The sequence below is a fragment of the Eriocheir sinensis genome, unplaced genomic scaffold (genome assembly GCF_024679095.1).
Source record: "Eriocheir sinensis breed Jianghai 21 unplaced genomic scaffold, ASM2467909v1 Scaffold5, whole genome shotgun sequence".
Lineage (NCBI taxonomy): Eukaryota > Metazoa > Arthropoda > Malacostraca > Decapoda > Varunidae > Eriocheir > Eriocheir sinensis.
In genome coordinates, this window is record NW_026111831.1 from 708,364 (window position 1) to 759,209 (window position 50,846).

General features: G+C 47.4%; 4 protein-coding genes across 7 annotated transcripts in view; 1 reads left to right on the forward strand and 3 right to left on the reverse strand.

Moving 5' to 3' along the window:
* The window catches only part of LOC126992709 (sex-determining region Y protein-like), a 5,071-nt gene extending 3,018 nt beyond the window's left edge, over positions 1-2,053 (reverse strand). Inside the window, exon 1 of the mRNA XM_050851520.1 lies at positions 1,853-2,053. Within this exon, the coding sequence (XP_050707477.1) occupies positions 1,853-2,053 (201 nt within the window). The remainder of the gene's footprint in view (positions 1-1,852) is intronic.
* Positions 2,054-3,646: 1,593 nt separating this feature from the next.
* LOC126992707 (uncharacterized) lies at positions 3,647-19,209 on the reverse strand. Of its 2 annotated transcripts, none has more exons than XM_050851517.1 (7): positions 19,090-19,209; positions 16,562-16,716; positions 14,931-15,158; positions 7,550-8,002; positions 6,581-6,649; positions 5,816-5,903; positions 3,647-5,658 (listed from the first exon to the last, which is right to left on the reverse strand). In XM_050851517.1, the coding sequence occupies exons 2-7, from the start codon at positions 16,628-16,630 to the stop codon at positions 3,794-3,796; spliced, it is 2,772 nt and encodes a 923-aa protein (XP_050707474.1). In that variant the 5' UTR covers positions 16,631-16,716; positions 19,090-19,209; the 3' UTR covers positions 3,647-3,793. The 2 variants fall into 2 exon arrangements, with proteins under 2 accessions (XP_050707474.1, XP_050707473.1); XM_050851516.1 differs by having other exon boundaries at positions 6,581-6,652.
* Positions 19,210-20,582: 1,373 nt separating this feature from the next.
* Positions 20,583-31,766, forward strand: LOC126992710 (28S ribosomal protein S7, mitochondrial-like). Of its 3 annotated transcripts, none has more exons than XR_007746911.1 (8): positions 20,583-20,690; positions 22,424-22,624; positions 23,421-23,484; positions 23,790-23,960; positions 24,375-24,512; positions 27,596-27,941; positions 28,262-30,173; positions 30,220-31,766. XR_007746911.1 is itself a non-coding variant. In XM_050851521.1 (6 exons), the coding sequence occupies exons 1-6, from the start codon at positions 20,617-20,619 to the stop codon at positions 27,674-27,676; spliced, it is 729 nt and encodes a 242-aa protein (XP_050707478.1). In that variant the 5' UTR covers positions 20,583-20,616; the 3' UTR covers positions 27,677-27,953. The 3 variants fall into 3 exon arrangements, 1 of the variants encoding a protein (XP_050707478.1); XR_007746912.1 differs by having other exon boundaries at positions 28,424-30,173; XM_050851521.1 differs by lacking the exons at positions 28,262-30,173; positions 30,220-31,766 and having other exon boundaries at positions 27,596-27,953.
* On the reverse strand, positions 30,447-43,454 carry LOC126992708 (WW domain-binding protein 11-like). Its single transcript, XM_050851518.1, has 5 exons — positions 42,764-43,454; positions 40,586-40,711; positions 36,646-38,203; positions 36,319-36,407; positions 30,447-34,010 (listed from the first exon to the last, which is right to left on the reverse strand). The coding sequence occupies exons 1-5, from the start codon at positions 42,825-42,827 to the stop codon at positions 33,907-33,909; spliced, it is 1,941 nt and encodes a 646-aa protein (XP_050707475.1). The 5' UTR covers positions 42,828-43,454; the 3' UTR covers positions 30,447-33,906.
* Positions 43,455-50,846: the final 7,392 nt, after the last annotated feature.

Below are 50,846 nucleotides of genomic sequence, written 5' to 3' on the forward strand. Positions count from 1 at the left end.
AGCCTGGTAACATACACTCCCAGGTCTTTCTCTGCCTCTGTGGTGGATAGTGGAGTGTTTCCCATGTGGTATTGGTGTGCTGGATATCCCTTCACTGGTAGCCTGGTAACATACACTCCCAGGTCTTTCTCTGCCTCTGTGGTGGATAGTGGAGTGTTTCCCATGTGGTATTGGTGTGCTGGATATCCCTTCACTGGTAGCCTGGTAACATACACTCCCAGGTCTTTCTCTGCCTCTGTGGTGGATAGTGGAGTGTTTCCCATGTGGTATTGGTGTGCTGGATATCCCTTCACTGGTAGCCTGGTAACATACACTCCCAGGTCTTTCTCTGCCTCTGTGGTGGATAGTGGAGTGTTTCCCATGTGGTATTGGTGTGTTGGATATCCCTTCACTGGTAGCCTGGTAACATACACTCCCAGGTCTTTCTCTGCCTCTGTGGTGGATAGTGGAGTGTTTCCCATGTGGTATTGGTGTGTTGGATATCCCTTCACTGGTAGCCTGGTAACATACACTCCCAGGTCTTTCTCTGCCTCTGTGGTGGATAGTGAAGTGTTTCCCATGTGGTATTGGTGTGCTGGATATCCCTTCACTGGTAGCCTGGTAACATACACTCCCAGGTCTTTCTCTGCCTCTGTGGTGGATAGTGGAGTGTTTCCCATGTGGTATTGGTGTGCTGGATATCCCTTCACTGGTAGCCTGGTAACATACACTCCCAGGTCTTTCTCTGCCTCTGTGGTGGATAGTGGAGTGTTTCCCATGTGGTATTGGTGTGCTGGATATCCCTTCACTGGTAGCCTGGTAACATATACATGGGAAACACTCCACTATCCATCACAGAGGCAGAGAAAGACCTGGGAGTGTATGTTACCAGGCTACCAGTGAAGGCCAAATCCGTGCCAATCGCAGTGGACGGGTTAAGTACCAGGCAAACCCAGCACCCACCCAATGTAGCCCAGAAGGAGGCCACGTGGAGGCCCTTCCCTGACCACAACTCCTTTCCCTGGACGAAGCCATTCACTCAGGAAAGTTTTTGGAAAGTTTCGTTTAGTCGGCGCAACATCTGTGGTCATATGCCGGAGAGAGACAGGAGGGGGAAGGAATTATAGAAGGGAACAGACCCCAGGAGAAGGGACACAACCCCCGATTAATACCTGGTACCCATTCACTGCTGGGTGGACAGGGGCGTAGGGTATCGGAAAAGCCACCAAAATTTTTCCACTCCGCCCGGGAATCGAACCCGGGCTCTCTCGATTGTGAGCTGAGTGTGCTAACCACTGCACCATGAAGCCCCCTCATTCACTCAGGGGCTCACCATGTCACCCCAAGAGTCATAGTTACTCCCACAGAAGGTAAAGTGAAGGATGGACGCAGGGTTAAAATGAAAAATGTAGAGGATGTAGAAATTTATAATGCAGGGAATGTTTTCAGCCTTTCAGCCGTACCAAAGGATGACGTCATTAAGCCACACAGCACCTGGCTTTATAATTCATGTTAAGGAAATACAAAACTAATATAAAAAAGAGAAAATGAGACGAACATTCAAATAAGAAAAAGGCGGAGGGTCATATTTTAAAACATTTCGTCGCCCAAATTCACATATCTGACATGGCTTTCCTAGGAGCTGTGGGCCTTTCCAGGGGTAGTTTTATGACCCTGGTGGTAGTTTGACCCTTCTTCTGTGCCATCAACCTTAAAAAACACTCATGAAAAACAGATTGATCCCTTCTTTGACCTTTTGAAATAGTTGATGTGAGAAGCGATGGTGTCTTAAAATACGGCCCAGATCCTTTCCCCTGTAAGACACGAGGAGGTGAACACACACACACACACACACACACACACACACACTTACGGCATTTCTAGGTCTCAAGAGCCGCCCGTCTGTCTGTGGTGGTGGTGGTGAGGGTGCTGGTGGTGGATCAGGCCTGGCGGAGGTGGTACAGCGTGGAGAGGTTTGGGTGGCAGTGGAGAAAAGACTTGATATTTCTTCCTCCTCCTCTTCCTCCTCCTCCTCCTCTTCTTCGTCTTCCGCTCGTTCTTCCATCTCTTCCATAAATCCACCTCCTCCTCCTCCTCTTGTGCGAGCTCCGTTGAACCTTCTCGCTGTAATGAAAAAATCTGAGCAAATTATCGGATTCTCTCCAAGCACTTAACACTATGGTAAATATTAAGCAAAGAATTAGATACAAATAAATTACTGATCCGAGCTTCCTATCTTACCCACCAGCCTGCATCTTTGTCCATCTCCATAACTAGTGTTCTATCAACCTATCGATCTATGTTATGTCTGTGTTCCAAGCTCCCCCTCACTAAGAGACATTATTACCAACACAAAAAAAAATGTCAGCCTCTGTTAACTGTTGCTCCCCTTCACTGTGTTCCAAGCTCCCCCTCACTAAGAGACATTATTACCAACACAAAAACAACTTCATTTAAAAAGGGGAAGGGGATGGAAGGGAGATGAAAGAAAGGAAAGGGAGAGGTGGGGAAGGATGGGGAAGGGAAGAGACAGAAAGGAAAGGTAGGATAGGATAGAAAAGGGAAGGGAAGGGAAGGGATGGGGAGGGGAAAGGAAGGAGAGGAGAGGGAAGGGGTGGGAAGGAAGGAGAGGAAAGAAGGAAGGGAAGGGATGGGAAGGGATGGGAAGGGAAGGGGTGGGAAGGAAGGAGAGGAAAGAAGGAAGGAAGGAAGGGATGGGAAGGATGGGAAGGGAAGGATGGGAAGGGAAGGAAGGGAAGGAAGAGGAGAGGAAGGAAGGGTGGGAAGGAAGGAGAGGAAAGAGGAAGGAGGGAAGGGATGGGGAGGGAAAGGAAGGGAAGGAAGGGAAGGGAAGGGAAGGGAGGAGAGGGAAGGGGTGGGAAGAAAGGAGAGGAAAGAAGGAAGGGAAGGGATGGGGAAGGGAAGGGAAGGGAAGGGAAGGGTAGAGGAGAGGAGAGGGAAGGGGTGGGAAGGAAGGAGAGGAAAGGAGGGGAAGGGATGGGGAAGGGAAAGGAGGGGAAAGGAAGGGAAAGGAAGGAAGGAGAGGAGAGGGAAGGGGTGGGAAGGGAAGGGATGGGGAGGGGAAAGGAGGGGAAAGGAAGGGAAAGGAAGGAAGGAGAGGAGAGGGAAGGGGTGGGAAGGAAGGAGAGGAAAGAGGAAGGAGGGGAAGGGATGGGGAGGGGAGAGGAAGGGAAGGAAAGGGAAGGGAAGGGAAGGGAAGGGAAGGGAAGGGAGGAGAGGAGAGGGAAGGGGTGGGAAGGGAATTGAAAGAAAGGAAATTAAGCGAAAGGGAAGGAAGGAAAAACAGAAAATAAAAAACCTAACTAGCCAGAGAACTGTTAAGCAAAATCTAGTACAATAATTTCCTGGCTAAGATTACAGACTGATGGATATTCTGAGAGGTGGAATGTGGATGAGGTGGACTTTTAAAAATATCGTAAACCTAAAAAAAGGCTAAAACTAGTAACTGACCTCAAAATAACTAACAAATCTATGGTGCCTGAAAACACACTCAACACAAAGCAACACACAGAACAGCAACACAAGGTAAACACAGCAACACAACTCACCCTTGAAGCGACGTGGAGGCTTTGTGAAGGGTGCGGGAATTACTACTGAACCTAAGCACAAGTAAGTCAGGTGTTCCCGGGGAAAATTTTACAAGAAAGACGTGAAAGATCAGATTTATTTTCACATTTTTTACCTCATTACACAAATATATCAAGTGTGTGTGTAAGCAAGGACTACTGGGAGAGAGAGAGAGAGAGAGAGAGAGAGAGAGAGAGAGAGAGAGAGCACAGCACCGGGGGGGGCCTCAGTACTGGCCCAGGAAGTGGTAGCCGTAGTAGCTGCCGGGGAAGCCGTAGGGGGCGTAGTTGTACTCGGCGGGGCGGGGCGGGGCGGCCTCGGCCATCCTGTTCTGGGGGTCGTAGGCGTAGGGCAGCGGCTCCTCGGACTTGTAGGCCACCAAGGGGCCCTCGGGGACCTTAGCCGGGGGTCCCTCCACACCACGCCCCGCTGCCAGGGCCACCGCGGGGTGCCCCAGGGGGCTGGCCGTCATGGCGGCACTCAGGTCACCGGGCCCTGCCTCGCCCCGCCCCAGGTCACGCCCCAGGTCACGGGACAAGTTGTATGCTGCAGACAGGTTGGCCCCGAGGGCGTTGACCATCTGGGGAGGCTTGGCCAGCCCCGCCCCAACCAGCCCCGGGTGCAGCAGCCCCGCAGGGTCGCTGGGGTCCACCGGGGACTCGCAGGGGTCCAGGGTCTGTCTGGTGGGACCCAGGTCCTCCTCGTGGTCAGGGTGTGGCGGGGCGGGGCCACTGCAGGACCCCTCGGCCTCCCCCTCCTCCACAAAGGCCGTGGGGGGGGGCGGGGGGACCCTGCGCTGTGCCGGCCCCGCCAGGTTGTCGTCGTCAGTGTCGTGGTGCTGTGTGGCGGCGGCGGTGGTGGTGGTGGGCGGGCCGGAGGGCAGGTGGGTGGGGGCGGCGCGGCCGGGGCGGGAGAACTTGAGGCTGTGGTTGGCCTTGAAGGTGGCCAGCCAGCCGTTGGAGGCCTTGAAGTCGTGGTAGCCCAGCTGTGGTGCCAGCTGCAGGGCCTTGGCGCGCAGCATGCCGGCAGTGACCCGCGCCCCGCCCTGCCCCGCCGCGTGCCGGTACCACTGGATGAGGTGCTGGTTGAGCCGTGCGTAGCCGCCGCGCCGCCGCCGCCGCTGCGCCGTCATCCGGTCACCGCGCAGGACGGAGTCGCGGTAGGCCTCCAGCACCTCCTCGCGGCGGCGGATGATGCCACTGACCTGCGTCTTGCCGGTGCCGTACAGGCCGGCGATCTGGCGCTGGCTCTTGCCCGCCAGGAAGGCCTCCACCACCTGCACCTTCTGCTCCAGCGTCAGGCTGGTGCGCCGCTGCTTGGCGCGGGGCACCGCCGGCGGCAGCGAGAACAGCGACAGCGGCGACACGGCCGGGAAGCCCTCCACGTCTGGCTCCACCTCACCTTCAGGCTCCCCCTCATACTCCACTTCCACCACGCCGCCACCACCACCACCAACCTGCTGCTGCTGCTGCGGCCCGGAGTGGAGGGGCTGCGGCACCTGGGGCTGCTGCTGGAGGTGGAGCTGCTGCTGCTGCTGCTGGTGAAGATGCTGAAGCTGCTGTTCTTGTTGCTGCAGTTGTTGTTGTTGTTGCTGTTGAAGTTGTTGTTGTTGTTGCTGCTGCTGGTGCTGCTGCTGCTGTGTGTGGTGGTGGTAGTAGTGCAGGTGGTCTGGGGCAGCGGCCTGCCCCGCCCCGGGGGAGTAGTCTGCCTGGACAACACCGCCACCACCACTGCCGGCATCACCGTCTCCACCAGTCTGTGCCCGGGGCGCCGCCCCCCGCCGCCGCAGGGTCCTGGTGACTGGCCGCCCCCCCAGGGTGCCGCCAGCCTCGGAGCCCAGCAGGGCGCGGCGCTCCCGTGCCAGCCAGCGCCGGCGGCCGTCCTCATTGCGCCGCGCCCTGAGCCGCCGCTTGGCCCGCCGCAGCGCCGGGGCCGCGGCGGGGAGGGAGGGGGAGGCAGAGGGCAGCAGGGGGCGGCGGACAGGAGTGTGGCGGCCCCCCGGGGGAGCCTCCGTCCCGGTGGTGAGGCTGATGGTCAGTGGCCCCGCCTCGCACGGCACCTCCACGCTGCGCTCCACCCGCGGCCCCGCCCCTGTGGGGAGGACTGTCAGGGGCGGGGCCGGGGCCAAGACACCCTCCCCGCCCCAACATACACACACACACACACACACACACACTCTCTTTCTCTCTCTCATATAACAGCATATAATCACACACACACACACACACACACACACACACACACTCACCTGGGGCGGCAGCAGCAGTAGTGGAGATGGCGGTGAGGGTGATGGTGCGGGGCTGGGTGTCGGCGGTGGGGCGGGGCGCCTCCTCCACCTGGGGCAGGACGCATCAACAACAACAACAAGGGAAGGAAAACAAAACATGAGAGGCAGCAGGACACAACCCACCCTGTCCTGTCCTGTCCTCTCCTAGCCTGTCTTATCCTGCCCTGTCCTGTCCTATTCTGCCCTGTCCTATTGTGTCCTGTCTTATCCTGCCCTGTCCTAACCAATCTTGTCCCATTCTGCCCTGTCCCATCCTGTCCTATCCTACCCTGTTCTGCCCTATCCTATCCTGTCCCATCCTGTCCTATTCTACCCTGTCCTATTGTGTCCTGTCTTATCCTGCACTGTCCTATCCTGCCCTGTCCTAACCAATCTTGTCCCATTCTGCCCTGTCCCATCCTGTTCTATCCTGCCCTGTTCTGCCCTATCCTATCCTGTCCCATCCTGTCCTATCCTGCCCTGTTCTGCCCTATCCTATCCTGTCCCATCCTGTCCTATCCTGCCCTGTTCTGCCCTATCCTATCCTGTCCCATCCTGCCCTATCCTATCCTGTCCTATCCTATCCTGTCCAAGGCTTATAAAACTACCCATGCATGATAAGGGGATAATGCATGCCTTCAAGTTTTCCTCTACTCTCCCCACAAGCTGCCCCTATAACTAAATGATGCAATACCACTAAAGTCACCCTCCACCCCAGTCCACAACAGTCCACCCCAGTCCACTCACCTGAGAACTGATGCGCCCCCAATCTGGGTCTGACGTGGAGTCCAGGTTGTCCTCTGAGCTGGGGCTGTCCTGCTGGGCGAGGGAGAACGTTAGAACATAAGAGAGAGAGAACATGAACATAAGGGCATAAGAAGAGAGGACATTGATACCATATGAACATTAAAGAACATAATTAGAACATAAGGAGAAGAGAACACATTAGTAGAACATAAGGGCATAGGAAGACACAGAGAACATTGATACCATAAGAAAATGAAAGAACATCACTAGAACATGACAGAGACAAAAGATGAGAGAGAACATTAGAACATAAGGAGAGAACATTAGTAGAACGTAAGGGTTGGTTATCATATTGGCACTCACTCACCACATGACTGCCAGGCCTGTTCCACTCATCCACCACTCTGTTAGTATTGGCACTCACTCACCACATGACTGCCAGGCCTGTTCCACTCACCCACCACTCTGTTAGCATTGGCACTCACTCACCACATGACTGCCAGGCCTGTTCCACTCATCCACCACTCTGTTAGTATTGGCACTCACTCACCACATGACTGCCAGACCTGTTCCACTCATCCACCACTCTGTTAGTATTGGCACTCACTCACCACATGACTGCCAGGCCTGTTCCACTCATCCACCACTCTGTTAGTATTGGAACTCACTCACCACATGACTGCCAGGCCTGTTCCACTCATCCACCACTCTGTTAGTATTGGCACTCACTCACCACATGACTGCCAGGCCTGTTCCACTCATCCACCACTCTGTTAGTGAACCAATTTTTGTCTGTGTCCTTGTTGAATCTGAATTTATCCAACTTAAACCCATTACAAGGAAGCCATTATGAGAAAAGTAATTAGAAGAATGAAAAGAAGAAAAAGAGGAACCTTGTCAAACATCATATACCAAAATTTATCTCTCTCTCTTTCTCACACACACACACACGCACACACACACACTCACCAGCCGCCTCCTCTTCCTACACGATGCCGTTGAGTGTGGCGGCGGCGGCGGCGGCAAGGACGAGGGGGTTGGCGGGGGCGGTGCTAAGGCCTCAACAGCCACAGGACCCGTTTCCCTGGGGGTGGCGGGGGGCGGGAGAGCGGACATGACCCCTGCCGTGTCCTTGGGTGACCTGGGTTCGTTCTTTGCCATGGAGAGGTCAATCCCAGACATCTGAGGCGGGTCACCATCCTTGGCAGGGGGGGCAGAAGGGGCAAGGGGGGCAGGGGGTGGCGTGAGGTCCCCCTGTACCCCGTCGGATGGCACACTGGGGTTGGGTGGTGCTGTGGGTGTGGGTGTGGGTGCGGGTGACATGAATTTCTGTATGGCCGGGTTCGAGCGGATGCCAGACAGTCCTTTGACCCCGAGCAAGTCCGCCACCTCCAGCACGGACTCTATCAGGCTCTGGTCCACCTGTGACGGAAGATGTGGAGTTGGGAGGTGTTATGAAGGGTGTTAGGGTGTTGGGAAGGGTGTTAGGTGTTGGGAAGGGTGTTAGGGTGTTATGAAGGGTGTTGGGTGTTGGGAAGGGTGTTAGGGTGTTGGGAAGGGTGTGAGGTGTTGGGAAGGGTGTTAGGGTGTTGGGAAGGGTGTTAGGTGTTGGGAAGGGTGTTAGGGTGTTGGGAAGGGTGTTAGGGTGTTGGGAAGGGTGTTAGGGTGTTGGGAAGGGTGTTAGGTGTTGGGAAGGGTGTTAGGGTGTTGGGAAGGGTGTTAGGGTGTTGGGAAGGGTGTTAGGGTGTTGGGAAGGGTGTTAAGGTGTTGGGAAGGGTGTTAAGGTGTTGGGAAGGGTGTTAGGGTGTTGGGAAGGGTGTTAGGTGTTGGGAAGGGTGTTAGGGTGTTGGGAAGGGTGTTAGGGTGTTGGGAAGGGGTGTTAGGGTGTTGGGAAGGGTGTTAAGGTGTTGGGAAGGTGTTAGGGTGTTGGGAAGGGTGTTAGGGTGTTGGGAAGGGTGTTAAGGTGTTGGGAAGGGTGGTATGGTGTTGGGAAGGGTGTTAGGGTGTTGGAAGGGTGTGAGGTGTTGGGAAGGGTGTTAGGGTGTTGGGAAGGGTGTTAAGGTGTTGGGAAGGGTGTTAGGGTGTTGGGAAGGGTGTTAGGGTGTTGGGAAGGGTGTTAGGGTGTTGGGAAGGGTGTTAGGTGTTGGGAAGGGTGTTAGGGTGTTGGGAAGGGTGTTAGGGTGTTGGGAAGGGTGTTAGGGTGTTGGGAAGGGTGTTAGGGTGTTGGGAAGAGTGTGAGGTGTTGGGAAGGGTGTTAGGGTGTTGGGAAGGGTGTTAGGGTGTTGGGAAGGGTGTTAGGGTGTTGGGAAGGGTGTTAGGGTGTTGGGAAGGGTGTTAGGTGTTGGGAAGGGTGTTAGGGTGTTGGGAAGGGTGTTAGGGTGTTGGGAAGGGTGTTAGGTGTTGGGAAGGGTGTTAGGGTGTTGGGAAGGGTGTGAGGTGTTGGGAAGGGTGTTAGGGTGTTGGGAAGGTGTTAGGGTGTTGGGAAGGGTGTTAGGTGTTAGGAAGGTGTTAGGGTGTTGGGAAGGGTGTTAGGGGGTTGGTAAGGTGTTAGGGTGTTGGGAAGGGTGTTAGGGTGTTGGGAAGGGTGTTAGGGTGTTGGGAAGGGTGTTAGGTGTTGGGAAGGTGTTAGGTGTTGGGAAGGGTGTTAGGTGTTGGGAAGGTGTTAGGGTGTTGGGAAGGGTGTTAGGTGTTGGGAAGGGTGTTAGGGTGTTGGGAAGGGTGTTAGGGGGTTGGTAAGGTGTTAAGGTGTTGGAAGGGTGTTAGGGTGTTGGGAAGGGTGTTAAGGTGTTGGGAAGGGTGTTAGGGTGTTAGGTGTTGGGAAGGGTGTTAGGGTGTTGGGAAGGGTGTTAGGGTGTTGGGAAGGGTGTTAGGGTGTTGGGAAGGGTGTTAGGGTGTTGGGAAGGGTGTTAAGGTGTTGGGAAGGGTGTTAGGGTGTTAGGTGTTGGGAAGGGTGTTAGGGTGTTGTGAAGGGTGGTAGGGTGTTGGGAAGGGTGGTAGGGTGTTGGGAAGGTGTTAAGGTGTTGAAGGAAGGTGTTTGGGTGTTGGGAAGGGTGTTAGGGTGTTGGGAAGGGTGTTAGGGTGTTAGGTGTTGGGAAGGGTGTTAGGGTGTTGGGAAGGGTGTTAGGGTGTTAGGGTGTTGGGAAGGGTGTTAGGGTGTTGGGAAGGGTGTTAGGGTGTTAGGGTGTTGGGAAGGGTGTTAGGGTGTTAGGTGTTGGGAAGGGTGTTAGGTGTTGGAAAGGGTGTTAAGGTGTTGGGAAGGGTGTTAGGGTGTTGGGAAGGGTGTTAGGGTGTTGGGAAGGGTGTTAGGGTGTTAGGTGTTGGGAAGGGTGTTAGGGTGTTGGGAAGGGTGTTAAGGTGTTGGGAAGGGTGTTAGGGTGTTGGGAAGGGTGTTAGGGTGTTGGGAAGGGTGTTAAGGTGTTGGGAAGGGTGTTAAGGTGTTGGGAAGGGGGGTTGGGTGTTGGTAAGGGTGTTAGGGTGTTGGGGAGGGTGTTAGGGTGTTGGAAAGGGTGTTAAGGTGTTGGGAAGGGTGTTAGGGTGTTGGGAAGGGTGTTAGGGTGTTGGGAAGGGTGTTAGGGTGTTAGGGTGTTGGGAAGGGTGTTAGGGTGTTAGGTGTTGGGAAGGGTGTTAGGTGTTGGGAAGGGTGTTAGGGTGTTGGAAAGGGTGTTAGGGTGTTGGGAAGGTGTTAGGGTGTTGGGAAGGGTGTTAGGGTGTTGGGAAGGGTGATACGGTGTTGGAAGGGTGTTAGGTGTTGGGAAGGGTGTTAGGTTGTTGGGAAGGGTGTTAGGTTGTTGGGAAGGGTGTTAGGGTGTTGGGAAGGGTGTTATGGTGTTGGGAAGGGTGTTAGGGTGTTGGGAAGGGTGTTAGGTGTTGGGAAGGGTGTTAGGGTGTTGGGAAGGGTGTTAGGGTGTTGGGAAGGGTGTTAGGTGTTGGGAAGGGTGTTAGGGTGTTGGGAAGGGTGTTAGGGTGTTGGGAAGGGTGTTAGGGTGTTGGGAAGGGTGTTAGGGGGTTGGGAATCGTGTTAGGGTGTTGGGAAGGGTGTTAGGGTGTTGGGAAGGGTGTTAGGTGTTGGGAAGGTGTTAGGGTGTTGGGAAGGGTGTTAGGGTGTTGGGAAGGGTGTTAGGGTGTTGGGAAGGGTGTTAGGGTGTTGGTAAGGGTGTTAGGGTGTTGGGAAGGGTGTTAGGGTGTTGGGAAGGGTGTTAGGGTGTTGGAAGGGTGTTAGGTTTTGGGAAGGGTGTTAGGGTGTTGGGAAGGGTGTTAGGGTGTTGGGAAGGGTGTTAGGGTGTTGGGAAGGGTGTTAGGGTGTTGGGAAGGGTGTTAGGGTGTTGGGAAGGGTGTTAGGGTGTTGGGAAGGGTGTTAGGTGTTGGGAAGGGTGTTAGGGTGTTGGGAAGGGTGTTAGGGTGTTGGGAAGGGTGTTAGGGTGTTGGGAAGGGTGTTAGGGTGTTGGGAAGTGTGGTAGGTGTTGGGAAGGTGTTAGGGTGTTGGGAAGGGTGTTAGGGTGTTGGGATGGGTGTTATGTGTTGGGAAGGGTGTTAGGGTGTTGGGAAGGTGTTAGGGTGTTGGGAAGGGTGTTAGGGTGTTGGGAAGGTGTTAGGTGTTGGGAAGGTGTTAGGGTGTTGGGAAGGGTGTTAGGTGTTGGGAAGGTGTTAGGGTGTTAGGAAGGGTGTTAGGGTGTTGGGAAGGGTGTTAGGGTGTTGGGAAGGTGTTAGGGTGTTGGGAAGGGTGTTAGGGTGTTAGGAAGGTGTTAGGTGTTGGGAAGGGTGTTAAGGTGTTGGGAAGGGTGTTAGGTGTTGGGAAGGGTGTTAGGGTGTTGGGAAGGGTGTTAGGTGTTGGGAAGGGTGTTAGGGTGTTGGGAAGGGTGTTAGGGTGTTGGGAAGGGTGTTAGGGTGTTGGGAAGGGTGTTAGGGTGTTAGTAAGTTTGTAAGGGTGTTAGTATGTTTAGAAGGGTGTTAGTTGTTGTTAAGTGTGTTAGGGTGTTTGGAAGGGTGTTAGGTGTTGGGAAGGGTGTTAAGGTGTTGGGAAGGGTGTTAGGGTGTTGGGAAGGTGTTAAGGTGTTGGGAAGGGTGTTAGGGTTTTAGGTGTTGGGTAGGGTGTTTGGGTGTTGGGTAGGGTGTTTGGGTGTTGGGAAGGGTGTTAGGGTGTTGGGAAGGGTGTTAGGGTGTTGGGAAGGGTGTTATGGTGTTGGGATGGGGGTTAGGGTGTTAGGTGTTGGGAAGGGTGTTAGGTGTTGGAAAGGGTGTTAAGGTGTTGGGAAGGGTGTTAGGGTGTTGGGAAGGGTGTTATGAAGGGTGTGAGGTGTTGGGAAGGGTGTTATGAAGGGTGTTAGGGTGTTGGGAAGGGTGTTATGAAGGGTGTGAGGTGTTGGGAAGGGTGTTATGAAGGGTGTTAGGGTGTTGGGAAGGGTGTTAGGGTGTTGGGAAGGGTGTTAGGGTGTTGGGAAGGGTGTTAGGAAGAAGTGAAGAGGAGGAGGAACAAGAAGAACAAGGAGAAGGAAGATAATAAAGAAGAAAAGGTAGAGAAGAAGAAGAAGAAGAAGAAGAAGAAGAAGAAGAATGAAAATAACAAGAAGATAGAAAGAGATTAAGAGGAAAACACTAATGAAAATAATGACAAAAACAACAGTAAAGATGATGAATAAAAATAGTTCATTACTCCATAACATAGAACCCTTTGACACACACACACACACACACACTGACATCCCTTCCCTCCTCTTCCTCCTCTTCCTAAACCCATCTTCTATTCCTCCTCTTCCTCTTCTGTCTCCTAATTTCTCTTCTTCTTTCTCTTTATCTAATCTTCTAACACCCTTCCCTCTTTCCTTCTTCTCCTCCTCCTCTTTCCTTCTTCTCCTCCTCCTCCTCTTCCTCCTTCTTCCTAACTCATCTTCTCTTCCTCCTCTTCCTCTTCTCTCTCCTAATTTCTCTTCTTCTCTCTCTTTATCTAATCTTCTAACACCCTTCCCTCTTTCCTTCTTCTCCTCCTCCTCCTCTTTCCTTCTTCTCCTCCTCCTCCTCTTCCTCCTTCTCCCTAACTCATCTTCTCTTCCTCCTCTTCCTCTTCTGTCTCCTAATTTCTCTCTTTATCTAATCTTCTAACACCCTTTCCTCTTTCCTTCTTCTCCTCCTCCTCCTCCTTCCTTCTTCTCCTCCTCCTCCTCTTCCTCCTTCTCCCTAACTCGTCTTCTCTTCCTCCTCTTCCTCTTCTCTCTCCCAATTTCTCTTCTTCTTTCTCTTTATCTAATCTTCTAACACCCTTCCCTCTTTCCTTCTTCTCCTCCTCCTTCCTTCTTCTCCTCTTCCTCCTTCTCCCTAACTCATCTTCTCTTCCTCCTCTTCCTCTTCTGTCTCCTAATTTCTCTTCTTCTCTCTCTTTATCTAATCTTCTAACACCCTTTCCTCATTCCTTCTTCTCCTCCTCCTCCTCTTTCCTTCTTCTCCTCCTCCTCCTCTTCCTCCTTCTCCCTAACTCATCTTCTCTTCCTCCTCTTCCTCTTCTGTCTCCTAATTTCTCTTCTTCTCTCTCTTTATCTAATCTTCTAACACCCTTCCCCTCTTTCCTTCTCCTCCTCCTCTTCCTCCTTCTCTTCCCCTTCCCTTTCTCCTAATTTCTCTTCTTCTTTCTCTTTATCTAACCTTCTAATGCCTCTTCCCCTCCTCCTCTTCTTCCTCCTCCTAAACCGTTCCATTCCTCCTCATCCCCTTCTCTCTCCTCCTCCTCCTCCTCTTCTTCCTCCTCCTAAACCGTTCCATTCCTCCTCATCCGCTTCTCTCTCCTCCTCCTCATCCTCGTCCTCCTCCGAACCTGCTCCATTCCTCCTCTCCCCCTTCTCTATCATCCTCCTCCTCCTCCTCCTCCTCCTCCTACTAAACCGTTCCATTCCTCCTCACCCACTTCTCTCTCCTCCTCCTCCTCTTCTTCCTCCTCCTAAACCGTTCCATTCCTCCTCACCCCCTTCTCTCTCCTCCTCCTCCTCCTCTTCTTCCTCCTCCTAAACCGTTCCATTCCTCCTCATCCCCTTCTCTCTCCTCCTCCTCCTCCTCTTCTTCCTCCTCCTAAACCGTTCCATTCCTCCTCATCCCCTTCTCTCTCCTCCTCCTCCTCCTCCTCCTCTTCTTCCTCCTCCTAAACCGTTCCATTCCTCCTCATTCCCTTCTCTCTCCTCCTCCTCCTCCTCTTCTTCCTCCTCCTAAACCGTTCCATTCCTCCTCATCCCCTTCTCTCTCCTCCTCCTCCTCCTCTTCTTCCTCCTCCTAAACCGTTCCATTCCTCCTCATTCCCTTCTCTCTCCTCCTCCTCCTCCTCTTCTTCCTCCTCCTAAACCGTTCCATTCCTCCTCACCCCCTTCTCTCTCCTCCTCCTCCTCCTCTTCTTCCTCCTCCTCTGCTCCATTCCTCCTCATCCCCTTCTCTCTCCTCCTCCTCCTCCTCCTCCTAGTCTTCCTCCTTCCATTCGTCCTCCTCCTCCTCCTTCTCCTCCTCCTCCTCCTCTTCTTCCTCCTCCTAAACCGTTCCATTCCTCCTCATTCCCTTTTCTCTCCTCCTCTTCTTCCTCCTCATAAACCGTTCCATTCCTCCTCATCCCCTTCTCTCTCCTCCTCCTCCTCTTCTTCCTCCTCCTAAACCGTTCCATTCCTCCTCATCCCCTTCTCTCTCCTCCTCCTCCTCTCTTCTTCCTCCTCCTAAACCGTTCCATACCTCCTCATTCCTTCTCTCCTCCTCCTCCTCCTCTTCTTCCTCCTCCTAAATCTCTCTCCTCCTCCTCCTCCTCTTCCTCCTCCTAAACTGCTCCATTCCTCCTCACCCCCTGCTCTCTCCTCCTCCTCCTCTTCCTCCCTCCCTAAACCGTTCCATTCCTCCTCACCCCTTTCTCTCTCCTCCTCCTCCTCCTCTTCTTCCTCCTCCTAATCCATTCCTCCTCATTCCCTTCTCTCCTCCTCCTCCTCCTCCTCTTCTTCCTCCTCCTAAACCGTTCCATTCCTCCTCACCCCTTTCTCTCTCCTCCTCCTCCTCCTCTTCTTCCTCCTCCTAAACCGTTCCATTCCTCATTCCCTTCTCTCTCCAAACTCCTCCTCCTCCTCTTCTTCCTCCTCCTAAACCGTTCCATTCCTCCTCATCCCCTTCTCTCTCCTCCTCCTCCTCCTCGTCCTCCTCCTAAACTGCTCCAGTCCTCCTCACCCCCTTCTCTCTCCTCCTCCTCCTCCTCCTCCTCCTCCTCCTCGTCCTCCTCCTCCTCCTCCTCCTCCTCCTCTTCCTCCTCCTAAACTGCTCCATTCCTCCTCATCCCCTTCTCTCTCCAAACTCCTCCTCCTCCTCATCCCCTTCTCTCTCCTCCTCCTCCTCCTCAACCCACCTGCGTCTTCCCCTGGTACATGTAGTCCAAGAGGCATGTCAGCTCCTGCAGGTTAGCCCCTCGCAGCACTACCATGGGGTGTTGCTCTGGCCGGATGTCACCCAGCACCCTCTCAAAGTAGGTGGACGTGGATGCAAGAACCGCCTGGTGAGCCTTGGTGAGGTAGCCATCCTCGGAGACCAGGGTGATGTCACAGTACTGTTCCTGGAGCCTTTGAAGTGTCAGGACCTATGGGGAGGGAGGGAGGGAGTGAGTGAGGAACAGGGAAAAGGTGTTAAGGTTGGATAGAGAAAAGGAAGAAGAGATATTGGAAGAGAAGGAAGGGGAAGAGGAGGACAAGAAGTGGGGTTTAGAAGAAGGAGGAGGAGGAGGAGGAGGAGGAGGGGTTACAAGGTTGGATACAGAGAAAGAAGAAGAGAAATTGGAAGAGAAGGAAGGGGAAGAGGAGGACAAGAAGTGGGGTTTAGAAGAAGGAGGAGGAGGAGGAGGAGGAGGAGGAAAAGGAGGAGGAGGAGGAGGTGTTACAAGGTTGGATACAGAGAAGGAAGAAGAGAAATTGGGAGAGAAGGAAGGGGAAGAGGAGGAAAAGAAGTGGGGTTTAGAAGAAGGAGGCGGAGGAGGAGGAGGAGGAGGAGGAGGAGGAAGAGGAAGAAGAGGAAGAGGAGGCATTATAAGGTTGGATACAGAGAAAGAAGAAGAAGAGAAATTGGGAGAGAGGGGAGAGGAAGAGGAGGAAGATGACAGTTATATACAAAAGTTGAGTGAGTGAGTGAGTGAGAGAGTGAGTGAGTGAGTGGTTGAGTGAGTGAGTGAGTGAGTGAGTGAGTGAGCGAGTGGTTGAGTGAGTGAGTGAGTGAGTGAGTGAGTGAGTGAGTGAGTGAGTGGTTGAGTGAGTGAGTGCGTGAGTGGTTGAGTGAGTGAGTGAGTGTACTGTGCAGTCTAACAGTTGCTTCAAAACACACTCTGCCCAAAACTACGAGAACGGCACATCAAAAAGGAAAATCAAACAGCCACAGAGGTAAGGAAACTGTCTGACCAAATGGAGGAAAATTGAACATAATCTTGGTGTTGAAATATATGATGTTTTGAATTATGTGCAAGGATTTGAGGATGGCTATATATATGTTAATCTTCTCCTCCTCCTCCTCTTCTTCCTCCTCCTCCTCCTATACCCCACTTCTCTTCCTCCTCTTCCTCATTTCTCTCTCAATTTCTCTTCTTCCTTCTCTCTATCCAACCTTCAGACATCCCTTCCCTTTCCATCCTCCTCCTATACCCCACTTCTCTTCCTCCTCTTCCTCCTTCCTCTCTCTGTTTCTCTTCTTCCTTCTCTCTATCCAACCTTCTGACATCCCTTCCCCTTCCTCCTCCTCCTCCTCTTCCTTCTCCTCCTATACCCCACTTATCTTCCTTCTATTCCTCCTTCCTCTCTCTGTTTCTCTTCCTCTTTCTCTCTATCCAATCTTCTGACATCCCTTCCCTCCTCCTCCTCCTCCTCTTCCTCCTACACCCCACTTCTCTTCCTCTTCTTCTCCTTCCCTCTCTCTCAATTTCTCTTCTTTCTTTTCCCAATTCCAACCTTCAACCACCCCTTCCCTCCTCCTCCTCCTCCTCCTCTTCCTCTTCCTTACCTTAGACAAGTGTTGCATGTGGTCATTCCAGCGAAATCTCAGCTGTTGTTCCATGCTGTCTGCTGCCATGGCTGTCTGTCTGTCTCTGTCTGTGTGTCTGTCTGTCTCTCAGGCCACCATCCTCTCTCTCCTCATGCCAGTCACTTCACTTCACACTGCAAAGGAAAGCCATGAATTAATCGATGCAATATTTCCACATGGTTTAAAGTTTAAGTCTTGCTTTGGAAATGTTACTTGCTAAAGGGATCGCCGTTAGGATATAGACGAGGCTCTGCATGGGTTCAGCGCCTGCTTCGGCCAGCCAGAGCGCCAATGGGGTTAAGAAGGATTTTAGACTGCAGTACAACAGACTCATTCAGAAAACAAATACACACTCACTTGACACCACAACACACCAACACTAATAATTACACACCTGATTCACTTCCTTCCCCTGCACACTCAGCTCCCCCATCCCCCCAACAGCCAACACAAATATGCCTGTGTTGCACATGTACGGGGGCCCTGCGCATCATGTACCCAGAAGTAAACACTGCCTGGCCTGGTCTGGTACACTGCAGCATAATACTTCAGTGGTTGTTGCAGTCCTGACAATTTGCTTTCCCTTCCAGGTCTCCTCATCTCAAGAGTTGCATTAAATCTACCTTTAACCCGGTACCAGCGACGGGCCAAATTTGTGTCATGATATTTATCCCCAAAAATAGATGATACATAATCTGATCAGAAATGCTTTGATATATATTATGAAATGGTTTGTGTGAGGGGTGATGTTTTCTCCTTTTTCTCACTTGGAGGGACCATTAAGAAACATGATCCCCGCTGCTACCGTGTTAACCTTCTCCTTCTGAGCTCATTCGCTAGGTGAGGGAGTTGGTGAGCTTCTGAGAGCCTAACGATGCTTCAGTAGATCACAGAGATCACACAGAGCCCTCTCAAGGTTGACGCCCAGTCTGGTTTTGAAAGCGGGCACTGCTTCTGCGCCTCCCTAGACACCCCCAAAACAAAAATAGGGGCTCTGGAGCCCTTCCTCCTTTGAGATACAGGGTCTCGCAGGCTTTGCCCTGCACCCGTCACTGATGGCAGGCTTATCAAATGTGGAGGAATCGGAGGAAGTCTGCCTCACGGTGGGCCCCAGCAGAACCAGGTCAGGGTCACGGCACGAGCCTTACCCTGACCTCTACCTTTTACAGGCAGTCGAGTTACGAAGTATGTGACTTACAATACACATTTGATAGCATTTAAGCTGTTTTGACTGTTTTAAGACTTGTTGTGCAAATGAATGATAACCATAATAAGACCATGTCAAATATTTATCATAGGTAGGTTAGAATTGGCACCTTAGGTTAGGTGGGTTAGGTTACATTTAGTTTGTTTACTTTTGATATTTTTTATAATCAATACGTGTGTCCTGCTTGGTGCTGCACCGATGTTGTCGATGGCGGTGGAGTGGCTGCAGTGGTGAGCCAAGGGTTTACGCCGCCCACACACATTACACGGCCATTTTCAATATTATCATTATTATATTGGACAAAACTATTTTTCTGGAAGTTGTTGATGTCTTCTACACTGTTCTGAGTCTGTTTTCTCAGAGATCACTGACATCTCTGCAGGGGGTACTGAAAACCAATGATAATCAGGTGAAGCAAATGTCAGATTCATAGAAAACACACCAAAACTACCAGAAAAAATAGTTTCATCCAAAAACTAAGAGCGTTAAAAGCAAAACAAAATAATACCTTGCTGGGGTACACTGGGTTACATGGGCATAGATATCTACTGTGGTACTGTGGGTTACATTGGGGTATGATTTTCTTTACAGTAAATGCAGCATCTAAACGGCACAAAAAAAAACAATTGAAAAAAAAAAGCCCGCTGACCACTGCCCTTAAGAAGACTGGGGGCATAACTACCACTGAGGCACATTGGCATATCACTGGGGTACATCGGGGTATTACTGGGTCACATTGGGGTACATCTGGGTGTTGTTGGGGTACTGTGGTCATAATGAGAGAGAGAGAGAGAGAGAGAGAGAGAGAGAGAGAAATATGAAAGAAGAAATGAAAGGAAGGGAAATAAGAGAGAGAGAGAGAGAGAGAGAGAGAGAGAGAGAGAGAGAGAGAGAGAGAGAGAGAGAGAAAGGAAGAATATTAAAGAAATGGAATGAAGGGAAATAAGAGAGAGAGAGAGAGAGAGAGAGAGAGAGAGAGAGAGAGAGAGAGAGAGAGAGAGAGAGAGAGAGAGAGAGAGAGAGAGAGAGAGAGAGAGAGAGAGAGAGAGAGAGAGAGAGAGAGAAGAATGGAAAAGGGAGGAAGGGAGAGAAAGGTCAAGGTGGGAGAGAAGGGAGAGAAAGGTCAAGGTGGGAGAGAAGGGAGAGAAAGGTCAACTATTATTTTCACCCATTTTTTTCTTTAGCGCCAAATCCGCCCCGAATTCGTCCCTCACAAAACCCCTTATTTCTGCCTTAATACAAGCAGGCCCGCGTTCAATGGCTGTGTCTGCTGGAAGGGAAGGTATTTAAGTTTTCTCACCTGGCAGGACACGACGAATCACTTTCTCTGGGGCGAGTAATCACGAAAATTATGAAAACTTCTCCACTCGTTCTCAGTCAAGAGGGAAATGGACGCCTCGCAGTGTTGCCAGAGCCTCACCATCCTCAAGAAACCCCTGTTATTTATTGTGATTTTTATTGTATTTCTGATCATTATTGTTATTTTTACTATTATTATTGTCATTATTATTACTCAAATCATCATTATTATCTTTATTGAGTTTCCTTTTATAGCTATAGATAGATAACCACCTTTTATTATGTATTGGGATTTTTACTGTATTTCTAATCATCATATTGCTATTTTTACTAATCTTATTGTCATTATTATTACTCAGATCATTATTATTATCTTTATTGAGTTTCCTTTCATAGCTATAGATATATATAACCACCTTTTATTATGTATTGGGATTTTTACTGTATTTCTAATCATCATATTGCTATTTTTACTAATCTTATTGTCATTATTATTACTCAAATCATCATTATATTATCTTTATTGAGTTTCCGTTTATAGCTATAGATATATAACCACCTTTTATTATGTATTGGGACCTTTACTGTATTTCTAATCATCATATTGCTATTTTTACTAATCTCATTGTCATTATTATTGCTCAAATCATTATTATTATCTTTATTGAGTTGCCTTTCATAGTTACAATTAGCCTTCACCTGCGGGCCTATTATTTATTGTTATTTTTATCGTATTTCTCATCTTTATTGATGTTATATTACTCTTATTACCATTACTGTTATTATTGTTATTATTATCTTTATTAACTTGTCTTTCATAGGGAGAATTAAGATGTAAAGAGAGAAAAGGATGGAGAAAAAGGGAGAAGGAATGGGAGGAAAAGGGGAAAATGATGAAAGGAAGAGTGGAGCGCGGAAGAAGGAAGAGGAGAAATAGATGAATAGAAGGGAGGAAAGAATAGGGAGTAGAAAAGAAAGGGAGATAAAAGAACCTTGGAGAGGGAGAACAAGGTGAAGGGAAGGGAGGAGGAAAGGAAGAAAAGAAAGAAAAGAATGAATGGAAACGAGGAAGTTAGGAAGAAAAGGGAAAAAGGGATGAAGGGAAGGGAGGAGGGGAAGAAGTATACATATAAGAGGGAGAGAAAGAAGGAAAGAGAGAGAAAAGGACGGACAATAAGGGAGGAGGAATGGGAGGAAAGGGGGAAAATGATGAAAGGAAGAATGGAGCGGAAGAAGAAAGAGGAGAAATAGATGAATAGAAGGGAGGAAAGGATACAGAAAAGGGAGAGGAAAAGAAAAGGAGGGAGAAAAAGAAGGAAAGAGAGAAAAGGATGAAGAAAAAGGGAGGAGAAATGGGAGGAAAGGGGGAAAAGGATGAAGGGAAGGGTGGAACGGGGGAAGGAAATGAAAAAAATAATGAAGAAATGAGAAGAAGGGATAAAGAAAAGGGAGACACTGAAATGTGATCCCGTAAGTGAGTCTGAATGCCTTGGTCTTGGTCTCGGGGTCCGGCGAGTGTCAACAAAACATGTCCGCTGGCAGCCTGAGGAGCATGCTAGCCGGCGTGCTGCGGGGGCGTCCCTGGGCGGTGGGCGGGGCATGGTGAGTGCTGGGGGGACACTGGGGGCGGCCTTAAGGGGGATTTTAAGGGGAAAGGAGGCCTGGGGTGTCTGTGAAGGGAGGAGGAAGGGGAGCAAAGAGGGCCACTTCGGCAGGTCTTCTTCAGGGTTTTAGGGGGCTGGTCAGGTCTGTTGGGTCTGTAATGGCGAAAGTTAAGGTTAAGCTAGGAGCACACGCTGTATCTGCGCGTGGCGGCGGTGCTCATCTCTGTCCCTTTGCCCCTCTGAGCCTGTGGTGGGAGAAAACCCTTAACCCGACACACGGTTACCTCACTGTGCCTTCCCCAGGTACCCAGCCCGAAAGGAAGGATGGTAAATCTTAAGAATAGCGGCTCCTGGTGGGTGGGCATATAGGGCACGGTGTGGTGGTAATTACAATACTTCTAGCACGTACAACGGGGTTTTGACTAGTGGACAGGCGTGTTTATGTCACAATGGGTGTGTTTTTCAGCGCGGGCTCTTCCCTTTCTTCACCCCGGAGCTCGCAGTCTCATCGCCCATCGCTAGTGCGGAAAAATACACCCTTGTGACATAAACACGGCTGTCCGCTTGTCAAAACCCCATCGGACGCGCTAGAAATGTTGTAATTACTACCACATCGTGCCCTAATCATGCACCCGTTAGGAGCCGCTATTCTTAAAATTTACCCCTAGTCCGAGAGGAAGGATGAACAGCTGGGTGAGTTCCACGCTGATTGCCTGGGTCGGGATTTGAACCCAGGCCCGTAGATTCACGTACAGGGACACTAATCATTACACTACAGAGGCATTGGATTGGTGATAGTCAGTAATGTCTGTAATGGTAATGATCTTGGGGAAGGAATTTAGGTTGGTATTTAAAGACACTTCCACCTTCTCATATCAACTACTTCCGAAGGCCGAAAAGTAGATCAGTCAGATTCTAACAAGTGTTTTCACAGGCTCATGGTACAGAAGAAGGCTCAGACTACCACCAGGGTCATAAAACTACCCCTGGAAATGCCCTCAAATCCTACGAATGCCTTGTCAAATGTGTGTTTCTTTAGGCTCACGGTACAGAAGAAGGCTCAGACTACCACCAGGGTCATAAAACTACCCCTGGAAATGCCCACAAATCCTACGAAAGCCTTGTCAAATGTGTTTCTTTAGGCTCACGGTACAGAAGAAGGCTCAGACTACCACCAGGGTCATAAAACTACCCCTGGAAATGCCCGAAACTCCTATGAAAGCCTTGTCAAATGTGTGTTACTTTAGGCTCACGGTACAGAAGAAGGCTCAGACCACCACTAGGGTCATAAAACTACCCCTGGAAATGCCCTCAAAGCCTACGAATGCCTTGTCAAATGTGTTTCTTTAGGCTCACGGTATAGAAGAAGGCTCAGACTACCATTAGGGTCATAAAACTACCCCTGGAAATGCCCACAAATCCTACGAAAGCCTTGTCAAATGTGTGTTTCTTTAGGCTCACGGTACAGAAGAAGGCTCAGACTACCACTAGGGTCATAAAACTACCCCTGGAAATGCCCTCAAATCCTACGAATGCCTTGTCAAATGTGTGTTTCTTTAGGCTCACGGTACAGAAGAAGGCTCAGACTACCACTAGGGTCATAAAACTACCCCTGGAAATGCCCAAAACTCCTACGACAGCTTTGTCAAATATATGCTTGGATGTTGAAATGTTTATGACCCTTACCCCAAGCTGAACTAACCTAACACTGACAAAATCTTCCACCCTCAGGAGCCAGCATGGGGCGTTGGGTGCGGTGGGAGGTGTGCGGGGTTACAGCCAGTACCCGCCCACCTTTATCAAGCCCATCTACCAACCGGAGAAGCTGAAAGAACTGGAGGAGAGTGAGATGATCAAGGAGTTACAGTACCAGCCGGTGAGGGCCGCCTACAACACCCACACCAGTTCTGTTTTCCATGACCCTCTGCTAAGGTGATGTTTTGGGGCCTCTGTCAGATGTTTAGATGTAGAGAGGAGGAGAACATAAGAACATAAGAACGTAAGGGGGAGATAGAGAGAAGGAAGAAGAGAGGAGAGGAAGGAAAGAGCTAACAGACTGGAGGGAAGGGAGGATGAAAGGAAGGAAGAGGGAAAAGAGGAGGAAATGAGGAAAAAGGGGAAGAGAAAAAGATGAAGGGAAGGAAGGAGGAGAAGGGAGGATGAAAGGAAGGAAAAGGAAGGGAGTGAGGAAAGGAAGAGGAAAGGGGGAAGAGAGAAAAGGATGAAGGGAAGGAAGGAGGAGAGGAAGGAAAAGGAAGAGGAAAGGGGGAAGGAGAAGAGAGAAAAGGAGGGAGGGAAAGAAGGAGAGGAAGGAAAGGGCTAACAGACTGGAGGGAAAGGAAGGAAAAGGAAGGGAGGATTAAAGAAAGGGGGAACAGAAATTGAGTTACAAGGAAGCTACAGATGTTTAGCTCCTTGGCTACTTAAAATCATCTACTACTACTACTACTACTACTACTACTACTACTACTTCCCTCCCTTCTTTCCCTCCCTCCTATTCTCTTTTCCACATTTCCTTCTCCTCTATCTCTTCCCTCCCTCCTTTCTCTCATTGCAATTTCTCTTCTTCCCTCTCATTCCCCTCCTTCCTTTCTCTCCTTTCTTATCCCTCCTTCCCTCCCTCTCCTCAAGTATCTTTCTCTCCGTTCCTTCCTCTCCTTTGATGGGACAGGAGAGAGAGAGAGAGAGAGAGAGAGTAACATTAATATTTTTTTTCTTTGTTTTTCAGGAAGTTTACGAATCACATCATGAAGTGCGGAAATAAGGCCTTGGCGAGGGAGCTTATGGAGAAGGTGAGAGAGAGAGAGAGAGAGAGAGAGAGAGAGAGAGAGAGAGAGAGAGAGAGAGAGAGAGAGAGAGAGAGAGAGAAGGAGTTGAAAAGGGAGAGAAGAGAACACTAAGGAAAAGAGAAGGGAGGTAAAGGGAAGAGAAGGATGGAGAGAAAAGACGCAAGGGAAGGAAGAGGTTAAGAGAGAGAGAGAGAGAGAGAGAGAGAGAGAGAGAGAGAGAGAGAGAGAGAGAGAATCCAACCCAATTCTTCCCCCTTTTTTTCCTCCCCCTCCTCCTACACCTCCTACCCCCCCCTCCCCCCCAACAGACCCTGGAGGAGATCAAGCGGACACAGCTGCGACGGCGGAACGAGGCGGAGACGGAGGCGGAGAAGGACGCGGTGGAGTGCAACCCCCTCACGATCTTCCACCAGGCGGTAGAAAACGGGAGGCCGGTTTTGCAGCTCACCCCGGTCAAAAGGGGGGGCGTGACCTACCAGGTGAGGGGGGGAGGGGGGTGGGGCAGGGAGGGAGGGAGGGGGGGGATGCTGGGATGAGGAGAAGAATGTAAGGTGCGAAAGGAAGGATGAAGGAGAGAGAGAGATAGTAATAGTAGTAGTAGTAGTAGTAGTAGTAGTAGTAGTAGTAGTAATAAAGAAAATATTAATGTGATGTTTTAAGACACACAACTTCAAAACATTACAATTTCATCAACTTCTTCTCTTCCTTCTTCTCTCTTCCTCCTCTTCTGTTTTTTCATATTTTTCTCTCCTCCTCCTCCTCCTCCTCTAGCTCCATCTTCTCCCTTTTCTTATCTCCTCCTCCTCTTCCTAAACAAAAACACACACAACAAAAAATAATCTAACATGCATGCGTCTAACCCCCCTGTGTGTACCCCCCCGTGTACCCCATAGGTGCCCATGCCGATCACAGAGCAGCGATCGTACTTTGTGTCCATGCGCTGGTTGAAGGAGGCAGGGAAGGAGAAGGAGAGGACGGTGCCTTTCCCGGAGAAGATGGCACGGGAACTTCTGCTGGCGGCCAGGAATGAGGTAGGAAGAGGAGGAGGAGGAGGTGGAGGGAGGTGGAAGAAGAGGAGGAGCGAGGTAACTGATACTGGCTGCTAGGAAGGGAGGAGAAGGAGAAGGAAATTATATAACAAGTAAAGGGAAGATAGGAAGAGGGAGAAGAAGGAGGAAGAGGAGAAGAAAAAGAGGAGAGGAGGAGGATGAGGAGCGAGGTACCTGATGCTGGCTGCTAGGAAGGGAGGAGGAGGAGGAGGAGGAGGAGGAGGAGAGGAAAATATATTAAAAGAAAGTAAAAGGGAGGAGGAGGAAGAGGAGAAGAAAAAGAGAAGAGGTAGAGGAGGAGGAGGAAGAGGAGAAAAAACAAGGAAGATGGGGATAGAGGAGGAAGTGAAGAAGCGAGGAGGAAGAAGAAGAGGAGGAGGAGGAAGAGATAAGAAGGAAGAGGAGAAAAAATAAGGAAGATGGGGATAGAGGAGGAAGTGAAGAAGCAAGGAGGAGGAGGAGGAGGAGGAGGGAATGGAGATGGTCTTTCTCTGCCTCTGTGGTGGATAGTGGAGTGTTTCCCATGTGGTATTGGTGTGCTGGATATCCCTTCACTGGTAGCCTGGTAACATACACTCCCAGGTCTTTCTCTGCCTCTGTGGTGGATAGTGGAGTGTTTCCCATGTGGTATTGGTGTGCTGGATATCCCTTCACTGGTAGCCTGGTAACATACACTCCCAGGTCTTTCTCTGCCTCTGTGGTGGATAGTGGAGTGTTTCCCATGTGGTATTGGTGTGCTGGATATCCCTTCACCGGTAGCCTGGTAACATACACTCCCAGGTCTTTCTCTGCCTCTGTGGTGGATAGTGGAGTGTTTCCCATGTGGTATTGGTGTGCTGGATATCCCTTCACTGGTAGCCTGGTAACATACACTCCCAGGTCTTTCTCTGCCTCTGTGGTGGATAGTGGAGTGTTTCCCATGTGGTATTGGTGTGCTGGATATCCCTTCACTGGTAGCCTGGTAACATACACTCCAGGTCTTTCTCTGCCTCTGTGGTGGATAGTGGAGTGTTTCATCTGGTATTGGTGTGCTGGATATCCCTTCACTGGTAGCCTGGTAACATACACTCCCAGGTCTTTCTCTGCCTCTGTGGTGGATAGTAGAGTGTTTCCCATGTGGTATTGGTGTGCTGGATATCCCTTCACTGGTAGCCTGGTAACATACACTCCCAGGTCTTTCTCTGCCTCTGTGGTGGATAGTGGAGTGTTTCCCATGTGGTATTGGTGTGCTGGATATCCCTCACTGGTAGCCTGGTAACATACACTCCCAGGTCTTTCTCTGCCTCTGTGGTGGATAGTGGAGTGTTTCCCATGTGGTATTGGTGTGCTGGATATCCCTTCACTGGTAGCCTGGTAACATACACTCCCAGGTCTTTCTCTGCCTCTGTGGTGGATAGTGGAGTGTTTCCCATGTGGTATTGGTGTGCTGGATATCCCTTCACTGGTAGCCTGGTAACATACACTCCCAGGTCTTTCTCTGCCTCTGTGGTGGATAGTAGAGTGTTTCCCATGTGGTATTGGTGTGCTGGATATCCCTTCACTGGTAGCCTGGTAACATACACTCCCAGGTCTTTCTCTGCCTCTGTGGTGGATAGTGGAGTGTTTCCCATGTGGTATTGGTGTGCTGGATATCCCTTCACTGGTAGCCTGGTAACATACACTCGGTCTTTCTCTGCCTCTGTGGTGGATAGTGGAGTGTTTCCCATGTGGTATTGGTGTGCTGGATATCCCTTCACTGGTAGCCTGGTAACATACACTCCCAGGTCTTTCCCTGCCTCTGTGGTGGATAGTGGAGTGTTTCCCATGTGGTATTGGTGTGCTGGATATCCCTTCACCGGTAGCCTGGTAACATACACTCCCAGGTCTTTCTCTGCCTCTGTGGTGGATAGTGGAGTGTTTCCCATGTGGTATTGGTGTGCTGGATATCCCTTCACTGGTAGCCTGGTAACATACACTCCCAGGTCTTTCTCTGCCTCTGTGGTGGATAGTGAAGTGTTTCCCATGTGGTATTGGTGTGCTGGATATCCCTTCACTGATAGCCTGGTAACATACACTCCCAGGTCTTTCTCTGCCTCTGTGGTGGATAGTGGAGTGTTTCCCATGTGGTATTGGTGTGCTGGATATCCCTTCACTGGTAGCCTGGTAACATACACTCCCAGGTCTTTCTCTGCTTCTGTGGTGGATAGTGGAGTGTTTCCCATGTGGTATTGGTGTGCTGGATATCCCTTCACTGGTAGCCTGGTAACATACACTCCCAGGTCTTTCCCTGCCTCTGTGGTGGATAGTGGAGTGTTTCCCATGTGGTATTGGTGTGCTGGATATCCCTTCACTGGTAGCCTGATAACATACACTCCCAGGTCTTTCTCTGCCTCTGTGGTGGATAGTGGAGTGTTTCCCATGTGGTATTGGTGTGCTGGATATCCCTTCACTGGTAGCCTGGTAACATACACTCCCAGGTCTTTCTCTGCCTCTGTGGTGGATAGTGGAGTGTTTCCCATGTGGTATTGGTGTGCTGGATATCCCTTCACTGGTAGCCTGGTAACATACACTCCCAGGTCTTTCTCTGCCTCTGTGGTGGATAGTGGAGTGTTTCCCATGTGGTATTGGTGTGCTGGATATCCCTCACTGGTAGCCTGGTAACATACACCCCAGGTCATGCTCGGCCTCTGTGGTGGATCGTGGAGTGTTTCCCATGTGGTATTGGTGTGCTGGATATCCCTTCACTGGTAGCCTGGTAACATACACTACCAGGTCTTTATCTGCCTCTGTGGTGGATAGTGGATTGTTTCCCATTTGGTATTGGTGTGCTGGATATCCCTTCACTGGTAGCCTGGTAACATACACTCCCAGGTCTTTCTCTGCCTCTGTGGTGGATAGTGGAGTGTTTCCCATGTGGTATTGGTGTGCTGGATATCTCCTCCCAAGGTGCAGGACTTTACATTTGTCTTCATTGAATTGTAGCAGCCACTTATTGTTCCACTCCTGTAGCTTGATGTCTTCTGGTAGGAAATCCACAGTCAAGGGGTCAACAGCTTCACCACTAACCTTTCCTTCTCTCTTGGCAGGGTCGTGTTGTCAAGAAGAAACAGGATCTCCACCGCCAGTGTGAGGCCAACCGCGCCTATGCCCACTACCGCTGGAGCTAAGGGGTATATTCTTAAACAGTACAGCGCCCACATACACAAGACTTTCAGAGGCATGTTGGGCACTTCCACGTGTAGTTCAGTGACCCGGGTGGTAGTTTAACCCTTCTTCTGTACCGTGAACGTGAAAAAACACTCATGAAAACGTGATTAGCCTCCTTACTGGCCTCTGGAAATAATTTGTGTGAGAGGTGGAAGTGCTTGGTGATGTCTTCTTGTAGGAAATCTACGGTCAAGAGGTTAAGTGTCCCATCCCTAGCAATACAGTGTTAACCTTTTCTATATACTCTTTGATCCCCTTACCCAGAAATACATATGCTACAACCCTGAACTCTAACATAACTCACCTAATGAAAAAACAGGAATGATTAACTGTCTCAGAACCTCATAATATTAAGTCAAGTGTCCCATCCCAAGCAAAACAATATCAACCTTTTGTATATACTTCTTAATCTCCTGACTCAAAAATACATATGCTACAACCCTGAACTCTAACATAACTCACCTAATGAAAAAACAGGAATGATTAACTGTCTCAGAACCTCATAATATTAAGATTTTGAAGTGTCCCATCCCAAGCAATACAAGATCAACCTTTTGTATATACTTCTCAATCTCCCGACCCAAAAATACATATGCTACAGATCTTAACTCTAACATAACTCACCTAATGAAAGAACAGAAATGATTGGCTGTCTCAGAACCTCATAATATTAAGATTTTGAAGTGTCCCATCCCAAGCAATACAAGATCAACCTTTTGTATATAGTTCTTAATCTCCCGACCCAGAAATACATATGCTACAACCCTGAACTCTAACATAACTCACCTAATGAAAGAACAGAAATGATTGTCTGTCTCGGAACCTCATAACATTAACCCAGTAGCTGCGGGGATCATGTTTCTTAAAGGCCCTTCCCTCTAAGCGAGAAAAATGAGAAAAAATCATCACTCACGCAAACCATTTCATAATACATATCAAAGCATTTGTGATCAGTTTATGCATCATTTATTTTTGGGGGTTTATATAATGGCAAAAATTTGGCCTGTCGCTGCTACACGGTAAAGCCACAAATTTGGCCCGTCGCTGGTACATGGTAAAGCCACAAATTTGGCCCGTCGCTGGTACATGGTAAAGCCACAAATTTGGCCCATCACTGGTACACGGTAAAGCCACAAATTTGGCCCATCGCTGGTACATGGTAAAGTCACAAATTTGGCCCGTCGCTGGTACACGGTAAAGCCACAAATTTGGCCCATCGCTGGTACATGGTAAAGTCACAAATTTGGCCCGTTGCTGGTACATGGTAAAGTCACAAATTTGGCCCGTTGCTGGTACACGGTAAAGCCACAAATTTGGCCCGTCGCTGGTACACGGCAAAGCCACAAATTTGGCCCATCGCTGGTACACGGTAAAGCCACAAATTTGGCCCGTCGCTGGTACATGGTAAAGCCACAAATTTGGCCCGTCGCTGGTACTGGGTTGTCAAGTGTGCCATTCCTTCCTATACAACAAGATCAACCTTTTGTATATACTTTTTGATCCCCTGACCCAAAAAATACATATGCTACAGGCCCTATCTCTCACCTTATAAGAGAATAAGAAGGGACTGCATCAAGAAACCACATTACACTTAAGATTTTCAAGTGTAAGGGTCATATTCTGAAACATTATGGCGCCCAAGCACGTATTTGACAAGGCTTTCGTAGGAGTTTGGGGCATTTCCGGGGGTAGCTTCATGACCCTGGTGGTAGTTTAACCTTTCCTCTGTACCATGATGCTAAACTATCACTTGTCAGAACCCAACTGATCTCCGTTTTGGCCTTTGGAAATAGTTGATGTCAGAACGGAAAGCATCTAGAGTCCACCATCCCCAGCGATAGTCTTAACCCGGTAGCAGCGATGGGCCAAATTTGTACCATGATTTAAACCCCCAAAACAGATGATACATGAACTGATCAGAAATGCGTTGATATATATTATGAAATGGTTTGTGTGAGTGATGATTTTTTCTCGTATTTCTCGCTGAGAGGGACCATTAAGAAACATGATCCCCACAGCTACCTGGTTAACCTGTATATATTCCTTCCTCTGAACCCAAAACAAACGTGTGCTACTGTGCTTTCTCTGTAAAACTAGGAATGGGTGTTTACCTAAGAACCCCAAAATAGTAAGATGTTTCCAAGTCACACCCACAACAATACAATGGTGGGAGATATATATTTCTTTATGTATGTATTCTTTGAGGTATTGATAAAGAGATACATGTGCTGGGTAACTCTCTTATTGCTGTGAGCCTGAGGAGAAAGGGAGGGAGGGAGGGATGAATGGGGTTTGTGTGTGTGTGTGTTTCAGTGTCTGTGTGTGGGTGGGTGTTTGTGTGGTGTTGACAGGGGTGGTGATGAGTGTGTAAGGTGTTGACAGGGGTGGTGATGAGTGTGTAAGGTGTTGACAGGGGTGGTGATGAGTGTGTAAGGTGTTGACAGGGGTGGTGATGAGGTGTTGACAGGGGTGGTGATGAGGTGTTGACAGGGGTGATGATGAGTGTGTGTGGTGTTGACAGGGGTGGTGATGAGGGTGTTGGTGTTGATTGGTATTGACAGAGGTGGTGATGAAGGGTTGGTAAGAACTATACACATGAATCATTAGCACAAATTGACACACACACACACACACACACATAACCACAGACTTCAGGAATCTTCACTGTGTTGGTAACGATGGCACACATTTCAACAGGACCAAAAGGAGTGAAGTAAAGAAATTAATCAGTGACTTTGCATGTGATCTGTATTTCTATAAAGTTACTTAAATTACATGGTTGCTATACACACACACACACAAACACACACACTCGGCGCATATTGACACAGTGCATAGCGTGACAATATACTAGATTCAACCTTCCCAGCCAACACTCTTGTCACACCCACACACCCTACGGACACACACACACACACACACACACACCTATTCTACAGCTCAGCAAGAAACACAATATCTGCTTGCCCATAAGGTGAACTATTTTATACTGATGACATAGCTTCAGTCACTAGCAACCCATCCCTTCCACTCTTAACCCCAGACGCTATGAGGTTTGAGAGAGATACAGAGAAGGTTGTGATGGTCTGGACATGTGGGAAGGGACACAGAGGGTGGAGAGCTGAGGAAACGGTGATAAATGATTGGTTAAGAGATGTGGCTTGAAGGAGATACAGGAGGGAGTGAGACAGAGAAGGTTGCAATGGTTGGGACACGTGAGACGAGAGACAGAGGGCGGAGTGCTGAGGATGGTGAGGAAATGGAGGTGTCTGGAGGGAGAGCAAGGAGGACATGGAGAGGAACACTGACACAAGGCCTGGAGGTGTTAGACATAGAGGAAGGAGAGAGAGAGACAGGGAAGGTTGCAATGGTTGGGACATGTGAGAAGGGAGACAGAGGGTGGAAATGGAGGTGCCTGAAGGGAGAGCAAGGAGGACATGGAGAGGAACAGTGACACATGGCCTGGAGGTGTTGGACATAGAGGAAGGACCACCACTGGACCCTCGCAAGTCCCACCCCAAGAATGAGAAGAGATGGACTGTAAATGAGGAAGAAGAAGAATTTAAGTCACGTCATTAACAAATACTTAAGCAGAAACGCACTAAATTTGGGGTTTACTGTACGTTCCTATATTCTTTTTAACTTGTAATCTGTTTCTGTATAGTAATTTGTGTGTTTGTTGTACATAATGAACTTGGGAACGTGGAAATGGAGGAAAAATATTAATGAGAAGTTTAGAAAGAGAGGAAAGAGGAAGAAAATAAAAAATGAAAGATGAACTAATGAAAAATTAACTATAAGAAGAACTAAAAAAAGAGTAAAGAGGAAGAAAATAAAAAATGAAAGATGAACTAGATGAAAAATTAACAATAAGAAGAACTAAAAAAAAGAGTAAAGAGGAACAGAATAAAAAATGGAAGATGAACTAGATGAAAAATTAACTATAAGAAGGACTAAAAAAAGAGTAAAGAGGAACAGAATAAAAAATGAAAGATGAACTAGATGAAAAATTAACTATAAGAAGAACTAAAGAAAGAGTAAAGAGGAACAGAATATAAAATGAGAGATGAACTAAAGATGAAGAAGACTATACTGGGTTAAGACCACAAAAAACACCATAACAAACAAACAAACACAACAACCAGGATGAAAGGTTTTAAGAAAGGCCCAAGATCCACCTCATATCAGACCCTAAGAGAGTAAGGAGTAAGGGTGGATTTTCCTGTGTCCTGTATAGAGTGACGAGCAGGGGTGAAAGTAAGCTGGTACACAGTGGTATGCCGTATTGGTGAGAGATATACAGCCGTCTACAGCCAGTATGCAGGGGTATGCTTTTGAAGACAACTTTCGCCCCTCGCTACTTACCAGGCGATAGGATTTGTTTGTAAACATGAAACGCTCGTACTGCAAAGTAGCTCATTACATTTGGCAAGGTAAAGAGAAGGGGAGGTAGGATCACACCGGCCGCTCCGTGCAGGGTGTGACGTCACGTGAAATAAAGTTGTGGTAGAGTAGACACCGCGTGCTTGACTGGTGTATATGGTCGGCAGCCGGCCGCCATATTGGTACGGACATCTAAAGAAACGTGGTGAAGGTGAGTAGGGAAAATCAAGGGTCAAATCAGAAGTTTATTCCTGATTACTTTTGCTTGGTACAGCTTCTTCAGAGGAATGAATGAATTCCTCTGAAGAAGCTGTACCATGCGAAACTAGTCAGGAATAAACTTCTGATTTGACCCTTGATTTTCCCTACTCACCTTCACCAACTTGTCAAAATGTCTCTACATCTAAAGAAACGTGTAAATTTAAAGTTAAAGAGAATGACAGGTGTCCTGGTATATACTCAGTGATGGAAAACTAATGTCTGGGACCAACATCTATTTTTATACCAGTGTTTATTCCTTTTATGCCATGTGACGACCACACACAAACCCAACAGAATCTGCTCGAGAATAAGTATTTTTTTATATCATATATTTCCATTCATTTCTTTCTAAGTTCTTGATCTCTTGGCAGCCAATGAAACCATATATTACCGTTTCCTTTCACCGAAACTGCTCGACAACCGCGCACAATACAAAAAGTTGGCATATTGAAAGAAAATACACTTTAGCTAAGTTTCCCATTGAGTGAGTGAGGAGCTCAGATCAGGAGGCTGGTGCACGCAAAACTGACCTCTCTTCCATGCCCGGACCCCTCAGTCCTTCTTACACATGATGTCATGCACAGAAGAGACAAATTTAGGTACCTGGTGAACTTACCTACCATTCTCTTTACCTTGATATTTGGTGGATTTCAAGCGGATTTGGATACCCAATCTCATGCATTTTCGTCCGTCAGAGTTGACAGCACTGCCTGAGTGGTTCTCATTCTCAGTATCTCATGGGTTCTGGACAAGGCGAGTGGCGGCTAGTGTCACGTGCACAGGGGTACGCTGAACCAGGAAGAGATACAGCCGTCTACAGCCGGTACGCAGGGGTACACTTTTGAAGACAGTACCGGCAAGAATCTAATCTTACTTTCACCCCTGATGACGAGGCGCAGTGTTACCACAACCACAGCTCAGGGTGACCCCAGAAATGCCCCCCAAGATACCCGCCACAGGCTCAAGGGCTCAGGGTCTAGCTGGGACATTGGATTCTTGACTTATAGACTTGACTGATAGATTCGATGTGATTATATGGCTGGCACACTGACTTACTGACTGGCCCTCACACACACACACACACACACACACACACACGATTTCCAGAACATAATGTGAAATCTTAAAACAAAATAATAATAATGAAAGGAATGACCTAAGTGAAATCATAACAAAAGAAAACAATACGAATAACAAATCCAAACAATCGTACATTCTAAGACGAAAGAAATCTTGCAAAATTATGACGACAGAAAAAAAAATAAAAAAATAAAAATCACTCACTGGTTCTAACACGACTATACACACAATTCTCCACACACACACACACACACACATAACACTTCCATCACACACACACACACACACACACACACTCACTGGTTCTAACACGACTATACACACACACACACACTCACACACACACATAACAGTTCTATCACAACTCTACACTCTACACACATGGTAGGCGTGACGTGGAGACTTGAAGGGCTGTGAAGGGATGTGCAGAGAGGTGAGCTGGGGGTCTGTGCTTCTCACCCCCCCCTCACAAGAGCCCCTCCATCTCCCGCATGAATTGGGAATATGCGTCGTCCTTTGTGGGCTTCCGGTCTGCCTCTTCAGCCTTCCCTGCGCCCAGCTCCTTGACGTCTGTGACAGGGAGATTGAGGTTAGGTTAGGTTATGTAAGGTTAACCCGGTAGCAGCGACGGGCCAAATTTGTGGCTTCACCGTGTAGCAGCGACGGGCCAAATTTGTGCCATGATTTAAACCCCCCAAAATAGATGATACATAAACTGATCACAAATGCTTCGATATATATTATGAAATGGTTTGTGTGAGTGATGATTTTTTTCTCATTTTTCTCGCTTAGAGGGACCATTAAGAAACATGATCCCCGCTGCTACTGGGTTAAGTTAGGTAAGGTTAAGTTAGGTTATGAAAAGTTAGAATAGGTTAATTAGATAAGGTGAGGTTAAGTTAGGTAAGGATAAGTTAGGTAAGGTTAAGTTATGTAAGGTTAAGTTAGGGAAGATTAAGTTAGGTAAGGTTAAGTTAGGTAAGGTTAAGTTAGGGAAGATTAAGTTTGGTAAGGTTAAGTTAGGGAAGGTTAAGTTAGGTAAGGTTAAGTTAGGTAAGATTAAGTTAGGGAAGGTTAAGTTAGGGAAGATTAAGTTAGGGAAGGTTAAGTTAGGTAAGGTTAAGTTAGGTAAGGTTAAGTTAGGTAAGGTTAAGTTAGGGAAGATTAAGTTAGGTAAGGTTAAGTTAGGTAAGATTAAGTTAGGTAAGGTTAAGTTAGGTAAGGTTAAGTTAGGGAAGATTAAGTTAGGTAAGGTTAAGTTAGGTAAAGTTAAGTTAGGGAAGATTAAGTTAGGTAAGGTTAAGTTAGGGAAGGTTCAGTTAGGGAAGATTAAGTTAGGTAAGGTTAAGTTAGGTAAGGTTAAGTTAGGTAAGGTTAAGTTAGGTAAGGTTAAGTTAGGTAAGGTTAAGTTAGGTAAGGTTAAGTTAGGTAAGGTTAAGTTAGGTAAGGTTAAGTTAGGTAAGGTTAAGTTAGGTAAGGATAAGTTAGGTGAGGTTAAGTTAGGTAAGGATAAGTTAGGTAAGGTTAAGTTAGGTAAGGATAAGTTAGGCAAGGTTAAGTTAGGTAAGGATAAGTTAGGTATGATGTTATGTAAGGTTAAGTTAGGTTGTTAAGTTAGGTAAGGTTGTTAGGTAAGGTTAAGTTAGGTAAGGTTGGTTAAGGTTGGTTAAGTTAGGTAAGGTTAAGTTAGGTATGATAAGTTAGGTAAGTTAGGTAAGGTTGTTAGGTAAGGTTGGTTAGGTAAGGATAAGTTAGGTAAGGTTAAGTTAGGTAAGGTTAAGTTAGGTAAGGTTAAGTTAGGTAAGGTTAAGTTAGGTAAGGTTAAGTTAGGTAAGGATAAGTTAGGTAAGGATAAGTTAGGTAAGGTTAAGTTAGGTAAGGTTAAGTTAGGTAAGGTTAAGTTAGGTAAGGATAAGTTAGGTAAGGTTAAGTTAGGTAAGGTTAAGTTAGGTAAGGTTAAGTTAGGTAAGGATAAGTTAGGTAAGGATAAGTTATGTAAGGATATGTTAGGTAAGGATAAGTTAGGTAAGAATAAGTTAGGTAAGGTTAAGTTTGATAAGGTTAAGTTAGGTAAGGTTAAGTTAGGTAAGGTTAAGTCAGGTAAAGATAAGTTATGTAAGGATAAGTTATGTAAGGTTAAGTTTGATAAGGTTAAGTTAGGTAAGGTTAAGTTAGGTAAGGTTAAGTTTGATAAGGTTAAGTTAGGTAAGGTTAAGTTATATAAGGATAAGTTAGGTAAGGTTAAGTTAGGTAAGGATAAGTTAAGCAAGGTTAAGTTAGGTTATGTAAAGTTAGAATAGGTTAATTAGATGGTAAGGTTTGGTAAGGTTAAGTTAGGTTATGAAAAGTTATGTAAGGTTAAGTTAGGTAAGGACAGGTTATGTAAGGTCAAGTTAGGGAAGTTAGATAAGGAATAAGGAGGAAACAGAAAGAAAATAGAGGAATGAAAGAAGGAATAGAGATAAGGCGAGTAAGCAGGAAGAATAGAGTTAGAGGTTAGGTATAAAGGAATAGAAAGAGAGGGAATGGAGGGAAATGAGAGGAAATGGAGGGAAGGAAACGATGAAAAGGAATTAGACACAAAAAAGAGGAAGAGGAATAAAATAAAATACAAGAGAGAGAGAGAGAGAGAGAGAGAGAGAGAGAGAGAGAGAGAGAGAGAGAGAGAGAGAGAGAGAGAGAGAGAGAGAGAGAGAGAGAAAAAGAAAATGAGAAAAAAAGAGAGAACAAAAAAAAAGAAACAGACAGAGAGAGAGAGAGAGAGAGAGAGAGAGAGAGAAGAAAAAGAAGCAAAAGAAAATGAGAGAAAAAGAAAAAGAACAGAAAAAAAGAGAAACAGACAGACAAACATACATACGGACAATTAAGGACCACTCACCTGTCTGTGTCTTTCCTGCCTTCTTTTTGTCTTCTCTCTTGACCCTCAGTGCCGTGGGGAGGAAGCGGGTCACGTCGGCACTCAGGCTCCTGGGGTGTGGGGGGGGGGAGGTGTTAGATGGGGGGACAGACATTACCTTACCACATACTGACCCAAGGTGGTTTAGTTAAGGGTTGTGACTAAATCTGGCTACACTGTATTCATCATCATCAGTATCATAATAAAAGGCAGGATTTAAAAAGGAATATATCACTCCCAATAAATATGTGTGTGTGTGTGTGTGTGTGTGTGTGTGTGTGTGTGTGTGTGTGTGTGTGTGCGCCCCACCTGATCTGCGGCTTTGCCTCGATGGTGGCGGAGTGCTTCTTGTCGTCCTCCCTGGGGCGGGCGATGAGCTGGGGCCCGGCAGACAGCACGTTGGGGTTGTGCAGCGGCGGAAGGCCCCGGGGAGGCATGCCTGGGGGGGGCAGGCCCGGGGGGATACCCGGGGGCCTGATGGGAGGCCGGGGGGGCATGGGGGGTGGCATGCGCATGTTTGGCAGTCTTGGAGGCATGCCCTGGGGCAGGGGGCCTGGAGGGGGCCGCACCCCTGGGGGTGGTGGCAGGTTGGTGCGCATGGGAGGGGGCGGCCGGAACATGAGGGGCGGGGCGCCAGGGGGGCCTGTGGGGGGTGGGGCCACTTGGGGCACAGAAGGGGGGGCCACCTGAGGCACCACAGAGGGCTGGCCCAGCGGCCCCGAGAGGGAAGGATTGAGGGACACGGCCTGGCCCGGCTGGGGCACCCCCGGGGGTACCAGGGGCATGGAAGAAGGCGGGGCAGCCAGCACCTGGCCTGGGGGCACACCGCCCAGGCCCACCTGTCCCATGTTGGGGGGCCCACCCCCTGGGGCCACCACAGAGGCAGGGGGAGGGCCAGGGGGCAGGTAAGGGGCCGAGGAGGGCGGGGGCTGTGAGGCAGCAGAGGCCGGGGGCATGGCCAGGGGGGGGCCAGCAGGTGGAGGGGCAGCAGTGGGCGGGGCCCGGCCCTGGGATGGGGGTGGCATGGACAGCAGAGGGGGCTGGTGAGGGGGGCCAGGGGCGGCAACGGCAGCAGCGGGGGGGACGGGGTCGTCGTCCAGCTTGTCCAGCCTGGCCCTGAGGTCGGCCCGGCGCTCGGCGGCCTTCTCCCTGAACAGCACCTCGGTTTCCCGCATGAAGTCGTCGATGTCCTGGCCGGACATCTGCAGCAGCTTGGTCTGCAGGCTGGTCAGGCCCTTGCTGGAGGCCACCGCGGCCACCGTGGCCCGGGTGTCCTTCTCCTCCCCCCCTGCCTCCTCCTCCCCGTCCTCAAATCTGATGGTGCGGCTGCGTGGTGGCGGTGGCGGGCCGTCCGTCTCCCCCTCATCCTCCCGTGCCTCGGAGGCCTCTGCCGCACCGCCCTCCGTCTCCATGGCCTCCTCCTCCTCCCCGTCACTCAGTTCCGGCGGCAGTGTTGGGGGGCACCCAGGGGGCCGCCGGGGCTCCGGGGCCACGTAGGCAGACATCTTCTTGAGGATGCCATGTGCGGGAACCATGTGGGCATTGGGCACGGGGGCGGGGGCCGGGGTGGGGTCTGGGGCAGGGGTGGGCACCCCATCTATGTCGGGGGCGGTGGGGGGCATCTCCAGGTTGGGCAGCGGGATCTCGTCCACGGTGACCACCTGGGCCGTGCGGACAGACTCGAAGTACTCAATGAGGGTGAGGCGCTTCTTCTCGTAGTCTCCCTCCATGCGCCGGATCTCCACCCAGTACTCGGGGTTCTCGCGCTCGTACAGCTTCAGCACGCGGTCAAGAGTCTCCCGCAGCTTCTTACGTTTGTCCTTCAGCACCTTTTCGCTGAGCGCCGGCGGGACCTCAACGTTGTACTCTGAAACAGTCCCGCACTCAGCACACTCTCTCACTCCCCTATCCTCAAACCGTACAGTAAAGGAAGCATCTCAAGGGCAAAAATAAGTTGAAACAAAAACCTAATAAAAGCAGGACCTCAACGTTGTACTCTGAAACAGTCCCGCACTCAGCACACTCTCTCACTCCCCTATCCTCAAACCGTACAGTAAAGGAAGCATCTCAAGGGCAAAAATAAACTAAAACAAAAACCTAATAACAGCAGGACCTCAACGTTGTACTCTGAAACAGCGCCACGCTCAGCACACTCTCTCACTACCCTATCCTCAAACCGTACAGTAAAGGAAGCATCTCAAGGGCAAAAATAAGTTGAAACAAAAACCTAATAACAGCAGGACCTCAACGTTGCACTCTGGAACGCAGCAAACACAGCGCTGCCCTCAAAACACACTCACTCCCTTATCCTTAAAACCCAGTAAAGGCAGCAGGAGTAAGCAGAAAGAATAGAGGAAAGTTGTAAAGAGAAAGACAATGTAAACAGAGAAACAGAAAAAGTTAGAAAGTTTGGTTTAGTCAGCGCAACATCTGTGGTCATATGCCGGAGAGAGAGACAGAAAGGGAAGGAATTATAGGAGAAGGGAACAGATCCCAGGAGACGGGACACAACCCTCGATTATTACCTGGTACCCATCCACTGCTGGGTGGACAGGGGCGTAGGATATCGGAAAAGCCGCCCAAATTTTTCCACTCCACCCGGGAATCGAACCCGGGCTCTCTCAGTTGTGAGCCATGTGTGCTAACCACTGCACCACGAAGCCCCCTACAGAGAAACAGAAAGATAAGAGAGAAAATAAAGGTAACAGAGATAAGAGATTAGGTTAGAAGGAGGAAAGAGATGGAAGAAAGAAAGGAAGGAAGCAACTCAAGGGTAGAAATAAATTAAAATAAACATACTTATAACCTCCCATCCCTCCAAGCCTCCCGTCATCACCATTCAGTCACTCTAGTATGCCAACCTCCTACACTCCCTATCTTCTATGCCCTACAAGCTACCATCATCACAAGGGTTGCACCGATTAATCGGTAAGTAATCGGTAATCGGCCTAATCGGCCACTTTGCCGATTAATCGGTAATCGGTCTTTTGACCGATTAATCGGGGCCGATTATTATTTTTTCTCTCTTTTATAATACAGTGTACATAACACAGTACTAATAATGTTAATGTAAGGATGGTGATGTTACCAAAACTCTAATACCTTTCCACAGCATTTATTTCCAACAAGTCCCTATGCAAATGTATATTATGTAATTCAAATTGATATATAAAATTATGATATGAACTGAAGCACTGGTATTTGCTTCAACTTTGAAACTAGAAAAAAAAATCAACATATTACTTTATATTACAACCAAGAAAAATTATATGCTTATTTCAACTTGCTTAGCACAGTAACTGAGTAATGTCCTTCACCAAGCCTGCCGTGCATAGGACAGTAAATTAGTAGAAGACTTGAGAGATTGATAAACCTTCTGTACACTACCATTTCTAGTAGCATCTAGGATCACCACAAGAACGAGAAAACTGGGAAATTCTAACATATTAAAATCAGGATGTTTCCACAAAGCAAGGCTAAATTATAAGTAACAAATTACTAGACGTATTTGTTCTCCATGCAGATGACAGTTGGGCAGTAAACAAAGTTGTAAACATGTGGGTTACGGTATGTCTTTAACTTTGTGGTACCAGTGTCCAATAATTAATGAAGATTAATCACATTTACAATTTATAAATAATCGGCCGATTAATCGGTATCGGCCGATTATTGGTTACCGATTAATCGGTAATCGGTAATCGGCCAAATTGCTTATCGGTGCAACCCTAATCATCACCCCTCCTCTTCCACACTCTCTGTATTAGTTCCTATCTTCTATATTCTTCCTCATCTAAAAACAAAGAAAATGAAGTAGAAGAAAAGAGGAAGAAGTAGAAAACGAAGAAGCAAAAAGAAGAAAAGGAAGAAGTGGAAGAGAAAAGAAGAGGGCAAGGTGCTTCTCCCTCCCTCTCTTCTTTTTCTTCCTCCTCCTGTTCTCTTTTGTCCCTTTCTCTGTTCTGTTCTGTCCCTTCATCCGTTCTCTTCTGTCCCTCCCTCCATTCTCTTTTGTCCCTTCCTCTGTTCAGTTACGTCCCTTCCTCTGTTCTGTTATGTCCCTTCCTGTTCTCTTCTGTCTCTCCTTGTGTTCTCTTCTGTCCCTCCCTCTCTTCTATTATCTCCCTTCCTCTGTTCTCCTGTGTCCCCCGTCTGTTCTTATCTCCTCGTACTCTCCCCTGTAATACACAAGGGTAAGCATGGATACAAGGAGGCTACGAGAGGGGTCAAACTACCTCATGCGACCACCACCTACCCATGCTGTCAATCTTCTCCATCTCCATAATGATCTGCGACGGATCCTTCCCCTTGAGCACGGCCGCCCGCACCATCTGCCTCTGCTTCTTGTTCTTCTTCAGCTCCCTCTTCCGCGCCTCCTTGCCTGAAACACATAAACAGCGGTCAACATTGTGGTATATAAAGTAATGGTGCTGTCCCCTTAGAGATGTCAATGTTACCAACTCAGAAAGCAATGAAAATTTAAGTTGAATGTAAGCTATATATGGTAAAGCTCCTTCTTCTGCGCCTCCTTGCCTGAAACACATAAACAGTGGTCAACATTGTGGTATATAAAGTAATGGTGCTGTCCCCTAAGAGATGTCAATGTTACCAACTCAGAAAGCAATGAAAATTTAAGTTGAATGTAAGCTATATATGGTTAAGCTCCCTCTTCTGCGCCTCCTTGCCCGAAACACATGAACAGCAGTCAACATTGTGGTATATAAAGTAATGGTGCTGTCCCCTTAGAGATGTCAATGTTACCAACTCAGAAAATAGCGAAAACTTAAGTTGACTGTAAGCTATATATGGTAAAGATGTTCTTCTACCTCACTAAGAGATGGCAGTTGTTACCATCTCAAAAAAGAATTAATAAATGATATACAAAATTAATTATGAAGGGTAAAGGTGTTGTCCCTTCTCCCTCAGTAAGACAACCACAATTAAAATTAGTCATATAAGGTAAAGAGGCTGCTCCTTAGGTCCATATTATGAAGGGTATCAGACGACTATTACGACTATTTTTCCACTGCCACAGAGATTAATCAGGTTTCCATAGGTGTTTTTTTCCAGTCAAGGTGCAAAGGTCGGGTAAAACTATCACTAGGATCATAACATAGTCCATGGAAATCCAGCAACTTATGATAAAGGCTTTTCAAACAGGTGAATTGAGGTGCCAATACATTTAACAATACAGGCCTTAGCCTCCCTTACTAAGATGCATCAGCCATGACCGTACCAACTCAAGATACAATAAATACAAAATAATTCAACATCAGCTAAAAGTCTGCTCTTAAATAATTATCAGCTCTGTGGTTAAAAGAAAAAATTGAACCTACATGACTAAATGGGCAACACACAAGCTCGCATAGTGGAATACATGTTCTTCTGTATATGGGCAGCACAGCCACTCCCTCGCCACAGGACATCAAAAAGGCATCCATACATATATACACACATGACATGACCCGTGCATAAGGCTGTACAAAATCTTAAAATGACTGGCAATGAGGTGCTGAGGATGAGGTGGTGGCAGTGAGGTGGTGAGGGAGGCGGGGCAGGTAAATAGAGGAGTGTGAGGTGCGCTGTGTGCTCTCCACAGTGCCCTTACACATGTTATTGTCTTTACATTTTCATCATTTATTTATTTATTTATTCATTTATTTTTATTTTTATTTTTATTTTTTTGTCTGAGGGGTGTTGGCATGGTGTGGTGATGGCGATGAGGAGGCACTGGCGGCACTGCTGGAGTGTTGGCATGGGTGCAGAATTTGATAGTTCCTTCATTCCTTGCCTCCACCTTATGCACTATGGATTCAACTCGCCCACTCTGAGTTTGTGCGCTATACCCTCAGGTCCTTGTGTAGTAGATATTTCGCTTAGTCTGAAGACACATAGCGGGTGTGCCTGCTGTTTGAATATGTATACATGAAATCCAGCTTATTAGTACGACGAGATAGTAATGGGCAACGCTGCAACAATGAACAAAATTTCTTGATGTTTGGTTATTTCGGTCATTAACAATTTGAGCCGTACGACAATTCAGGTGTTTGCCAGTTTGGACGTTACAGCCTGCATGACTCACAACCATAGCGACCAGGACCAGTGATCCACACAGGGGATGCAAATTCAGTAAGAGGTCTGATGATGATTGTGAAAGTGAGAGCATAAATTCTTCAGAGTGGCACACGGTTGATTTTAACAGGTCTTCAGCAACACCCCCAGCCTTAGCGACTGCCTGTTTGACGTGCGTGTGAAATTTAAGGTCACAGTCCACAGTGACACCGAGATCCTTCTGAACAGGAACAGCCTTAATAGTATAATCACTAAGAAACTACAAGTTGTCGCCATTAGGGCACAACTGTTGGTGGGAGAAGGGAACTACTATTATTATTATTATTATTATTATTATTATTATTATTATTGCTATACTTACGGGCCTGGTCTGTGGGGTTCATGTACTTCCCACTCTTGGTGGTGTTGATGCTGCGTCTCCCCATGGTGGCGGTGCTGTGGCTGCGGCCCCTGACGATGTGGAATGGACTGGACTACTGCTGTGGGCTGCCCTGGTGACTGCCCGGGATGGTGATGATGCTGGGGCTGAGGACTGTCCGAGCTGTACCTGATGCTGTGGGCCGTCCTGAGGTACTCCTAATGCTGTGGACTTTTCTGGACTACTGCTGTGGGCTGTCCAGGCTGCTACTGATGCTGTGGGCGTTTCTTTACTACTGCTGTGGGCTGTCCGGACTGCTCCTAATGCTGTGGGCTGTCCGGGCTGCTCCTGATGCTGTGGGCTGTCTGGGCTAGTAGTGATGCCGTGGGCTGTCCTGGGTTGATGCTGTGGGCTGTCCGGGCTGGTCTTAATGCTGTGGGCTGTGGTGTAGGGAACGCTGGGACACACGCGGGAAGGCCAGGCGTCCCTCCCTGCCTCTCCGCCGAAGGACTGGCTGGTGGCAGGGTGATGGCGGCGGCCCTGTCAATGCTGTAAATCCTGGCCTAGCGCTGTGGCTGTGGCAGGGGCAGGGCGGGGCAGGACACGCACGCCTCCTCCTCCTCCAGTAGTGTTGATGACTGAGCCGAGTTGTTGTGTTGGGCTCTTCCTGCTCTTGCTTTGCTCAGTTGTCGTACCCGCATCAATATTGTCGTACAGTTTGGGTCATCTTTATATTATGAATTGATTGACTGATTGATGGTTTATTGTTGCAAAAGTGCATAACTGATTGATGTTTTATTGTTGCAAAAGTACAAAGCAAAAGGAGAAGGAGGGAACATGCCATCCCCTCCTAACTTAACCTACCCTACCCTAACCTAACCTAACCTAACGTAGATTTCCGATACGAACATGTCAGTAAGGTTAACTCAAGGCCTTTTTCACACGTTTTCTTTCCTTACACTCTTTCCTACGGTTTTCTGAGAGATTTGACGGTTAGCAGAAGACCTATATAAATTACGATACCATAAGAGTTAATTTCGTAAGGTAGGAAGCGAGATATACACTCGTTAATATAACCAATCTTGACTATGAATTCCTTTTTTTAATGATGTGTAGTTATCGCCTACTGCATGTATGGATGTACCCTAATCGTTTATCGTAGGTGCTATTTTATCGTATTCAAACAATAATTATCGTATTCACCATCGCGTAGGTGTTGTGTTGATGCCGCCAGTGTTGCCAGATGCCCACCACCTACCATTCTTGTATTCACCTCATGGGCAAAAAAAAAAATGACCCCCCGCACACGTACAACGATATTGCAATGTAAATAAACTGAGTGTTAATATTTCCTTATGAGTTAAGAAGGTAAATCAACGAGCTGTCAGATTCCTATACAACTCGCAGCTAATTCTGAACACAATTAAAAAGGTCATATATCCTCTAAAACGCATTATTTGACAAGGCTTTCATAGGAGTTTAAGGCATTTCCAGGGGTAGTTTTATGACCCTGGTGGTAGTTTGACCCTTTCTCTGTACCATGAGCCTAAAAAAGCACACATTAAGAGCCCGATTGATCACCTTTAAGGCCTTTGGAAGTGGTTGATGTGAGTGAGAGGCGGAAGCATTTTAAAGATTACGTTCACCCAATGCTATTCAATAATGTCAATGACTGATGATTTATTTATCTCTACGTGTGAAGAAGTTAAATCAATGGGGCTGAGCTGGCAGATGTCCGAAACCAACGCCCATGGACATAAATTTAAATAACTTCCCTAAACGCATAACGATATCTTGTAATGTTAATGAGGTAATTATTAACTGATATGTATTTAAACGTTACTTAACTGCAAGAATTAATACCACAACACACATCATTGTCCTATATCAGCTCTTGACCAAAATCTCTCACTCACGTAGGCCTATAAAAATTTAAAATGTCAATAGCTTAATAGAAGAATATACTAGCACACATATCATCGTCCTATACTCGGCTCTTGACCAAAACCTCTCACTCACGTAGGCCTATAGAAATTTAAAATGTCAATAGCTTAATAGAAGAATATACTAGCACACATATATCATCGTCCTATACTCAGCTCTTGGCCAAAATATATCTCACTCACGTAGGCCTATAGAAATTTAAAATGTCAATATAGCTTAATAGAAGAATTAATATACAAGCACATATCATTGTCCTATACTCAGCTCTTGACCAAAATCTCTCACTCACGTAGGCCTATAAAAATTTAAAATGTCAATAGCTTAATATAGATCATAGGACTACCTGTGTCTACCTTGTGTATGACTGTATAGCTAATCATCATCTTAATTTTGACTCGTTCTGCTTTGTATCTCTTCTATAATAGGTCTATATATATATTGGTCTACTTCTCAACACTTCTATACTTTACTACACACACAATTACGGGCGTATTTTAAGACATTTCGCCGCCCAAGAACACATATTTGACAAGGCTTTCGTAGAGGAGTTTTGGGCATTGACAGAAGTATAGTTGCATGACCCTGGTGGTAGTTTGACCCTTCCTCTGTGCCATGAACCTAAAGAAACACTCATTATACAACCCGACTGACCCCCTTTTAATTTACCCTTCATAAATAGCTGATGTGATGACCCAAAGTGTCTTATAATACCGATCTTAATAGTTACTTCACACTGCACACTTAATTGATATATACGTACACTTATAATATAATTCACCCTGGACTAAGCTCTGTTTTTCTGCTATTTTCTTCCCCAGCCTTTGCTTGCTTCTCTATTTTCTAATGATTATGAAAACTATATCGGGTTATTGAAACATTGTGTATTATAAACAACAATAACTTGGGTGAGGATTATATACATACACATCTTGCCCTCGATCTCTCTCTATTCCTCCTCCTTTTTCTCTGATATTTTGAACCCCAATTTTCTTTTTTCTGCCCTTCCTTTGCCTTCTAATCCTTATCCTTCCTATCCTCCTTTAATTTCTGGTTGTTTTTCTTTCCTCTTTCTCCTCCTTCCTTATCCTAGTCCTTCCTATCCTCTTTTTCTGGTTCGTTTTCCTTCCTTCCTCCTAATCCTCCTCCTTTAATTATCATATCCTATCCTTCCTATCTTCCTTTTCTGGTTCGTTTTCCTTCCTTCCTCCTAATCCTCCTCCTTTAATTGTCATATCCTTATCCTTCCCATCTTCCTTTTCTCGTTCGTTTTCCTTCCTTCCTCCTAATCCTCCTCCTTTAATTGTCATATCCTTATCCTTCCCATCTTCCTTTTCTCGTTCGTTTTCCTTCCTTCCTCCTAATCCTCCTCCTTTAATTGTCATATCCTTATCCTTCCTATCCTCTTTTTCTGGTTCGTTTTCCTTCCTTCCTCCTCCTCCTCCTCCGTTTATATAATCCTTATCCTTCCTATCTTCCTTTTCTCGTTCGTTTTCCTTCCTTCCTCCTAATCCTCCTCCTTTTATATAATCCTTATCCTTCCTATCTTCCTTTTCTCGTTCGTTTTCCTTCCTCCTTCTCCTCCATCCTCTTTTTTTCCTACTCTTCCTTCTAATCCTTATCCTCCCTGTCTTCATTTTCTTGTGGTTTCCCCTCCTCCTCCTCCTCCTCCTTTTCCTGCTCTCCTTTGCCATCTAAGCCTCAACCTCCCTGTCCTTATTTTCTTCTGTTTGGTTTTCCTTCCTTCCTCCTCCTCCTTTTACTCTCTTCTCCATCCTCTTTTCCGGCTCTCCTTTGCCATCTAAGCCTCATTTTCTTCTGGGTAGTTTTCCTTCCTTCCTCCTCCTTTTACTGTCTTCTCCATCCTCTTTTTTCCTGCTCTCCTTTGCCATCTAAGCCTCATTTTCTTCTGGGTAGTTTTCCTCCTTCCTCCTCCTCCTTTTACTCTCTTCTCCATCCTCCTTTTCCTGCTCTCCTTTGCCATCTAAGCCTCATTTTCTTCTGGGTAGTTTTCCTCCTTCCTCCTCCTCCTTTTACTCTCTTCTCCATCCTCTTTTTCCTGCTCTCCTTTGCCATCTAAGCCTCATCCTCCCTGTCCTCATTTTCTTCTGTTTGGTTTTCCTTCCTTCCTTCTCCTCCTTTTACTGTTTTCTCCATCCTCTTTTCCTGCTCTCCTTTGCCATCTAAGCCTCATCCTCCCTGTCCTTATTTTCTTCTGGTTGGCTTTCCCTCCTCCTCCTCCTCCTCCTCCTCCTTCTTCTTCTCCCCTGCTGCACATTATTTCCTGGGGTCTGTCTGCAGCACACACCGCGAACTATATCCATGTACGAGGCAGTCATGCAGCAAAAATAATATACCGAAGATTTCAATAACTGTATAATATGTGTGTAGAAACTTTAACATTTCACGTGCTTACAAAGGTTATGGTATTGGGAAGCAGAAGATAGATAGATAGATAGATAGATAAATAGATAGATAGAGAGAGAGAGAGAGAGAGAGAGAGAGAGAGAGAGAGAGAGAGAGAGAGAGAGACCTTAACCCTTTACCTCAACCCACTAACTTAACCCCCGCTATAAAAAAAATAGCTCAACTCACAAAACCCCTCAAGGCTCACTGGTCTGTCTTAAATACTAGGAATAACACTCTTACACTACTTGGCTTAAACAGGCTAATGTGACTTGTGTGTACATATCTATAAGCGCTTGTATAAAAGGTCTTAGTGAGGCAATAAAATGCTACACACCACATAAGTCTGAATACACACACCAAAAAGACTTCATCTGTAAGCTGCTACGATGCAATTTCTAACACTCCAGACAGTTCATTTCTGGCTTCTTCCCTGTTGATTCTGGTGTGGTGTGTCCTTGCTCAACCACTCTTCAACACTTGCATGGACTGGCTATTAGGCGAAGTTGTTGATCAAAGTCGTTGTGGAGCATCTGTTGGCGACATCAAAGTCACTGATCTTGTTTTTGGTGGTGATGCTGTACTTCCCACAGAATCGTTGGAGGTCCTGGTGATGGCTCTCGAAGTGCTGCATGAAAAGGAAAAGCCTCTGGGACTGAAGATCTCCTGGTCATTTGGAGGCTTGCTGTTCAGTGTCCATGCGTGTGGTGAGGATGTCGGTCAGCAAAAATTTCCCACGTCTTTGTAGCGTAGTGCAAACAATGGCGGGTCTCACCAGGAAGTGACTCGATGGATTAGCCTGCCCCACGGTGTTATGGAGTCGCTCAGCACGAGTATATGGCATTGTCGATATCTATGCAGGTGGACAAAGGTTTGAATCTTTAAAGACACTTGTGCTCCCTGTCTTACTGTGTGGCTGTGAGACATGGATACTGAACAGTGTCTTGGAGAGGCACATCAATGCCTTTGCAGGATCATGGGGCTTGCTCGGGAGGACCGCCGGGAGTATGAGCAGTGAGTGAGTGAAGCAATGCAGCTCGGGCATATGTTCCCCAAGTTAGTTAGTACCAAGCAAAAACATTGATGATAATTTAGAGGAAGGAAAAGCATCGAAATTAGTGGTAGATATTGTTACTGGAGGCACTAAGTAAACACATTGATGCCAGTACAGAGAAGGGAAAGGCTGGGAACAAAACCTGAAGCTTGATTGGTGATAAATGATGTTGGTAGAGGCATTAACCCAGTAGCAGCGACGGGTCAAATTTGTGGCTTTACTGTGTAGCAGCGATGGGCCAAATTTGTGGCTTTACCGTGTAGCAGCGACGGGCCAAATTTGTGGCTTTACTGTGTAGCAGCGACGGGCCAAATTTGTGGCTTTACTGTGTAGCAGCGACGGGCCAAATTTGTGGCTTTACCGTGTAGCAGCGACGGGCCAAATTTGTGGCTTTACCGTGTAGCAGCGATGGGCCAAATTTGTGGCTTTACCATGTAGCAGCGACGGGCTAAATTTGTGGCTTTACCGTGTAGCAGCGACGGGCCAAATTTGTGCCACGATATAAACCCCCCAAAATAGATGATACATAAACTGATCACAAATGCACTGGTATATATTATGAAATGGTTTGTGTGAGTGATGATTTTTTCTCATTTTTCTCGCTTAGAGGGACCATTACGAAACATGATCCCTGCTGCTACCGGGTTAAGTAAACACACCTATGATAATTTAGAGATGGGAAAAGCAGCGACACTAGTGATAAATAATGTTACTGGAGGTATTATGTAAACACACTGATGATAGATAATATAAAGAAAAAGAGGGCAGCAAACAAAACTTAAGAGATAAATACTGTAGAGAAATTAGATAAACACACGGACAATAATTTAGAGACGGGAAAAGCAGCGACATTAGTTATAAATATTGTTACTGGAGATACTAGATAGACAAACAGTGTAATACAGAAGGGAAACGCAGCAAACGGAACTTGAGTAATGGTAGATATTGTTGCCGGAGGAATTAGATACACACACATTGATGGTTATACAGAGAAGGGAACAGCCGGACACAGAAATTAGCGACAGTGTTCTTGGTGGTAACAGTAAACGCAGGCAGCAGAAAATGAGGGGTTGGTCACGGCTTACGGAGGGAAAACACTTAGAAGAATAACTACACTTAGACTTAGGTTGTATATCACTTGTTTGGAGGGGAAAGGCTACACCAGAATGGCCCTCCTGTATATCACAACTGGGCACACACACACACACACACACACACACACAGACTCAGGCCCTGTATACTATAAATACATGTGTGTGTGTGTGCGTATTTACCTAGTTGTATTTACCCATAACTAGGTAAATACACACACACACACACACACACACACACACGCACACACACAAAATGAAGTTAAAAGACCCTTGATATATAAAAAAAATGTACTAATAAATCTAGCTTCCCATAATGTTGACAGAAAATGATATAAGGAAAAACAAGAAAAGCAAAAAATGAACTTGATGCACACACACACACACACACACACACACACACACACACACACACACTCGAAATGAAGTTGAATAAGCTTAGATATGAAAAAATGTGTTAATAAAAAATAAAATAAATCTAGCTTGCCATAAAGTAAAAAACACCGGAAAGAAAATAAAAACGAAAAATAAACTTAAATGAGGGTATAATTCTATCACAACTGAGAGTACAAACATCAAAATAATAATAATAATAACAAGGGGTTGGTCATGACATGCATAAAGAAAATAACAACAACACAATGAAGAAAATAATAACACTATGACTGGTTGTACATACAGTCATATCTCGGTTTATGCGTTTAATTCGTCCTGGAATTTTGCTTGTGAACCGAAAAACTCGTAAACCAAAGCTGTAAGTGAGCGTATATTTTTTTTACAGCAAAGGAGACAGTTCAAGGGCGTGGAAAAAAAAGAAAACAATAATGATAAAAAAAAATAAATAAATAAATAAATAAAATAAAAAAAATAAAAACCCCGCTGTTTACTGCTCCTGAATAGTGCTGAAAACAGGGAGATCGCACACTAGACCACAAATGTAAGCAGAAGTGGTGGTAGTTTGACCCTTCTGTACCCTGAATCTGAAGAAACACTCATCAGAACCCAATTGACCCCCTCTTTGACCTTTAGGAATAGGTCATGTGAGAAGCCAAAGTGTCTTATAACATCGACCCAAGGCACCGCTCGTAGACCAAGGAATTTTTAGTGAATTTATTTTGCCCGTAAATGAAAACACTCATAAACCGAGGTAATACTGTACTGTCTTTTTTTCTTTCTTTGGGGGGTGGGGGCAAGGGCGAGGAGGGGAGGGGGAGCATATGAAGTAAACACCATCATCATCATCAGCATCAAGACAGTAATGGGATGATATATAACAAACAGCATCAAAACACTAATGGGATGGTATATATCAAACAGAAAACTATAAGAAAAGTATATGAAGTAAACACCATCAGCATCAGCATCAAAACACTAACAGGATGGTAAGAAACAAACAGAAAAGAAAACTATAAGAAAAGGAACTCAGATGTAGGATGGACGTAAACACCACCATCATCATCATCATCAAAACACTAATGGGATGGTAAATAACAAACAGAAAGGAAAACTATAAGAAAAGGAACTCAAATGCAGGATGACACACATAACTTCCGAGTGCCTAGGGGGGAGAAGGAGGGAGGAGGGGGTGCATAGG

Excerpts from the sequence above, each read along its gene's own strand:
- LOC126992710 (XM_050851521.1), top strand. The coding sequence starts at position 20,617 with ATGTCCGCTGGCAGCCTGAGGAGCATGCTAGCCGGCGTGCTGCGGGGG. Across the intron at positions 20,691-22,423 it reads TGGGCGGTGGGCGGGGCATG|GAGCCAGCATGGGGCGTTGG; the intron begins GTGAGTGCTGGG and ends TTCCACCCTCAG. Across the intron at positions 22,625-23,420 it reads TTCCATGACCCTCTGCTAAG|GAAGTTTACGAATCACATCA; the intron begins GTGATGTTTTGG and ends TTTGTTTTTCAG.
- LOC126992708 (XM_050851518.1), bottom strand. The coding sequence starts at position 42,827 with ATGGGGAGACGCAGCATCAACACCACCAAGAGTGGGAAGTACATGAAC. Across the intron at positions 40,712-42,763 it reads GAACCCCACAGACCAGGCCC|GCAAGGAGGCGCGGAAGAGG; the intron begins GTAAGTATAGCA and ends TATGTGTTTCAG. Across the intron at positions 34,011-36,318 it reads GGCAGGAAAGACACAGACAG|ACGTCAAGGAGCTGGGCGCA; the intron begins GTGAGTGGTCCT and ends TCCCTGTCACAG.
- LOC126992707 (XM_050851516.1), bottom strand. The coding sequence starts at position 16,630 with ATGGCAGCAGACAGCATGGAACAACAGCTGAGATTTCGCTGGAATGAC. Across the intron at positions 6,653-7,549 it reads GTAGGAAGAGGAGGCGGCTG|CAGGACAGCCCCAGCTCAGA; the intron begins GTGAGTGTGTGT and ends TCCCTCGCCCAG. Across the intron at positions 5,904-6,580 it reads GGGGGCGCATCAGTTCTCAG|GTGGAGGAGGCGCCCCGCCC; the intron begins GTGAGTGGACTG and ends GTCCTGCCCCAG.